The sequence below is a fragment of the Melanotaenia boesemani genome, chromosome 4 (assembly GCF_017639745.1).
Source record: "Melanotaenia boesemani isolate fMelBoe1 chromosome 4, fMelBoe1.pri, whole genome shotgun sequence".
Taxonomy (NCBI): Eukaryota; Metazoa; Chordata; class Actinopteri; order Atheriniformes; family Melanotaeniidae; genus Melanotaenia; species Melanotaenia boesemani.
In genome coordinates, this window is record NC_055685.1 from 31,706,658 (window position 1) to 31,759,770 (window position 53,113).

The 53,113-nt window shown below is 39.5% G+C and overlaps 2 protein-coding genes across 6 annotated transcripts; one reads left to right on the forward strand and one right to left on the reverse strand.

Moving 5' to 3' along the window:
* Positions 1-7,018: 7,018 nt before the first annotated feature.
* On the forward strand, positions 7,019-38,507 carry myh11a (myosin, heavy chain 11a, smooth muscle). 4 transcript variants are annotated; one of them, XM_041981923.1, is made up of 43 exons: positions 7,034-7,171; positions 10,242-10,609; positions 10,744-10,900; positions 15,123-15,150; positions 18,565-18,664; positions 18,771-18,797; positions 21,875-21,967; positions 22,100-22,163; positions 22,301-22,399; positions 22,596-22,739; positions 22,869-22,964; positions 23,080-23,198; positions 23,284-23,436; positions 23,563-23,736; positions 23,870-24,043; positions 25,505-25,619; positions 25,744-25,937; positions 26,036-26,157; positions 26,244-26,313; positions 26,408-26,568; positions 26,788-26,896; positions 27,030-27,161; positions 27,335-27,541; positions 27,656-27,793; positions 27,871-27,994; positions 28,099-28,270; positions 28,367-28,579; positions 28,740-28,884; positions 30,296-30,502; positions 30,577-30,681; positions 30,799-30,951; positions 31,083-31,331; positions 31,579-31,791; positions 31,881-32,093; positions 32,203-32,364; positions 33,227-33,355; positions 33,442-33,530; positions 33,623-33,746; positions 33,829-34,037; positions 34,175-34,283; positions 34,374-34,546; positions 36,663-36,695; positions 37,180-37,314. In XM_041981923.1, the coding sequence occupies exons 2-42, from the start codon at positions 10,268-10,270 to the stop codon at positions 36,685-36,687; spliced, it is 5,832 nt and encodes a 1,943-aa protein (XP_041837857.1). In that variant the 5' UTR covers positions 7,034-7,171; positions 10,242-10,267; the 3' UTR covers positions 36,688-36,695; positions 37,180-37,314. The 4 variants fall into 4 exon arrangements, with proteins under 4 accessions (XP_041837855.1, XP_041837857.1, XP_041837854.1 ...); XM_041981921.1 differs by lacking the exon at positions 36,663-36,695 and having other exon boundaries at positions 7,019-7,171; positions 10,245-10,609; positions 37,180-38,507; XM_041981920.1 differs by lacking the exon at positions 36,663-36,695 and having other exon boundaries at positions 37,180-38,507.
* A 35-nt stretch (positions 38,508-38,542) lies between these two features.
* LOC121637701 (nuclear distribution protein nudE homolog 1-A-like) lies at positions 38,543-46,172 on the reverse strand. Of its 2 annotated transcripts, none has more exons than XM_041981926.1 (10): positions 45,998-46,172; positions 45,533-45,623; positions 45,264-45,417; positions 43,851-43,999; positions 43,280-43,416; positions 42,592-42,768; positions 42,422-42,507; positions 42,185-42,336; positions 41,977-42,083; positions 38,543-39,815 (listed from the first exon to the last, which is right to left on the reverse strand). In XM_041981926.1, the coding sequence occupies exons 2-9, from the start codon at positions 45,616-45,618 to the stop codon at positions 41,990-41,992; spliced, it is 1,035 nt and encodes a 344-aa protein (XP_041837860.1). In that variant the 5' UTR covers positions 45,619-45,623; positions 45,998-46,172; the 3' UTR covers positions 38,543-39,815; positions 41,977-41,989. The 2 variants fall into 2 exon arrangements, with proteins under 2 accessions (XP_041837860.1, XP_041837859.1); XM_041981925.1 differs by lacking the exon at positions 38,543-39,815 and adding an exon at positions 40,814-41,841.
* Between the last annotated feature and the right edge of the window lie 6,941 nt (positions 46,173-53,113).

Genomic DNA, 53,113 nt, shown 5'->3' on the forward strand with positions numbered 1-53,113 from the left:
GAACCCCATGCCAGCAGTTAACAGGTGAGTAGCAGGTCACACACTGGACAGGTCGCCAGTCCATCAAAGGGCAACACAGAGAGACAAACCACCATTCAGGCTAACACTCCTTGGGAGAATTTCGAGTTACCAGTTAAGCCGAAACTGGATATTTTTGGACTGTGGGAGGATGCTGGAGTACCTGGAGAGAACATGCAAACTCCAGTTAAATTAAATTGATAGATTATTCATTTTAAACAAACAGAAAATTCCTATTTTTTATATGGTAAATATTAGGAATGGGACATTGTTGTCAGAGGTATCTGAAACTACAATTAAATTAATAATGCAATTAAATCAGTTTTGTAGCTAATCTTGGACATATCCAAGACTAATCATCACCAATGCCTCATCCCTCTATTTGCTATATGGATTTGTTTTTTTTTTTTGTTTGTTTGTTTTTGTCAAAGAAATAATTAAGCTTCAAATAAATAAACTGGCGTTGAAAGGGCTAAACCCTGAAAATGAATAGTTGATAACTGATAGTTTTGAACAAGTTGTTTAGTTGATTATGCAACTGATTTTGGTGCAGGTACATTTTTGCCATGAAGGGTCAAATTTGAGAAGAGCACAAGGGTTAGTAGTTAAAACATGAAAACATATAAAATATATAAATATATCAATGTTGATTTTAGGAAATTTTTCAAAGATTTGATCAGTATCAGCTTATATTGTCACTTTGTTGTTGTACTTTTAAAAGTTAAAGCATCCATAGAGTGTGGTGTAAGCAAGTATATCATCTTCAAGCCTTTGCTTTCTGCTTTTTTTTTTCTGCACTTGAACAATGACTTAAATAACATTAACATTTAACTGACATTTAACTATTTGTAACCAAGCCCAGCTGAACTTCTATACTTTTATATTATAAATAGTAAAAAAAATCTATTCACAAATACTGCTGATTCTTATTTGTTTTAAGAAAACACACATAAAACTATTACATATTGCATTGTATCATTATTTAACATAGAGGGCAACATTCAGAGACAGTCTAGGAAAAATTAAGTCCATTCTTTCAGCATCTGCAGGAGTGAAGAGGGCACTTGATTAATTCATCATCAGCAAGTGTGAGCTCGTCTGTAAAAGGTGAAGCTTATTCTTGAAACCAATGTGGTCTGTGACCAAGTCCAAATCCAGACTTTCAGACTGAAATTATGTGATCTGACCTTCAAAGTTTTGCATAAATAAATTCTGCAAATCTCAATGAACTGAAGCAAAGTTGTAAAATGTGTAAAATTCCTCAGCCTGAGAGCCTGATAACATCATGCAGAACATTATGATTATACTATAAGTTATTGCTGCTGGTTTTAAATGACCGAACCGGTTCAGGATCAAATGCATAAAATCTTATGTAGCCACTGTATGAAACCCTGAGCACAAGCTGAACTTTTTCTTCAATAATTCTACATTTTCTTCTCACCTGCTTTGTTACCAAGACAGAAAAACTGACTTTTAGATCCCACACAACACACAGAACTCAGTGTTCGGAGCTGTTTATCCATCATGAGGCTTTTTTTCATCCTGATTACTGATGCAGACGTCTAACCACTGTGCCACATTGCATGGCTATAGAAGTTTAGGAGAAATCATTTGACTGTATTTTGCTGAATTAATAAAAGTCATTTATAATAATTCGCTTTCAGTGCAATTTGTTCATGAACATATGACGTAGATATGTTATAGGCCCAAGGGCAAGAGAGAGATCATTTAATCAAAATGACAACATTTTAATCCTCAATGTGTGAGAAACCTGGCTGTTCTTTTCAACTCTGAGCTGGATTTTACTCCAAACAGAAATGTAACAAAAACTGGATTTTATCATCTGAAAAACATTGCGAAAGTCCGCCCATTTCTCTCTCTTTTCAGCATGAAGATGCTGATGTGTGCTTTTATTTCTAGTAGAATAGATTACTGTAATGCCCTGCTCTCTGGTCTTCCCAAAAAGTCTATTTCAAACTTAAAATTACTTAAGAACTCGGCACGAGTTCTGAAGAAGACAAGAGGGCGGGAACACATTACACCAGTTTTGGATTTGCTGCATTGGCTCCTTGTGTGTTTCAGGATTGATTTTAAAGTTCTTTTAGTGGTTTATAAATGTCTTAACGGTCTTTGGCCTTCGTATTTATCTGACCTGCTTTTAAATCCTTAGCAAACTGAGATCCTCCCAGCCTTTTAGTTGTTCCTAAACTAAGGACCAAAACATACGGCGAGGCCAGTTTTAATTATTATGGCCGTCGTCTGTGGAGCAGCCTGTCAGAGAACCTCAGAGCTGCAGAGACTGTTCATGTTTTTAAAAAGACCCACCTTTTTTTAGCTTAGCTTAAAACTGATTTTTATTTGATCTTAATTTATTTTATATAATTTTATTTTATGGTATTTTGTTTAATTTTATCCAACTTTCTTAAGTTTTTAGCACATTATTTTATGAAGTTCTCTATGTGTATTTGTAATATTGCTGCTAGCTGTTTCTTAAGATTGTTTAATCTTTGTTTTAATTCCAGCATTTTCCTCATGGGGATCCTACACGTTGGGAGTTTTGCTTGCTCGGTCTGGGGGTTGTTGCCGCGATGATCACTGGGGTCCTGCACTGCAGCCTTACGGCTGTGGTGTGCACCCCAGCCTGCCCTGATCTTAGTGGCTGCTATGGCAGCGGCCTCTTTGGACGTGGATGGACAGACTCCTGGTGTGGACAGATTCACACCAAGATATGGTTTCCTTACAGCAGCATCAAGCCAGATGTTTATCACTTTTAGTATTTTTATACCTACCTTCAGTTAAGAGACAGACATTAGGGAGTTATGTTTGTGCAGAATAAGGGAGGAACTGCTTTGTGTATATATGCATGTGTGTGGGGTGTGAACTGGGTGTGAAAGAGACTATAATGAATGTGTTTTTTAAGTTGTCATGTTATCTATTTTGATGTGTGAAGGCTTGTTTTATTTTAATATGCATGAATTGTTTTTTATCATGTAAAACACTTTGCATTGTCTTCAGCATGAAAAGAGCTTTATAAAGATGGATGGATGGATGGATGGATGGATGGATGGATGGATGGATGGATGGATGGATGGATGGATGGATAGATAGATAGATAGATAGATAGATAGATAGATAGATAGATAGATAGATAGATAGATAGATAGATAGATAGATAGATAGATAGATAGATAGATAGATAGATAGATAGATAGATAGATAGATAGACAGACAGACTCAACTTTGTCATGTGATGTGAGTAGAACCACTTTTAGCTTTGCAGCTTCTGGAGGACCAGAACACCTGTGGCCCCTGTTTCCATCCGAGGGGTGAATGTGAAGATGGTGGACGACAATAAATGTCTTGGTGAACACAATGACAATATATTCAACTGGCTCAACAACACCAGACCATCTATGGAAAAGGCCTAAGCCACCTCTATTTTCTGAGGCAGCTGAGGTCTTTCAGCATTTGCTGGACGATGTTTGGGATGTTTTATGAGTCTGTGGTGACCAGTACTTTCATCCGTCCTGTTGCATGCTGGGAAAACAGACTGAAGGTTCCTGTTGCCAAAAGGCTCAATAAAGTGATCTGCAAGACCAGCAACGTTGTGGGAAAGGAACTGGTCTCTGTCAGGGTGGTGTCAGAGAGGAAAATGTAGTCCAAATTAAGACCAATACGGGACACCTGACTCTGGAGCGAGGATAGGGACATAAGGTTTGTAACTTGTATCTCCATATTTGAAACTGTAAAAAGTATAAATCAAATCCACAAAAACAGATTAATGCTGCAAGTCTGAAAATAAAAGTTTTACAAGTACAAAACATTTGTCTCACATTTTACACACCTGCTCAAAAACAATCAGATTTCTGCAACCACAAAGAGAGGAGTGCTATGATTCTTTGTGTCCACAGCCAAACCTTACCTTGTGTGGAAAAGAACCACTACGACCACCTGACCAAGGCTAGCACGACTGTCATTGCTCTCTAAATGTAAGCTGGTTTATTGATATGCAAATGTTTCTTTCTGGAAATGGAAAACTATGTCTTGACTACCAACTAATTCCACTAATTCTTAAATCTTATATCCATCCAAAAAAAACTAACTAACCGTCAGGGAGCTATGATGCTTGTGCTTCCCTTGGTCAGCCTTCTCTGTGATTAATTAAGGAATAGAGAAATCTAATTGGATCTTGAGTGGGTGTGTAAAATGTAAGACAAATGTTTTGTATTAGTAAAACTAACTTTTTTTCTGACCTGTAAAATCTGTATAGTATTGGCTGTAATGGTCTTTCAACTGCAGCACAGAGGATTAATGTTTGCTCTTGGGCTCAAATTAGAAAGCGATTGCATTCCATTTGAGTCAAATATATCCATGAACATGTTTTCTCTCCGATAGACAGCCATCTATGGACATGAAGGAGGAGAAAAAAACTCAGAGAATACCATTAAACATGTATGTAGAGATTCCTGCAGTAAGATTTTATGTATGTGCTGAGGAACAGTCATCAAGACTGGTTTAGTTTGATTCGTGAACAGCTAAAATGTGAGTCCCACAGTTTCAATTTGTTTTTCTTATTAAAACCCTACTTTGAAAAAAGATTTTAAAAGATATTATTAAAAAAAAAAGATTATCCTGTCTGATTCTGTTCTGTTCACTGACTTCTTAGGATCTTACCACTGAGTTTTCATCCATGTTCATTCCCTCTGCCTCCTTGTCACAATGTGCACTTCTTTATAGCTTAATTAATTACTCTGAGGAGCTGGTCAGACATGTTTTTTTTCCATCTCATAACTGGAGGAGCTTGAAAGTTTGGCCAAAGTTAAGGACAGATTAAATTCATCAGGACACTGTGCCCCTTAAATACTTTTTTTTTCTTTGCTATTCATCTTGCATGGATCACCTTACATATTTTAATAGACATTTTCACTGACTGCTGTCATGGTGTGATGATTAGTAAAGTTTATGAGTTTATCATCTGTCTGTTTTTTTTTTTTTTTTCCACACATACACTTAGTAAAAACAAGGCTTACATTGTGCAGTCTTCCTCTGAAATCTTCCTTGTTACCTTCTAATATCAAAGAATAATAAACCATTCATCTGTAGTGGCTCAGTCCAGGTAAATAATAAGCGTTATCCCCATAGAGGCAGCTTTGTTTGAACAATTCATTTGCTGTTGGACCATATTTAGTCACTGGGACGTGGCCTTGTTGCTTTGCTGGACTTTGAAAGTAATGCAGAAAGCTGCTGAGATTCCACACAGACCCCACTATCCTTATATGGCACACACATCAGCCTCCCTGTTCAGTGTATCTGCTGCTTTCTTTTCCTCCTCCTCCACGTTTCAGACATCATCCCTCCCTCTGTCCTGTCTCTCCTGAGTAACCTTCCTCATGGATGCAACTCCACCTTCATGACGTTTGCCAGAGGGAGCCTGAAGGTTCTCCATGTTGGTCTTCGATCCAGGTTTCACACACTGACATACCAGCAAAGCACTCTGGCACAGAACAGGCCACAGCTGTCAACCAGTGGTTTGATTTATTGGAGCAAATAGAACGGTGTCCTTATATAGGAAGTTCCACTGAAAAGAAACTGGAAACAGGAGGGATGCAGCAGGACAGGGATGGAGAGGGTACAGCTGTTTTGGATCATGGAATGTGACATGCATAGTGATAGGAAACACACGCGGGATGCATGTGCACACACACAAAATAACAAGTCACATTTATTATGTGAATTATGAGGATGTTGGAGGGAAATTCTCCAAAGAGATTACAGGAAAAGGGGAGTCCTGTGCTGTAGACAGCTGGTTTGCCTTATGAGGAGAGGGAACACATTGCATAATCTAGAAACACTAGTGGGTGTAGGACTGGAGGACACATCCACTAGGTTTTACTAGCTGTGTCTTTATTGTATAATTAGGCCTTTTAAATTTTACTCTATATTGTATTTTACCAGATACATTTTGTACAATCATTAGTTAAGCAGATCACAAGTTTGTTTTTAATGAGATTTAGAGAACAGAAAGGTTTTGAGTCCTTTTAAGGTCTTTTTCGGTTTGTTCTTATTTGTTATGTTGACCACTGAATGTGTTTCATTCTATGGATATATTTTGTTTCTGCAGCCTGCCACATACATTTAAAGATTCCTTTGCTCAAGTGTTTTTGGTTTAGAGGAATGCTCATTCCTATCCAAATACAGGACTCTGAATCAACTGCAGACCTTTTACAATAGTTGATGATTTACTAACAAAACGAGACCCCACACTGGTCTGTGTAACAGCTTTTAAATCAGCTAGCCAATTTTACTTGATCCCTGGGAAAAAAGCTGTAATTCTTAAACCTGTAATTTTGTCCAACCTGGATGCAAAAATAGTCTAATTAAAGTAGTGTCTTTACTTAAAATCTATGTTCATTGTTGTAACTTAAACATGATTTTTTCAAATAAATGAGTCAGTGTCCAGGTGTTTCCAGACCTAGTGGTGTGTGATAAATGATTTTTAAAACAGATACATGATTAAATTGGCAATGTTTTAATATAGTCAGTCATTACTAATATCACTGTGCAGAAGTTTGTAAACCACCTCTAATTTCTTTAGATATTTTGCTTCCAAGTTGTCAAACTTTTATGTAATCTTTTAAAGGGGAGTTGAGCAATAACCCCTCAGATTTTTAAAGATTTTTTGGGGTCTATCTTTTTTTTTTTTACTTACTTACTTTAAGACTAGCTGCTGAACAGCATCTAAGAGATGTGCAGGTGCCAGTGTTTACAGAGCAGTAGGCACACAGATAACGCTTTTTTCCACTTCCATTTTTTTCCAGTTGTCTTTTTATCCACCTGTCACTTCATCAGCACCTTTTAACCTTTCAGCTTTCAGCTACCGTGACTCTGAAAACCCGCTGGTGACCCCAGTGCGCATGTCCGCTGCCTCCTGCCCTGCTAATGGATGCTGTCTGCAGCTGAACGGCGCTGGAGGAGGGCCAGCGCGTGCAGCTCCACCCTCGCCCTACAGTGCGGAGTTTAAATGGTAAAGCGTTGAAATTGACTGGGGTCATTTGGACTGTTTGCTTTTGGAGTACGTCGTCACCGCCGCCTTCTCCAAACTTCAGCTTTCCAAATCCCGAATCTCCCTAGGTCTCAAGTCTCTTCACGTTGCGTGAGTATAATGTTTATTGAAGAATGGCAGATAACTGTTCACGCGCACCTGTTGCATCTCATCCTTCTACCACTTTAACCGTAAAATACGTTTATTTTTCCTCGGTGTGTTCAGCTGATAAAGTGGGACTTTTATAATCATTTGACGGGATAATTAGCTTTCACTTTTGCATAAAGTTTTCCAGATAGCACCCTGACAAATAAAAAAATAATTTATGTGATTTAAACTAAACGAAAACGACACATTATTATTAATTCTTATGTGTGCAAACGTATTAGATTATTAAATGAAGGGGATTAGTGGGGAAATGTACGCTATAATTCAGCAGATTATGGTTTCCTCTGTAAGATATTCCTTTCATACAGCTTTGAAGTAGAAGTAAAAGGGAAGTTAAGTCTTAGCTAGCCTAACCATGGTGTTTCCTGTTTTCCAAATATGGTTGTGTTTAGTTGCTTGTCTGTTTGAGATGCTGACTGCTGAAAAAAGTTACTAGTGGCTTCTTTTTTTTAACCAGCAACACTTATCAGTGCTTTCTCTTCTAATAATTGCACAATTAATGGATTGCTTATTAGTAGGTAAACTCTATACTTTTCTATAACTGTACGGTTTTGTTACTTTTTGTATCAGCCTGATGGTTCTAGGATAATCCTACAGTCAAGGGATGCTTGAGTATGTTCCCCATACAGATCAAGTATTTATTCAAGAAAACTTAATTTAATTTATTCAGATGCTGTTACACTAGTCATTATACAAAAGCGTGGAAATATTGTGAGTCAGAGTTTATTTGAACATTGATAACAGCAAGAATGTTTGTAAAACATTTGAGACAGGAAATGAGTACTGGGCCTTCAGGTCAAACTCTCTCAACTACAAATAGAAAGGCCACAAAGTCTCTGGGGAAACATTTCCACTGGTTTATTATTTTTGACAAGAAATAGTTTTTTCTGTTTATGGGACCCATCATAACTTCTGATCAACAGAATATCAGCGTGACACGTCCATTAACAGAAGCATGAGCTCACTTTGCCTCAGTGGTTTATGCTTATGAGTTAAACAGAGTTATGAGTCGCTGTGCTACAAGTGATGCTCTGATGTGGTGTAGAATATTTTATTTTTACTGATTTATGGTATGGCTATTAACATTAATTATAATGGACAGTGGGGAGTTTTGTCTCATAGTGAGTAAAAGTGCATCATGGAGTCTTGTGATGACTTCATTTGTCATCGTTAAAGGTTTCAGGCAGTCCTACTTCAGAAAGTTGCCTTTAAGATGCAATGAATGAGCAGAAATTGTGTTCACACAACAAGCTGTGCAAGAGGAGACTTTACAAAGGTTTTAAGCTGAATTCTGAGAAAAGTTAAAGAGGACGAGGAGGACCACCTTGATTGGCTGCTCATCATCCTCAGCTAATCCCCACTGGACTTCTCTACTGACTTTGTAGGTTTTGATAAATGGAAAGTTGTCTTTTTTTGGTAGTTTTCTGCTTTGTTTGGTTATCTCTGGGGTACATTTATAAGCTTTCTCACTACAGTCAGTGACCTTTTTTATTGCTTATTTCCTCTTTAAAGTGTGTTTCAGTCTCAGTCTACAAAGAGATGGGAGAGGTTAAAAGTAACATTGTACAGACAGGATTTATTGTCTGTAATTCAGGATGTTTTTTTAGGCTGGTGTTTAAAAGCCAGTCTAATGTGACTCATCACAATATTGTTTTACTGGATTTAGTGGAGCAAATGTATTTAATGTTTATCAGAGAACATGTCAATGTAGAGCAAATGTAGAGCAAAGTAAATTGTAAGCCACTGTAAATGGATAGTCCTATGGATGGCTACATAGTCATCCTATAAGAGATCAATCCAATTGTAGATTAAACTAATCCAGCAGAACTACTTTGTATTGATTTGCAGGGATGCTCCCATTTACAGGAACAAGCTGACCCACATCATATCATCACAATGCTCCCCACAGATGAGCTGAACTACTAGATATCCTCACAGTGGGGGTCAAGGATTTAGGTTTTTCCTTTTGTGTCACTTAACATATTTCCTACTAGTGTTTTTATTTACACATTAAAGTCAGGTGCATGTACATTTCCTGTACCTTTTACCATTTACACTTCACATTACCTCCTGCTGCAGATAGCTCTCCCAGACCCAGTCACTTAATCGTAATGTAACTACTAGACGTTGCATTTAAAAATGAATGCTGCCAGGGGCCCACGTGAAGCATGATAGTTAAAAACCCCGGGCCCCCTAGGCTTCTCTCCCTCGCTGTTATCATTTTGCAGTAAACGATGAAGTCCACAAGAGACATACTATTCCCTATATGGGCTTTGTTTGGGAGTTCACTAGCCTTGCTGTTTAGGTCCGCAGAAAAAGAGCCCAGCTCCAGAGAAAGGAGCCATATATGGTCATCACAGCATGAGACTGAAGGCTCCTACCAGGAGACAGAGGGAGACAGAGAGAGAGAGAGGGAGGGAGAGAGAGAGAGAGAGGGAGAGAGAGAGAGAGAGAGAGAGAGAGAGAGAGAGAGAGAGAGGGAGAGAGAGAGAGAGAGAGAGGGGTTAAAAGATGTGGGAAAAAATAGATGTCAATTAGATGTCAATAAAGCAATGACTCCCTCATTGAGTATGAGTTGAAGCCACTGAGTATTAATTGTTTCACGTAACTGTATCCAAGTAATTAAGATCAAAATCCCAGCCTCAATCTTCATATCTGCATTTGGAAGGGGAATTGTTCGTGCATTTCCCTTGTGGTGTGTGTGTGTGTGTGTGAGAAAGTGTGGGGTTGAGAGGGGGTGGAGGTCTGTGAGAATGGAACTCCCCAATGGAGGAAGCATGTTAACTCTTTAAGCTACACCCACAAGATGTAACTGTAAAAACAAGTCTCCGACTTTGAGAGTCATAAGCTGCTGCATTGTCCACAGATTTTTGCCCGTCTTTACCCAGCAGGACACTTGTAGCATTGGTTTTGAGTGTCAACCACAATCTACAAGGGATGGCAGACTGCAGTGCTGCTCTCTGTACTCTTACCATCCATCTTTCCTAATATCCTGTCCATTTGTTCTCTCCAGCAGTTGGCACTCCACCTTAGGCCAAGATGTCCAAGAAGACCCCAGCTGAGGATGAGAAGTTCCTCTTTGTTGACAGAGACGTCCTGAACAGCCCAATGGCTCAGGCCGACTGGGCGGCCAAAAAGCTGGTATGGGTCCCATCTGAGAAGCACGGCTTTGAGGCGGCTAGTATCAAGGAGGAGCATGGCGAAGAGGTGCTGGTGGAACTGGCTGATAATGGAAAGAAGGCAACAGTCAACAAAGATGACATCCAGAAGATGAATCCACCCAAGTTCAGCAAGGTGGAAGACATGGCCGAACTCACCTGCCTGAACGAGGCCTCTGTCTTGCACAATCTCCGTGAGAGATACTTCTCTGGGCTTATTTATGTAAGTATGCAACATGAAAGTCCTGATTCTAATGAAGCTATTAAAAGCTAGATGCTCAGTCCTAAAATCATCCGACAGAAACAAGAACACACACTTACGCTAACTATTCCTCCTCATATTTGTTGTGTTTGCAGACGTACTCCGGCCTGTTTTGTGTGGTGGTAAACCCTTATAAAATGCTGCCCATCTACTCAGAGAAAATCATCGATATGTACAAAGGGAAGAAACGTCATGAAGTCCCCCCTCATATCTACTCCATAACTGATAATGCCTACAGAAACATGATGCAAGGTAGAAATTCTTCTCACTGTGATTCATTTTCTCCCTGCAATGCACTTATTATCTGAAATATCTAGAGGTATTAATAACTGTATTGTGGAATAGCTTGCAGAGTTTATTGGCTGAAAGCAGTCATATCAAGTGTATAAAGGATAAGCTGTTTCAAATTGAGGTTTTTGATGATGACATTAAGATGTCGGTTAGTTGTGTTATCGTCTGTTTTTGTTGTGCTGGTATATAATGCAGCCTTTAAGATCTTTGGGCCTATAAGGTGGTTCATAAAACCCACAAACTGGCCTGTGCCTTGAGGTTGATACTGTCAACACGCACACAGATAAGACATTAGTACATTCAATCCGTAAGAGCTCCATCTTTCTTCTGCAAACTCATTACAGTGTAAGTTTTGCTTTATGCTGGGTAAAACTTGAAAGTGTCAGGTAGAGAGTGTGAGTGTGTGTTTTATGGCCCGTTTGAGAGTCAGTGTCTCGTAGAGGTGACGATTATGGCCTTGGCAGAGTTGTGCTTACAGTAAATGACTCTGGCCTTAAACTGTAGTGATGTGATTTTGGAGTTTCCCATTTCCCATATAATCTGTTTCTTGCGTTTCCAAGAGGTCGTGCCCACTGGATTTAATGTTGACATGAGGATGTACTCTCAGAGGAGTTGACATCTGGATTGAGAGATGGGCGGAGGGCAGTAAAGCATTTCCTGTTTCAGGAAAACCCTTCCTCATTCAAAATACTAGCTTTTTTGTTTTGTTTTGTTATTTTTGGTCAGTGTAAATGAAAGATTTCTTTTTTTTTCCTTGGGGCAAAAAAGAGAGTTTATATGTCTTATTAAACAAGTTTGAGACGGTTTCCTCAAGAAACAGGATGTTTGGACAGGACTTACTGTAAATTATATAGTCATTGTTTGGAGAACATCAAGAAAAAATCAGATAATTTTGTCTAACGGCACAGATTTTGCATATGTAGAGGCAGCTGACATGTATTTATCAGAAACTAAATATACGTTCAAATGAATGATTATTTGTGCTAATAAAAAAATTAGGTTGACAGGATCTCAGATTTATTACCCATTATTCATGATATACCCAAATATAATAATAATAATATAATATAATATATATAATTATATAATGATAATATAATTTATTATATGCAATTTATGTGGCACGTGCAATTGGAGATATAGCAATTGGTCTAAATATAGAAGCTGTCAGGCTGTCATATCTTTTTATTTTTTGCCAGATCATTCAAAACATGTATTGGCTATTTTAGTCCAAGTCAAAGCCCACTTTCACAGAAAAGTGTAATATGTTAGTCCACATGTCCAAAAGCTAAGGGTATCCATGGTTGTAAATTGTGGCATGGTATCATATCCCTGGCTGCTGTTTTCTGTCAGGTATCACTCATGTGGCATGATGGGAAATGCAAACCATGAGTGAGCTGTTGGATCCTTGTAACTATGCAGTCATGTAAGGTAGACCTAATTATGATAAACCCTAACCATTCACATGTGTGAATGTGCTACAAAAATAAAAAAAATATTTTGAGTAGAACAGAGGAACAGTGTGAGGAGTATGGAAAACAGTGTTCAGGATTAATCTCAAACTAGCAATCTTTGCATGAGAACCCCTGGATTAGTGCCCTCTGCCATTCCTACCTTCTTCCTTACAAAACCTCTGTGGCCAAAAGAAAACAAACAAGGGTTTGGATAATGGATTAAGAATTGAAACTTGTGCGGCCTCTGTTAAGGGATCAGAAAGAGAAAAATTAGGTAATTGCATAGTTTTTGTGATGTGGTTTAAGGTCACTATTTTATGTCCTGCCACATGATCGGGTTGCCAAGGCACAAAAGCTATTTCTTTTACAACACAGCCTGTAAAACAATTAGATACGTTTGTTTGTTTGTATTTTCTATATGATTGACAAATGGAACAATAACATTTCAAATGTGTAAAATTGCTAAAATATCATTTTTACCTTTACTAAACCTAAACACATAGTTTTACTATCTAAACCCAACCAAAAGAAACGTGGTCATCATGTAATGCAGATGCAAATCATAACAGAAAAACTGAAAAAATAAATTAAAAAATGTAACTTTTACAACCTTTATTGTGACTCTTAATGTCATTTGATGCAGACTAATGTAGCTATTATATATTTTTATTTGAGACTGGGCTGAATGTGCAGCTATAACATATTTGTGATTTAAAGGTGAATTGTTCAAGCACATTTATCTTAACTGCCCCTAGAAATGACTAATTAAAGAAAACATTGAATCATAAAAAGTGCAACAGAGGCAATACTCAAAACAACTCTAGTAACACTTGATTATGTTGAGTTGAGCACTGAAAATGTGAATGTACGAAGTGTTTGAAAATTCAGCTGGATACTTTCTCTTGCACCAAGAATGACATGTTTATGTTCACACTGGTGCTTTTTAAGCTCCAACACACCCATACAGGGAACTATATGTTTTCCACAACAGCTACGATGTGTAAATATGGTGTCACAAAACAGGTAAACAAGAAAGAGAGGATTTATCTTTGTTTGTGCAGGCATTTGGATTACACATCTTTAGCTTGTCCCTACAGAAGAACCTTCACACAGAACAGTAAATCACACAGCTTTACATCCATTAGAAGAAGAATATGTTTTCATTTGATGCATCTACCTCAGGGTTATGATATGACACAAGTTACTGCATGTTAAGGTGTTTTGAATAACTCATTTACCTTTATCCTTTAAAATGTGGACATATTTCTTTATAAAGAGTAAGAATATCTGCACACAGAAAAATCCATCTCATACTGGCTTGAGGACCTGAGATTATTATGCTGTAAAGCTTTTTATTCTTTAAGAAAAGAGCTGTAAGGTTTTAGGTTAGTATAAATGTCTCAGAATATTAAAAACAAAGACTGGACACCTATCAGCTCACTACGCTGGCAGGGAGTTGATAATGTTAAAGTATTGCTTGGATTTCCCATGAAGTTGTAACTAATGATGCAGGATGTTCCACAGTGCTCCAATGTGAGCAGTTCGCATGGTAAAGTGGAAGTGGTGCATAACTTCAATGCATCCAGATCGCTCCCCTAAGCTTTGAAGCATCCTGCCTTAAGCTTGGCAGAGATCCCAGTCCTCCAAAATTGCACTTCAGTCTTTTATGTCCGACCGATAAAAATGTGAAATTCCTGTAAGAAGTTTGTCTCTTTGTAGCAGAATGCCAACATGCTTTTCCTTAACTTTCGCTTCCAGTGCGTTTACAGGTGCAGACATCAGATAGAAAAATTCTTTATTTGTTTATTCATTTATGAATGTCTGTCCTCTTTAAGTTTCCTTCACTCGTGGAAGTTGGTGTTGTTTTTGGCTGTTTTACAAAAATGAACCGCTCTGGCCTTCTAACTTTCTCTCTGCCCTAATTGGGACTGAGATGTAAGGAATGGAGTGGACCAGCAGCCAAGCTCGAGTCCACACCAAGAAACAGCATCTGTGCAAGTTTACAGTTTAGGGGAGGCTGCATATTATGCCTGTGTGTGTGTGTGTGTGTGTGTGTAGATCTCAGGCATGAGGACTTTGAGTTAATGAATGAACCAATTCCTGCATGAGGATGAGGAATTGTTGGAGAATACTCTACTGCATCACATGACATTTGATTTTTCCAAATAACTGACAGAAAAAAAGTTATGTCTCCCTCAGCAATGTGGCACAAACTCCCCCAGGGATGATTTGAAGTAAAGGATATGGTTACAGTTTGGCCCTACATGGACTTGGTGTTTTCTCCCAAGGGTACTTTTGGAGACGCTGTAATGGCTTGAATCTCAGCATATTTAGAGTTGATTTTCATGGTTAAAAATCAAAGTATTTGTGGAAGTTACATGTTTTCTTAGGCATGGAGGAGCTTTCACAAATGACCAGCTGGTGTTTTAAATCCCTTACTGGTCTGATCTTTATTACTGGAGGAAGACTTGCAATTTCACATTAGTGTACCAAACTCATTTGCTATTTTTGCAACTTAAACACATGAAGAAAACAATAATAATTAAAAAAAGAAAGATTTCTACACTTGAAATGTGTAATTCCAGAGTTACACTTTGGTTATTGCAGTTTCTTTCAATTTACAGCCTAATTTTTATGGAGTAATGGAGCTGTAAAGTATCTTTCTGATCATGAGTATTTGTAGAGTAAGTTTTTGCACAAAAATAAATGCTGTCACTTTTTTTCTGCAGATCGTGAAGACCAGTCCATCCTCTGCACGTAAGTGAACTTTCTCTTGTACTTCACATAAAAGCATGACGGAGAGTGATGTCTGTATGTGTGAATATAACGCAAGTGTTACCACAGTCAAAACAAATGTCTTTTACAGCATAATCAGAGAATCCTTTAAATTTGCAGATTACGTTGCACTTTTAGTTGTTTTGTGTTCAAACTGGGTGTGCATTGACTTTGCAGCTGTCCCAGAGGGTTGTGGCCTCGCTCCTCTATGAGTCTTGGTCAGGAAGTTTGCCCTGGACCCTGATGGCAGAGTCAGATTAGCTCTCCAAATGTTTGGTCTCCATTTTCTGTGTTTATTTGTCCTAAACTAATTATTGAGAACTTTGACTGGGTGTTTATGGACCAACAAACAAAATTTTCAAGCAATGAAAGGATGATCTTTAAATTGGTTTGAACTTTACTTTATAGAAGTCATTGTTAGATTATTAAATAGTTTTTTGGTACCATTTCCACTAAGTATAACTGTGCACTAAGTCAATCAAGTACACTTTTGATGGATTAATCTACTTTCTCTCTACCAAATAACATCAACAAGATTATGTCCTTCATTATATTTGTTAGAAACCTTGCCTTTTTGTTGTACAGTATTTTTAGAAAAAGCAGGTGACAGAAATGTCTTTTGCCTTTTTTCTCTCTGAATTTACTGAAACCAGGATGCAGCTAATTGTTCCACATCAAAACATTTCCTTGACTGTTAAACGTCCTTATCGGTGGGAAACTTGATGAAAAGGTTTTCATGTATTTGTCCCAGTAGATGAGTAGTTAACATTTACTTCCTGAAACTATTCAGCTACTTAATGCTAATGGGGGGGAGGGAGGGCATAAATTTGCAAGGCTGATGCCTGGGGGATCTTTGAGCTTCAGCAGGCCTCCAAAGCAATAAATGTGATTTTATTTTTTCTTTGTTTGTTTGTTTGTTTTTGTTTTAAGCAAAAAATGTACAACTCCTTTTGTCCAGTGGGAGATAAGCTCTGACAAAAAAAAAAAAAACTGTCATTAAACAGTTAAATAGTATAACATTAATAATTAAACAGAATGATAATTACTTAGACTAAATAAAGAAGCTTATTTTCAGTAATAAATACACAATGAGATTTTTAAAAAATGTGCATCATGGAGAGGAAATTATTCTTATGTCTGTTTAACGTTTTATACTCCTATACTGTGAGCCAACGGACAAATTTAGCCTTTTGGGACACTTTGACAACAGATGGGGCCAAACTTTACAAAAAAAAGGCCATTTTGGAGACTTTTCCAGACCAGTCTCTACTAAAATGTCTCTAATTTTGTACTGTTTCACCAAATCAGAGATGGCCTTTGCATAGATAATTATTATACACATATTGGATCGAGGTTTAAAGCTACAGCAGAATCCCTCTAAATTGATATTCAGATTAATCCTGAAAGTGTCCTGAAACATTTTTATTTGTGTTATATGCCATCTACTTTTATTCTTCATTAGTAACACATATACTTACACATCTTAACAAATCTCCCTTTAATATGACTCCCAAAGTATTCGAATGGAGCTTGCGATAGACGATTAACTCATTTCATTATGTGTATGCAATTTTCAAGCAGAGTCCCAAAAACATAGGCACAGGCAACAACGATTAATAAAAACATCCTAATGTAAGCTGTGAAGAAAGATATGATGATAGAAATAACTCCTTAACATGTATTAGCACATTAATTATCTAATTAAACCAAGGTTAGTGTCAAATTCTAGTGTTAAAAAAATCATAAAAAATGTAATAAATGAATCTGCCATGCTACAATTTAAAATCTAAGACATTAACACAAAATTTAGATGTATCGTGAGTTTTATTTTAAAATTAATGACTGTTATTTGTGGGGTTCAAACATATTTTCTGGTCTCTCTGTGTCTCCTGGCAAATTCCTCCACATAGTAGCAGGAATTTGTCATGGAAAATACTCATGAATCTACTAAATCCACTCCTGAAATGCTGACGTGTCATCTCAGCAAGGTCACGAGTTTCCTCTGGCTGATATTCAGTGCATGTAAAGCTAAATTTAAAAAGTGGACTAGAGGAATAAGCATATCGGCTGTAAAATGGTTTGAGGTTGTGAGTAAAAGCAGTTGGTTTCTCTTGTGGAGTACAGATCACTTAGATAACGTGTTGATTGATCTACATAAGGTCCCGTAATTAAATAGTCATGACAGCTAAACTCTGATAGTGGCAGGGTTGTCAGTAGTAGTTTAGGACAGGACAGGACAGCTGGGGAAGATGAAGATGAAGGCGAAGTCTGACAGCATGGTCAGAGTTTGGCAAAAAGAAGAGGGCAGCGGGAGTGACCAGTACACCCAGGAATGAAGACAGACACAAGGAAGGGAATACCTTTAATTGTGTCTTATACAGCCATTGTTATAATTTGTAAAACAGTGTTGCCTTCTCACGTCAAATCCCAACTGATAACTGAATTAAGGGCGAGCAGGATGTGCAGGACAAGACACTGGAGAATCATCTGGATGAAAAAGTCCAGCTGTTAGCTCAGAGTAAACCGCAGTACGAGCCTGGATGTCATATGTCCTTACCAGGGCTGAACATTACAGAGTAATTAGATTCCTCTTTGCGCTGCCAAGTCATAACACAAGGAGAACCCCATTCCTTTTATGGACCATTGACTGCAGAGCATGTATCCATGCTGATGTCTCTGGGATTAATCAACCTTCATGTATTCAAGATTATTATTTTTAAAGTACGATTGTGTTCTTGCTCCTTTTTTACATTTTTAAAGTAATATAGATTTTAAAGAGGGACACATATTTTAGACTTGAGTAGTCCGACCCTCTCCCAGTCACTCTGTCAGTGCCATAAAAGGTTTTGTCCAGCTGCATGTAAACACGCTGGTTCTATTCCCAAGTGTCGGACCACCACCTCTCTGTTGTTTACAGGCACCCATTATTTAAAGCAAGAAGCTAACAGCTAATACTTTGTTTTTAAGCACACTGATCTATGCTACAGCCATCAGTCATCTTTAAAAAATAGGATTTTTTTTATATCTATTATATTTCAGTATATTTTTTAGCCATGTTCAGTAACTCCTAAATGAAGCCTCACTTTTTTCAAACTCTCAGGAAGAAAGCATATATCAGTGCATACCCTTTAATATCCTTTAAATCTAAAATAGGTAAGCGTTTAATCTGAAACATGTAAACCCTGCATTATGAAAGGTTACATGCTGAGCAGTAAAATTATACCTCCCATCAGGCATTGTTGGAGTTATCTCGGCTGCACATGATTTCCATTCAATTAAACCGGGTTGCTGAACTGTGAACAGAAAGCTTGTCAGCGCTGATCAGCTTCAGGCTCTCTCATACACTCTCTCTACCTATCTTTTAATCCATTTTATTACTCACTCTTTTCTCCTTAGTGGAGAGTCCGGAGCCGGAAAGACGGAGAACACGAAGAAGGTCATCCAGTACCTAGCTGTTGTGGCCTCCTCTCACAAAGGCAAGAAGGACAGCAGTGCTGTAGGTATCTGTGTGAAGAGATTCTGTCAGCCAGGTCCCTCAATCTTTAACGTGTGAAGGGAAACTTCCAAGTTTAATACTCTATATCGCCGTTTCCTCCAAATAGCAACAATCAGGATCACAGTTTGCCTACGTGAGTAAAGGGGAATGCCTGGAGTGTGTTTTTGTGTGTGGTGCTTGTGTGTTTCTCCCATAGGTTAGAAAAGTGCATGAAGATAGTGTCACTGAGTTGTTCCAACTAAATTCTTTTTTCTTACACTGACAGTCAAGATGTAAAATTGTAGCGTTCTTCTGTTAAGTGTCATCTATTTTGTATTCTTTATCAACTAGAGCAAGAAAAATTAAGTTTTGGTAAACGGTACTGTACAAAAACTTTGAGCCACCCTACATTATATCCAATTTTGCTTTTCAAGGACCCAGGATTTCTTGTAATCTAAAGAAGTCTTGAGCAATAGTTCCCATGCTTTTTTAAGATCTTTCAGACTTTTTCTTTTGACATTAATTCTTTTAAATTATTCAATTATAATATATATATATATTTAATTCAAGGGAAAACAGTTTTGCAAATAATTACTTTTAATTAGTATCTTTGGACATTTTGTTACTAATGGCCTGTTAAAAAGACGTAATTCTTCAATTGCATCTTGGAAATGAGATGCAAACAAAACAACCACATCTTGGACTGGTACAATGCAAAAATAAATGGTGCAGAGACAAACAAACACAAAGAACTGATTAGGGAGGCAATAGAAATCAGAAAACGAGCCAATGACACAATCAACCAGGATGAGGGAGCTTTCATGCTCTCACACACCTGGGAATCTCTCCCTCAGGGACCATTGGGCGGCGGAAGGCGTGGCCAACCTGGTGGAAACGTCACATCCGCCAGGTTGGCCACGCCAAGGTATAACAGCTGATCAACAGGTCACAGCGGTCAGGTGACGCTTCTGAGATAGAGCATAAACACCAGTCCAACATGTCAAAGTTAAACAAACATCTACTACCAAAACTTTGTCTGAAAGAAGAAAGAGAGAAGGAACAAAGTGATTCCCAAAAAATCAGAAATAGGAAAAAATTCACTACATGTGAAGTGAGAGATGCATCTGGGCCTTCAGTTGATCATCTACTGCTGGCTGAGGCCTCATCAGAAATGTTTTTCATGAAGCTATTCTTATGGAAGGGAAACGAGAGAAAAGGCTGAGGGATGCCAAATGGTCTGATGGAGGGATGAATCCTCCCCAGAGCCTGCACCTCAACATTATTGAAGCTGTATGGGATCATCGGGACAGAGAACAGAAGAAAGACAGCCAAAATCTAAAAATGAGCTTTGGAAAATTGTTTAAAAAGCCTGAAAAACTAATCCTGGGGAAAAGAAAAAAAGTTTGAGAGGATTCAGGCTCTGTGTTGAATGGTAAAGGTGGTCAAACCAAATGTTTGACTTCTGAACATGTTGTTATAAAACTGTTCCTGCCTTATATTGCTTTTCTATTTGCGTTTGGACATATGTTAAATAATCACTGGACCCATTTCAGTTTTACTGGTAGCATAAAAGGACATGAGGGTGGCTCAAGACTTTGCACAGAGTTATACCGTTTTCCATGTATCCAAAAACATGAAACACTAACTTTTTACTCTGTTGACTGGGTCCTTCAGACTGCATGATCATCATTACAGCATTGACACACAATTACCTGTCGAGCCTTAAAGTGTCCAGTGATGGACGTCCAGTGATGGACTGAAGTGGTTCCTCATGTTACGTTTTTGTGTCATCAGTCTTCTTTGGACACCCTTTCACTGCCACCGGAGATGAAACTGAAACCTTCCAGACAGTGAAAGGGTCTCTCACAGATCAACATGCACAGTGTGAGCATGCCCATCTCATGTTATTGTCTGTCCATCGCCGGCCTCCCCCATTCCTCCCATCCCTGCCACTCTTCCTCATCTTCCTTAAAGCCAGATGTACAGACGTGTGCACTGGTTATCTTGTCATGTAGCGTTTTTTGGACCCTGTGTTTGCACTGTGTGGAGTTTCTGGAAGTATCAATAATATAACAGTTTTTTTTTACTTTTAAACACTCCAACTGGGCTTAGTCATCCAGTTCTATGCATGTTGATGGTGCTGGTTTTGGTTGTTGAGTTGTTGCAGTGAGGTCTTTGGCCACTGATGCCGCACATCCACAGTGTATTATGAAGGGAAAACTGCCTAAGTTGTCAAGGCTCCCACAAAACTAACCTGAACAGAAATAGCTTTAGAGGAAATCTTTCTCTTTTTTTTTCTACCTTATCGGGCTCTGTCTTTTACTCCTCCTGCTTATCTGTCTTCTGCTTCGTTGTATTCAAACAATGTCTCAAACAATATTACTCCTTTTGAACTGCAAATTTCTCTTTTATTCCATCTTGCTGTGCTGTGTCTCCTTTTTTTTCCCTCTTTTGTGTCCCTCTAAACAGGATCCTCCTCTCCGCTTTGCCAAATGTGCGTTGCACCTCATCAGTGGGTCTGTATCTCAATTTCTCACCTTTAAGCAGGAAAAAAGGGCTTTTATTTTAACTATATATATATTCTAAAAATAAACCTTCATCTTGTTTGACACCTCACTCTAATTCATTGAAAAGTTCAGCTCCTATCCGCTTTACATCTTTAGCTGATTCACTGAGTTGAGTTGCTGAGGAGGGGGTTTTTTAAGTTAGAAAGTTTATGTAGAGTTCTGCAGCACCTGACCTGGATGCAGACTGAGAGGAACCACTTTGATCATGAGGATTAACTTTCTTCAAAGTGATGGAGTGTCTGCCTCGTTTACGGACCATCGCCTGGATCTACTTGCAGGTCCGCTCGATCTGCAGTCACACTGGAAGAGAATCTCCAGAAAGCTGTTTATGAATCAGAATCAGTTTTAATTCACCAACACACTGAGCAAAAAGATTTTTTTTTGGGGGGGGGGGGGGTTATCTCATTCTATTTTTTTTTTTTTTTTTTAAGGCCCACACTCAAAATCAGACTCTTCTTTTAAAAGATGAGAAGTCTTTGAATTATATTGTTTTCCCAGCTTGCTTAAGGATGCTTATTTATTCATCTTCTACTTTTTTCTTTTCTCACATCAGTGGTAAACAAACCCTTACACCACCATGAACCACCTTTTCTCTACCTCACACTTCTTAGTGCACCCCGCCTCAGTGCTCAGCAACATTTCTGTGTTTCACTGTCGTCACTAGGGGGAGCTAGAGAAGCAGCTCCTGCAGGCCAATCCCATCCTGGAGGCCTTCGGAAATGCAAAGACCATCAAAAATGACAACTCTTCTCGATTTGTGAGTTTGAAGAATATTTCATCACCTTTTTTGCTGTGACTCTGCAATTTCTTTCTCTTTTAAAGTCAGCTGTTTTGTTCTGGAAATCACACGATTTCCTCCCGTAACTTCTACTGTCTTCATCACGCTCAGGGAAAATTCATCCGGATCAACTTTGATGTGACCGGGTACATTGTTGGAGCCAACATTGAGACTTGTATCCTTAGTCATTCATTCATTTATCCAATATACTCATTCTGAGAAACACACACACACATACACACACACACACACACCTGCACTGGACTAATTGGGTGTAGAAATAAATGATATTCTTTAACTAGTTGCTCTCAGACCTGCTGGAGAAGTCTCGCTGTATCAGACAGGCAAAGACAGAAAGAGCTTTCCACATTTTCTACTACATGATAGCTGGTGCCAAGGACAAACTGCGCGGTAAGAAAACTAAATGCTAAATATCTATTTCCTCACAAACTCAGAAAGATGCTGTTGTTATTCTACAACTAATGCAAAATCAAAATAATTAAATTAGTCCTCAGAAAACAAACCTGTGATGTTAAGTAATGTTATTTTCAATTAATACTCTGCAGAATAATATACAACTCTTTATCTTTGCTTATTTGATAATCAGAGGAGCTTCTTCTGGAACCCTTCAGTAATTACCGCTTCCTGAGTGCTGGCCACGTTCAGATCCCTGGCCAGCAAGACGACGAGATGTACGAGGAGACCATGGAGGCCATGAACATCATGGGCCTAACTGAAGAGGAGAGAATTGGTACCACTTTAAATGAAATGTCATATGATTCTTGCTGGCTTTGAGAGGTTGAGTTTCCTGTCATACAACACATCTTTTAACTCGGCTAAAATGGTCAGTATTGGCTGTTGTCTGTTTTTTCTCTTGTAGATATATTAAAAGTTTGCTCTACAGTGATGCAGCTTGGAAACATTGAGTTTAAGAAAGAGAGGAACCAGGAACAAGCAACCATGCCAGACAACACTGGTTAGACACCTTTACCCCCAACTAGTACAAAATCTATGTAGACCATTTAAAACACAGTTCATTGATTGCCTTTTTTAAAATTAAGTATAAAACACATGTCATCTTGCCTCTCCAGCGGCCCAGAAGGTGTGTCACCTGCAGGGCATCAATGTGACGGACTTTACCCGAGCCATCCTCACCCCACGTATCAAAGTGGGCAGGGAGGTGGTGCAGAAGGCACAAACCAAAGAACAGGTAACAGACATGTCTCATACCTGTCATCCAGCTGATTTTGTACCTACTGAATACCTTAGTCTCTCATTCTCTGTGTATTTGTCAGGCCGACTTTGCTACTGAAGCCTTGGCTAAGGCTATTTTTGAGCGGTTGTTCCGTTGGATCTTGGGCCGGGTCAACAAAGCTCTGGACAAAACCAAGCGTCAGGGAGCATCTTTCCTGGGAATCCTTGACATTGCTGGCTTTGAGATCTTTGAGGTATAGAGATGTTTATCTTGGAAGATTCAGGAAACAAGCAGCCCATATTTGCACTGTAGCGAATTTTGTCAAATAAACTGAGGCAAGTGATTCATGTCTTCAGCTGTGCAATTGGTTTTGTTGCAGGACAACTCTTTTGAGCAGCTGTGCATCAACTACACCAATGAGAAGCTGCAGCAGCTCTTCAACCACACCATGTTCATCCTGGAGCAGGAGGAGTACCAGAGGGAGGGCATCGAGTGGAATTTCATCGACTTTGGCCTTGACTTGCAGCCCTGCATCGAGCTCATTGAGAGACCTGTAAGTCATACATAGACCGTATAAATCCCAATACCAACTGAACCTAATGCAGTAACAAGTTCTCTGGCTAATCACAGATCTTTTAAATTTAGTATGTTTGTTGTTGTTAAATTCAGTTGTGTAATCTCTCCAGAACAACCCTCCCGGCATCCTGGCTCTGCTGGATGAGGAGTGTTGGTTCCCCAAAGCCACAGATGTCTCTTTTGTGGAGAAACTCCTGAACACACAAGGGAACCATGTGAAATTTGCCAAACCGAAGCAGCTTAAAAGCAAAACAGAGTTCTCTATTCTTCATTATGCTGGGAAGGTGAGTATGAATTTTGCTGATGATGATATGACCCAGCTCTGCCGGGAATGAGCCAGCAGCTTCGCGAAGGCCGTGAGGTCTGCAAATAGGCCCAGAACTAAGGCATGCAAAAAGGAGAAAGAAAAGGCAGCGAGAACTTAGACATTCATATAATTTTATTTTTTAGGTCCTTAATAAAATAGGTAAAAAATAAAATACAAACAAAAGACTTTTTCAGTAACCTACCAAATTAAAATACACTAGATTTCAGTGAGGTACTTGTATCTAAACAAGAAAACAGCTTAACATGTGCTTACAAAGCATAGGAGGAAGGAAATGTTTACAAAGTGAAACACCCAAAAATAAATAAATAAATAAAAATGAGGAACTAAAAACTTAACGTTAAAATTTGAAAGGCCGTAGCTCTTGGTTACAAATGAAGGGATCCATAGAGAAGCTGAAGTCCAACCTTCAATATCCTCAAATAAAAATAGAATAACCCAAATAAATAAATGAAAATGGTGTATGTATGTATCTATAAAGCTTCAAGTGAGTGAAAACAGATTCCCTTTTATGTGATTCTCTACATTTAGCATGAACTAAAACTTTGAATGTCATAATAACCAAAAACCAGACGACTAAATATATTACAAACTTGTCATTGTGAGAAAAGAAATAAAGGGGACAGAAAATTCCTTTAACATAGTTTTCAAGGAGCGTTATTTTAAAAGGCAGTTATTCAGGAATAAGCTATTAGAGTTAAGTACATGTTGTCATACAAGCTTTTGAAACAGAACTAGAGATTCTGAAAGACAACAAAGTTAACAACATTAGAGGAAAGTAGCATGTGTGAGGCTTCACTTACTTCATTTCTCTCTAGACAAGTCTTTACCAGGGAAATTTAGGTGTAAAAGACAGAGCAAAAGTAAAAAAAACATAGGGCAAACACAGTATTGACAGTATTTGATAAATATTCACATACTTTGGACTGGACAGTACAAACATAAATAAAATAATTAAAAAAACATAATTAAGATATATTGCACATGAAAGAGAGCAGATGTAGGAGCAATAAGACTGATTGAACAAACTGAATCAGTGTGTGGTGTTATTATAGAGAGCTGTTATACAGTTTGATGGCTGTGGTCAGGGTGTTAAAGTCTTGTACTGAAGGTCACCACAGCAGGATATATCAGGTAGGTGGAGCTGGCCAATATCCTTCGATCTGCCACCTATCTATCTATCTATCTGCCACACTGGGGAAACCCAGGATAGACACGGCTCTCCTAACCAATTTAAGTCTTTTGCTGTCCTTGATATACAAAACAAAAAAAAAAGGGACTTATCATCCCTCATTTACATATTGAAAAAAACATAACACAGTACCAAAGACAGATGAGAAACATGGTTAAAAGTGTTTCTCCTTTTCCATCTGATAATATGTTTCAGTAAAGCCTGCATATTATCGATGTTTGTTTTTAGGTAGACTATAACGCCACAGCCTGGCTGACGAAGAACATGGATCCCCTGAATGACAACGTCACAGCGCTGCTCAGTAATTCCTCCAGCCCGTTTGTGCAGGACCTCTGGAAGGATGGTGAGAAGTGTGAACACCAACGCACACACACAAAACCTGACTGATCTGAAACCGATTTACAGCAGACTGTAGAGCAAACACAAGCGGTTTGTTCACATTGTTGTGTGTGTGTCGTGTGTTTCAGCGGACAGAGTTGTGGGTCTCGACACGCTAGCCAAGATGACAGACAGCTCTATGCCAAGCGCCTCAAAAACCAAGAAGGGCATGTTCCGCACTGTAGGACAGCTTTACAAGGAGTCTCTGGGAAAACTCATGACCACACTGCACAACACGCAGCCCAACTTTGTTAGATGCATCATCCCAAACCACGAGAAGAGGGTACAGATGTTCAGAAAAGCATAAACTTTGAAATACAGCAATGGAAATAGAAGAAATTACACTATTTCCATTTAGCTAATCAAATGTGATCTTCTCAGGCAGGGAAGCTGGATGCTCATCTGGTCCTGGAGCAGCTGAGGTGTAACGGTGTGTTGGAGGGAATCCGAATCTGTCGACAAGGTTTCCCGAACAGAATCGTCTTCCAGGAGTTCCGCCAACGGTGAATGATGAACAACATGCACCAGGTTTTAAATCTGCTTCCTGACATTGCTGTATCAAGTGTGACATCTCCTTATCTTTTCACAGCTATGAGATCTTGGCTGCAAGTGCTATTCCTAAAGGCTTTATGGATGGCAAGCAAGCCTGCTGCCTCATGGTGAGGGCAAAAGTTCAACATATCTATCCATAATTATTAAATTTAACATACATTGAAGTAATTATTTTGTCTTTCACACTGATCCTCTGTGTAGATCAAGCATCTGGACTTGGACCCCAACCTGTACAGGATTGGACAAAGTAAAATCTTCTTCCGTACAGGAGTACTTGCCCAACTTGAGGAGGAGAGAGATTTGAAGATCACTGTGATCATCATCGCATTCCAGGCTCAGGCGAGAGGCTTCCTGGCCAGAAAGTATGAAAATAAATTTCTCCAAAGTCATACTTTACTCTTTAGAAAACAACTGCCTGTGATGAGCCGTGCTCTCCACATCAAGTGTTTTGGACAGTAATTTGGCTTCATCTATTCAACATTAGAGGGAGGATTACACGATGGCACTCTGTTTTCCTTCTGTCTTTATCACCATAAATTAGAAGAGTGTATTTAATGGTTTTTACTGATGTGTTTTTAAAGGGCATTTGCCAAGAGGCAACAGCAGCTGACAGCCATGAAAGTGATCCAGAGGAACTGTGCCGCCTACCTCAAACTCAGAAACTGGCAGTGGTGGAGGCTCTTCACAAAGGTCAGTGGGCCACCTTCATTTATATTTGTCTATATTTGTATTTTTATGTAGAATAAGTTAAAGGAGAAATTCAGAAAGTTAAAAACTGCTTTTATATGGTGCTCAAGATGGTGTTACTTCCTCCTCTGAACAGGTCAAGCCTCTGCTGCAAGTGACCCGACAGGAGGAGGAGATGAGTCTGAAGGACGAGGAGCTGCAGAAAGCCAAAGAAGTGGCCACAAAGTTTGAGTCAGAGCTGAAAGAAATCACCCTAAAACACACTCAAGTAAAGAATGAAACACATTCCTTAAATGAGTTTGTCTTCCTAAAACTGGGTCCAGCTTCCAGTTTAATTTCTCATAATTAAATGAAACAGTGACAGAAAGCCAGAGAGAGGAAGATACTGTGAGTGGTGTACTAATGCTGAAACTAAACAGCCTCCATCTTTGTGTCCTACAGATTGTTGAGGAGAGGAACGCGCTTCAGGAGCAGCTTCAGGCAGAGACAGAGCTGTTTGCAGAGGCTGAGGAGATGAGGGTCCGTCTGGCAGCTAAGAAACAAGAGCTGGAAGAAATCCTGCATGAGATGGAGGCAAGGCTGGATGAAGAGGAGGAACGCGCTCAGGCATTGCTGCTGGATAAAAAGAAGATGCAACAGCAGATGCAGGTCTACATATCAGTCTTGATATCTGTTATTGCAGTTTTTTTTTCTGTGTTCAGCTACCTTTAATGTGACAAATGAAGATGCTGCTGTAGAGACTGAGAGTTATTTCATGTGCAGGAACTGGAGGAACATTTAGAAGAGGAGGAGGATGCCCGTCAAAAGCTGCAGCTGGAAAAGGTTACGTGTGAAGGAAAGATTAAAAAGTTGGAGGAGGACGTTCTGGTAATGGAAGACCAGAACAACAAGCTTCTTAAGGTAGGTTTTTGGATATCTCCATTTATTTGAGACCTAAGTCAGTCTTTACTAAGACAGTTTATATATGATGTTTGTAGGAGCGCAAGCTGATGGAGGAAAGAATTGCTGACTTCAGTGCAACCTTAGCAGAAGAAGAAGAAAAATCTAAGAACCTCACCAAGCTCAAAAATAAACATGAATCCATGATTTCTGAATTGGAAGGTAATCATCTTTTTATGCATTACCATAACCATTTCTGCTAATACAATGCAAGCTGTGTTATGTAGATTTTTTAATGCTCTCTCTGTCTCACTCTCCTGTTTTAGTCCGCTTAAAAAAAGAAGAAAAGACCCGCCAGGAGCTGGATAAGGCAAAGCGCAAGTTGGAGGCTGAGTCCAATGATCTACAAGAGCAGATAGCCGACCTGCAGGCCCAGATCGCTGACCTCAAAGCGCAGCTTGCCAAGAAGGAGGAGGAACTGCAGAACGCTTTGGCCAGGTGATGCCAGATTCTGAGTCATTCTTTTACAAGCACCAAATTTTCATCGTAACTGTTTCTTTTCTGTCAAGATAACTAGTATCTTTGCTCTCTCAGGTTAGAAGATGAGACGGCCCAGAAAAACAACGCGCTGAAGAAGATCAGAGAGCTGGAGGGACACATCTCCGACCTACAAGAGGACCTTGACTCTGAGCGAGCGGCCAGAAATAAAGCAGAGAAGATCAAACGGGACCTGGGAGAGGAGCTAGAGGCCCTCAAGTCTGAGCTAGAGGACACCCTGGACACCACTGCCACACAACAGGAGCTAAGGTACATCACCATAAGCTGAAGTATGCAAATATGTATTCAAAGGATTTATATAAATTTAATTCATATTAAATATTTGGCTGATAGTGCCTCTGATAACGATCAAAAGTATATTATGCTAAATATGTAAAATTCTGATCAAGTTTAATCTGTCTTTCTGTAGAGCCAAACGTGAGCAAGAAGTGACGCTGCTGAAAAGAGCCATGGAGGATGAGAACCGCACACACGAGGCTCAGGTTCAGGAGATGAGACAGAAACACACTCAGGCCGTGGAGGAGCTCACCGAGCAGCTGGAGCAGTCTAAACGGGTGGGCCTGCATTAATACACACATAATGCACTGGTCAATAAGCCAGAGTTAGGCTCTTAACACTAACCTGCAAAAGCATTAAAAAGCATCTAACTCAAGCAATAAACTAGTATTGTCTGTACACATATAGTGAAATAGAAAAGAACCAGTTATATCATTAGGCTCTTTGTTTATAGCAGCCTGTCACAGACAGTATTTATTAATATTTCATTATATACATCAACAAAAACAACAAAAATAAGTTTTACAAATATAAAATAGTATTTTTGCAAGATGATTCCCAAATAACTGCAGCCTGAAAACTTGGTATATCTCAGCTTGGTGTGCAGCAGGTAGAGGACAATAGAAGTGTCAGGCCTTTTAAAAAAAAAAAAAAAAAAGGCTTAAAATTAACTGTATCTAAAAGCAATTTCCCAGGTCCAGAAAAGTCCAAGAAAAACCTTAGAACGGCCCAGAGAAATGCATCTAACCCTTCAGTTGATTCATCTACTGTTCACTGAAGCTCATCAGATATGGTCTTCACAGAATGGCAGCCATTCTAAGGAAAATGGGAAGAAAAGGCTGAGGAATGCGAAAGGACACAAGATTTGGATTTAAAATGGAGTGGGTAATCCTCCCCAGAGCCTGGACCTCAACATTACTGAAGCAGTGTGGGATCACCTGGACTGAGATCAGAACAAAAGGCAGAAAAAGTCCTTCAAGAAGTCTGGAGAAATATTCTTGAGCACAACTTAAAGAAATGACAGAAAGTTTGTCTGGAGAAATAAAACAAAGTTAGTCAAACAAATTTTTTTAATTTTCAGGCTTGCTAATATTATGCAAGAAAAATACTGCTCAAAATAATAAAGGGAACACTTAAACAACACATGTTCCAGTTAAAGGCAGGCAGGCCAGTCCATAGCATCGATGTCTTCATCATGCAGAAACTGCTGACACACACCAGACACATGAAGCCGAGCGTTGTCATGCACCAGAAGAAACCCAGGTCCCTCTGCAGCAGCATACGGTCCGACAATGAGTGAAGGTTTCATCCGGGTACCTATTGGCAGTCAGAGTCTCATGTTACCTGTTGTGGTGGGAGCACTGGCAAAATGCTGACGTGACCACAAATCACCCAGAAAGGATGAAGACAGGGAAATGGTCTGTGCTGGACCATTCCTTTATAGGGTTGGTCTTGCTAATTGTCTCTCATTTCCACCTGTTGTCTGTTCCATTTCTTTTTTTTTTATTTTTTTGCCAGATATATTGCATTTTATCCATGTTTGCATGGGTCAGATTACTGTTGCACCTATATTGTTCTGCTGACAACAAATAAAGAAATTGTTGGCTCAAGACACTTGCACACCACTGTAAGTTTATTTTCACTTATCTACAGTATATACTGACATCTTCCCTTGTTTCCTCTGCTTAGGTGAAGACAAACCTGGAGAAGGCTAAACAAGCCCTTGAAAAGGAAACATCTGAACTAACTATAGAGGTCCGGTCACTGACTCAGGCCAAACAGGAAGGGGAGCACAAGAGGAAGAAGCTGGAGGGTCAGGTGACAGATCTTCAATCACGCTTCAGCGACAGCGAGAAGCAGAAGGCTGAGCTGGGCGAGCGCTGCTCCAAGATGACTGTAAGTGTCTTTCATTTTCAGTACTCCATGTGAGTACCACACATGAATTCTAAGAAAATGTTAATCTCTGGTAGGTTGAACTGGAGAGTGTGACAAACCTACTGAATGAAGCAGAGGGCAAGAACATCAAACTGAGCAAAGATGTTACCAGCCTTACTTCCCAAATCCAAGACACACAGGTAAATTATGTGCTTAAACATTCAGCAAACGAGTCACTGCTTTCTTGTAACAATGAAAAATATCTATAATTCTAAGTGATTTGAACCATTAAGCACTGAGCTGCTGTGTTGCTGCAGGAGTTACTGGCTGAGGAGACACGCCAGAAACTGCAGTTCTCCACGAAGCTGCGGCAGGCAGAAGATGACAAGAACAGTTTGCAGGAGCAGCTTGAAGAGGAGATGGAGGCCAAGAGGAATGTGGAGAGACATGTGTCCACGCTCAACATCCAGGTCAGAAATCACACTAGTGATATTTTAGGTGTAAAAAAAAAAAAAAAAAGAACATCAAAATCAAAAGGAGAGAAGCAGAAGCTTCAAATAAACTGAAATGTATCTTTAACACAGTTTTGGTTTGTGCTCAGTTATCAGACGCAAAAAAGAAGCTGGAGGAGATGTCAGGAAACATTGAGCTTTTTGAAGAGGGAAAAAAACGTCTGCAGAGAGATTTGGAGGCAGCTAACACTCAGTTTGAAGAAAAGGCCTCAGCTTACGACAAGTTGGAGAAAACCAAAAACCGTCTGCAGCAGGAGCTGGAGGACACACTGATGGACCTGGACAACCAGAGACAGATTGTGTCAAACCTGGAGAAGAAGCAGAAGAAGTTTGACCAGGTCAGAGAAATCAGGAAAAACTGGCTAAGTACAAATTAGAATTAAATGTGAGTACTTTGTGCTTTTCTAGCATTAAAGGATAACAAAACCTTAAGCTGTTAAAACTTTCAGGATTTTGGTCCCTGTTTAGATTTTAAAGATGATAATTGAATCTGATGTTGTAAAATGTTAATGCATGAAAAGGACCTCTTAAACAGTGAAACAGTCCCATTAATCCATCATAATAACTATCCATTCTGACCTCCAGATGCTGGCGGAGGAGAAGAGCATCTCTAGTAAATATGCGGATGAGAGAGATCGGGCAGAAGCTGAGGCCAGAGAGAAAGAGACCAAGGCTCTGTCTCTAGCAAGAGCTCTGGAAGAAGCCCAAGATGCCAGAGAAGAACTGGAGAGAGCCAACAAAGCCCTGAGGTTGGAGATGGAGGACCTTATCAGCTCCAAGGATGATGTGGGAAAAAATGTTAGTGCTGAAAAATCACAAAGAGAATTTATTTAACTCAAGAGCATTTCTGTTCATTTTAAAAATATACATATTTATACTGATGGCAGGTGCACGAACTGGAGAAGTCCAAACGAGGCCTGGAGGCACAAGTGGAAGAGATGAAAACCCAACTGGAGGAGCTGGAGGACGAGCTGCAGGCGGCTGAGGATGCCAAGCTGCGTCTGGAGGTTAACATGCAGGCCCTTAAAGCCCAGTTCGAAAGAGACCTCCAAGGACGGGATGAGATGGGCGAGGAGAAGAAGAGGCAGCTGGTCAAGCAGGTAAAGAGGCATTAAAAACTTTTATCCTTCCGCCAGGAGTATGTAATCTTATCCAGCCTGAAACGGCTTCAAAACAGCTGGAACGATAAACGATGTGTTCTGATGGCAGGTCCGTGAGTTGGAGACAGAGCTGGAGGATGAACGCAAACAGAGAGCTCTGGCAGCGGCAGCCAAGAAGAAGCTGGAGACAGACATGAAGGATCTGGAGGGACAGATTGAGACGGCCAATAAGGGAAGAGACGAAGCCATCAAGCAGCTCCGCAAACTCCAGGTGGGTGAGAAAGGATGGAGCAGTAGATTCAGCAGGCCTGAAGGTTCTGTCTTTTTACAATAATTCAAAACAATTTAATACATTTGTTGTAGTTAATAGTTTGGTTTTTTATAGATCAGATAGAGAAAACGATTACTGAATCACCTTATCATTTGCATTTCTAACAAAGATACCAGCTCAAGTCCAAATGTAAATGAGTCTTTAGTAAAAAGAGAGTTCATAAGCCTTTAATGAGCTGCTTTAGATGACTGATGAAGCATGGCCCCATTTAAAGAACTCCTTCAATAAAGTGATTCAAGTCAGACTGTAGCTCAGGATGTCAGCTTAGCTGTGTCTACATTTGGAGCAAGAACAAATAACATAGGAAGGTTGTAAAAGGTAAAAATACAGGTTAAAAAAAGGACAGAAAACTTAAAGCAGTATGCCTTGAAAATGAGAAATCCACAATTAAATAAACTGAAACAAGCCACCAAAATCAGTGAAAGGAAAATGAACTATAAAGAGAAGAAAACGAGATTAGAGTGGGTTGAAGAAAAATTTTCAGTGATGATCAGTCTACGTTGGGGATGATACCAAAACTTTTATGTGGGCAGAAAGTTTAAGCTGTTAAATTATGCAGTTTTGTGCAATATCTGTGACTTATTTTACTTTTTCTTTAAATATAACACCTTTTATGAGCTTCCTGCAAGAGTTTACTTTAGGATTGCAGCCTTATAATTAAACAGAACTTGCTCTGTAGAGCTCTTATACACATCACTTGGCTACAGGTCAAAGCTCTTGTTTAAGTAGTTGTTGAGTTTGATGTCTCATCTCTCTCCCTGTTTCTCTCTTTGTATATTTTTGTTTCCCTTGCTCCGTCCAGGCCCAGATGAAGGACTACCAGAGGGAGTTGGAGGATGCCCGAGCTGCACGGGAGGAGGTGCTGATCACTGCAAAGGAGAGCGAGAAGAAGGCAAAGAGCCTGGAGGCTGAGCTCATCCAGTTACAGGAGGTAACGCTGCAGATTCCTAACAAGGTAATAACTTCACTGTGACGTGAGGCTTCAAATAATTGGATGCACCTTTAATCCACTTTTAGGAACTGGCTGCAGCTGAAAGAGCACGAAAGCAGGCAGAAGCTGAGAGAGATGAATTGAACGATGAGTTGGCAAGCAATTCTTCTGGAAAGTGGGTGAAAAGTTCATGCTGCTGCTTTATCTGTGAAGTGAACAAAGAAAACAATTGATGGTGACATTTCCTGCTGTGGTCCGCGTGTTCAGGTCGGCTCTGACGGATGAGAAGCGTCGCCTTGAAGCGAAGATCGCCCAGCTAGAAGAGGAGCTGGAGGAGGAGCAGAGCAACATGGAAATCCTTAATGACAGGCTGAGGAAGAGCACGCAGCAGGTGACCTGGCTGGAGAAGCTACTACCATGACTTGATAAAATAATTAGCGTTGACCTTTACTCTGGATGTGCTCCATCCTCAGGTTGATCAGCTGAATATTGAGCTGCAAGCGGAGCGCAGCACCTCACAGAAGAACGAGAGTGCTCGACAGCAAATGGAGCGCCAGAACAAGGAGTTGAAGGCCAAGCTCCAAGAGATGGAGAACCAGGTCAAGTCCAAGTTCAAGTCTTCCATCTCTGCCTTGGAGACTAAAGTGGCACAGCTGGAGGAGCAGCTGGAGCAGGAGAACAGGTCTGGGACAAAGAAGATCACAAAGCATCTGTCTGATAGCCAAAACTTATATAAACTATTAAATGGTTTCATATACAGATAAGCTAAACCTGGAATTTACATGTGTGCTCAATAAACTTTTGCCCATTTTGTCACAGGGACAAGCAGGCAAGTGCCAAGAGTATGCGCCAGAAGGACAAGAAGCTCAAAGACTTGATGATGCAGGTGGAAGACGAGAGAAAGCAGGCAGAGCAGTACAAAGACCAGGTAAAAACACAAGACGTCGTACAAAACATAGAAAAAGATGCACAGTTTTGCGTATTAACTCAGAAAATTCTCTCTGTTAATACAAAATAGGCAGACAAAGCAAATTCTCGCATGAAGCAGCTGAAGCGGCAGCTAGAAGAGTCAGAGGAGGAGTCTCAGCGCGCAACAGCTGCCCGCAGGAAGCTGCAGCGGGAGCTGGATGAGGCCACCGAGGCCAATGACGCCATGAGCCGCGAAGTCAACTCTCTCAAGAGCAAACTCAGGTAGGGTGAGGTACCGAAGAGCCGGTCCGTTTTCATGTTTCTGTTCCTGGTGTTTTTGTCTTCTTCATTTTCTTATTTCTGTGGTGCTAAAGTAGAACACAGATTCAGCTGGAAAAACATATCAATTACATTAAGATTACAACTGTCCTCAGACCACCTACAGCAGTGTGCACAAGTCTTGAGCCATTCCTTATTTATTTATTTTTTAATATATATTGGCAGCAAAGTGAGAAACAGGTGCAGTGATTCACTAAAACATGCTCAAACATTAACAGAAATCTGGTATAAAATGCAAAAATCAGAGTTTGTGTAACTCTAATAGGCATAAAAGTACATTTACATGTGACACCCTTATTCTTCAACAGAGTTTGAACTCTCATAAGCTAAATTTATACCCACACGGCATCTGCATTCGGTAGGGCCGGTGCAGCTGACACCTGTAAAATATGCTCTTGCACTCGAACGTATGGTTACGCCATCGTGTTGCAGTTTCTCTTCTGTGGAAAATTCAGCAAGAAACTCCAGAAATCCAGAAACACGTAATCACAAACCGCATTACTTCTGCATAACCACCCAGTATAAATCCAGCTTTCCTGTAATTTCTTCAGGAATAATTCTCCAGGTTCCTTGAAGGACTTTCCAAAGCAACAAGGACTTTCCAAACAACACTGCTTTAATAATTTAGAGGTCTGGGCTCTGGGGAGGATTTATCCTTCTATCAGACTTGTCGCCACTGGTTTTCAATCCAGTTTTTGTATTATTTGTCATACCTCAGCCTTTTCTACTCGTTTCCCTTCCTTAAAGCAACACTGCATACATTTCTGACCTTAAAACTGAGCTTCTGCCTCATTTTGATATCACAGTGACACAAAATATTTCTGAAGAAGTCTGCTTCAAAATTTTCCAGCCTGAAGCACCATGTAACAGCACAACATATTCAACATACTAGCTGTACTGAATGTGCACTTATGCTAAAAAAAAAAACACAGGAGTACATTGTCAAAGGAAGTGAGGAGAAAAAAAACAGGGACAGAGCAAAAGATAAGACAAGAGTCAGCATCAGACTGACTTTTACTGGCTCTATAAGCTCAGAAGAGGCAGGATGCAAGATGGTTGCTGAATTAGTCTTCATTAGGGGGCGCCAACGTGGAAAAATCCACCAAAGTTCAGTATGCAGCCATAAGAATCGCCTCAGTGGAGACAATTTCTGATGAGGCCTCAGTGAACAGAAGGATGTGATGCATCTCTCATGACCTACGTCAGTTTTTTCCTGTTACTTTTCATCCCCTGTATTTTTTCTTGCAGTCTTGACACATCCTCATTTGTCCTCCATTAGTTCAGATTCTGTGAAATCTGATATTTTCCAGATATCAAATCAAATTAAACCAGACTTTATTTATAAAGCACTGAAGGAAGGCAACAAAAAGGGCTTTACATGATGAAAAAAACAATTCATGCACATGAAAAATGAAACAAGCCTTTACACACATCAAAATAATTACATATTTAATAAAAAAACAGTCGCATGCACCCACACACACAAACACACCCCCCCATTCTGCACAAACATGACCCCCTTATTTCCGTCTTTAAACTGAATGTAGGTATAAAATACTAGAAGCAATAAACATCTGTTTCTATCGCTCTTCCTCTATATGCAACTAAAGACAGAACAAATCATTTGACTTTGCAACACTCTTCTTTCAAAATGCCTAAAAGATACCACTTAAACTAGTTGAATTATCTGCTACTTGTGGACATAAAACTGGTTCAGCCCTTGATTTGGGTGTTTATGCTTGAATGATTCATAGGTCACTCTTAAGTGCCTGAACAAGTAAAAGCCATATTCCTCAAAAAGTCATCAAGGCCTTTTTTTTTTTTTATATAAAAGATTACATCAAAGTTTGGCTCCTAGGAAACAAAACAAAGAAATGAGGGGTGGTTCAAGACTCTTAAAAGTGCTAAAGGGCACTCTGTCAGCGAAGTCATCTTATAAGGATTGTAAACAAACCTTAAAGCACTACAACACGTATTAAACATTTATAATCATTGAGGAGGAAGATCTCAACACAATTTCTGAGAAAAACCAAAACAGTAATGTCCATCTCTATTACAGAGGCAACCCTGAACCTAAGGAGTAACACAGCAGGTACCTCTGCACCTAAAAATGCCCCATCATCATTTCTCATTCATTTACAATGACTTTTCATCCTCCATGCACTTTTAACACTCATTTCTTTCATTGAGGCTAACTGTGAGAAATGCGGCTTATCAGCTTCCAGTAACTTAAAATAAATTATTAAATATTAAATCTCTCTATTTAGTTCTTATTCCCTTGATTTGATGGCCGTGTTTCTCTCAGTGCTTGGTTTAAATGTCATAAACCAAACTCATTTTCCTGTGCAAGGACTTAAATGAGTTACAAAGATAACCAGCGAGCTTGAGCTGTAACCGAAGCACAGCCTGTTACATTCTGTATTCCATCGATCCTTCCTGCATTGTGCAACACCTGACTGGTTTTCAAACGCACCTCAACAAGCACAGACCCCAGCACGTCCTCTAAATGTGACAATGTGTTTCTTTTTTTTTTGTTTGTACCCGTGTCTTGTGTGTGCACTTCTGTGGCTCTGCAGGCGTGGAAATGAACCCTCCTTTGGCAGCACGCAGCGACGCATGGGCGGAAGCCGAAGGGTGGTTGAGGATGCCTCAGAGGAGGAACTCGACTCCCAAACCGACTTCAATGGAACAAAGTCTTCGGAGTGAGGGGATGTTAAGGATATCCGAATTACTGTTCAGGGCAACGTCCACCACTTAAAACAAAAAGTTACTTCAAAAGCCTGCTTTGCTTTCTTCCACATCACTTCAAAATATGTTATTTTCTCTCATTCCCAGTAGTGATCTTATCTTGGAGCACATGTTCTTTACACAAAACAATCAGGACTTAATCCACAAAGTTGTTCTGGTGGCTCTGCTCATGTGTGACTTGCTGTTTGTTTAGTTTTTAACTTACACTGTTTGTTACTGCACTGAATGACTTTCTTTCTTATGCAAGTTTTGTACACAATAATAATAATAAAACTTGGTGCCTCTAATTACCACCTGCCTTAAGTGTAAAGCAGAGAAAAGTGAATCTAAAAATGTGTAACTACTATGAGCGACTGTCGTCCTGTTGCCTGTGACTGCTGTTACCCTCTCAGAGCAGCACTGAACTGGGTTCAGATTGAACATGTAGTCATTTCTAAATCCAATCAGTGTTGTTTCCCAAAAAATATTTAGCCCCTACAACATATTTTCTTTTAGTCACTGTTTTACATTTTTTGCAGAGTTAACTGTGCCATTATATACTTGGCACAAAATTTTTTTTTTTTTTTTTTAAATCTACCCCCTTTAATGAAATCAGCTGGTGTTGTATTATAAACAGTTGGAAAGCCCAATTAGTCACCTTTACGACAAGGTAGAACTTGAAAGGATGGTGCAATGAGCTGTGAAATGAGCAACACAGCTAATAAAGATAAGAATATTGCAGGGGATTTGGCACATTTTTTGGGCAGATTCCGCTCACATTAGCTGCATTATTCATTAAACAGAAGTGCAATTTTTAACAAGTTCTACCTCATTGTAAAGGTAACTAATCAGGCTTTCCAGCAATGTATAATATAAGATGAACTGGTATTATTAAAGGGGGGAAATAATCCACCAAACATAAATTTCTGGATTTTTTTGTACTAAGTTTCAATTTAGATATCTTTTAGTCTTGTAATGGCTAAGACTGAGGTCAGAGAAGTATTTAGGGTCACGTCATAAATAAAATCATGATCCAATTGTCAATTTTGGTCACTTAACAGCAATTGTATTATTTTATATCTCCCCTTTGCTCAGATATAAAAAAAAAATCTCATTTGATAATGTTATATATCATCAACTAATGTTTACATGACACCTTTTGTATCTATTAATTGTTGAACACCTGCACAAGAAATAAAGACATTAAAAAAATGGACTTTTTCCTTTTAATTTCTTTCTTGTTCAGTAACTGAATTGATTCACAATTTTGTGACTTCTTCAGAACAATAGGAAAACAACTGCAAACCAGCAGGATAACGGACAGGTATAATACCTCAGGCACGTACAGAAGCAGTTGAGGAGGCGCTGAACACAAACACCCAGAACACAGAGGTCAAGTATTACAATTAGTTAGCTCCTCTTTGCCCAAAAGAGACTAAACAGCAAATACAACTTCAGTTCTCATGTCAAGATTTAGTCCCTATACTCTGGCTACAGTGTGAAAACGTAACAGTACCATCTGCTGAATGAGCTGATGGATGGCAGTTATGGCAATTTCGGGTTAACCAGAAAATATTTCCAGGAAACACCCGGCTATTGCACCAGATTCACTATAACTCCATAAAAAAAAAAATAAAAAAACAAAGCAGGAGCAATGTATTCAATACAGGCTCTACATATCTGCAGATATTAACTGTGCTTATCTTTTAACATGTTTAAATCTATTATTGCTTCATGTCTTCTCCCAAACGTTCATGTAACCCTTGATGGCAGAGTGGATTTCCCAAACCTATAAGAGAATTACTTGTATACATTCAATAGTGCCCATCTAAATTTATTAGCTAAAAAAAATTAGAAAACTTATTTTAAAAAAAAAAGGTTCCTCAAAGACTAGATCATAAATCTACAGCATGACAGATCTCATCTCTGAGGCAGAAATCTTAAAACTACTTGTCACATTGATCATTTCTGCATACAAGAAAAAAAAACGAATCTGAGACAAGTCTGGCAGGAAACAGATACTCAGAAGGAAATATACTTTCCCTTATTAAGAAAAAATAAACAAAAAAAAAAGCAGACAACCAACATCAGTATGTTAGTAAAGGGATTTTTTTTTCAAGTTAGGTTGAGAGGTATTGATGAGCAGTCAGTCTTACCTGCAGTACACACTAACCAGAACGCTTCAAGTGAATTATTACTAACATATAAAACAAGTAAACACTGGAAGGGACGGGGGGGAACATAGATTTTTCACTTTTGCATCAGACAGTTGTATATTTTGTCACTGATTTCTCAAAGTGTCCCTGTTGCTTTGGATAATTGTCATTGTGTCTCAAAACTGATCAGCTGTGACTCACAATTCTGCCAATCTAATCGTAAAATGCCTCCCATCCATTTTCTATACTTGCTTATTCCAGTGCAGGGTCACTATCCCACCAGCTACCAGGTACAAGGCTGGGTACACCGTCGACAGGCCGCCAGTCCACTGCAGTAAAATACCAACTATGATCAGTAAAAATGAATAAAAGGCCTGGGAAAAAAGAAGAAACGCAATCTTTAATTTGTTTGATAAGTCTGATAAATCCCGAAGGGCTCAGGCCTGGTACACACATAACGATTATTTCAATCTTATGAGATTTTTTTTTCTGGTCAAGACATCACACGTGAAGATAAAAAAAAATCTGTTTTGATTGTACTGTGTGTGGTGTGCTTCGAAAATGTAATCACAGGACAACACACACATAACGATGCTGTCCCGCAACTCATCTACAATCTAGTCATCTGAACCAGATAAATGTCAAAACGTAGAAGAACCATAGCAACAACCGGCAAAAAACAAAGAAGAAACATAGTAACAATCGGAAAACACAACACACAGCGTGGCAGAGGATATATAGGACGAGAGAATCATGGTGGTCTTGGGACTACTGTTCACATAAAAAGCCAAAACTGAAAAAAATAACAGACTGGAGACAGCGTGAACATGGACTTTGTTTACTTCCTTGTTCTCCAGCCAGCTCGCTCTCTGATTGGCTACATTCCATACCACGTTACCATCCATGCAGTCACAATGCACGAGTCGTTGGCGTTCCTCAGAAATGGGCTCGGAAATATTGAACATGTTCAATGTTCCCAGTTGTCGACTACGACCAGTTTTGGAGCGGACTATCTGGACAAATTGGCTCGTAACACACCACAGACCAAATGATAATTGGACAGGGAAAATCACACGATGATCAGGCGTGTGCCATCTGAGGTCGAGAAGAGGCAAAATCTAGACAAAAACAGCCCAAAAATCGTTATGTGTGTACCAGGCCTTAGCTTGATTATTCATTCATTCTCTGTACCGCTTTGTCCATTAGGGGTCATGGGTAAGCCGGAGTCTATCCCAGCATTTTAGCAGGGGAGAGGCAGGGTACACCGTGGACAGCTCACCAGTCCATTGCAGGGCCAACACACAAAGGGACAAACCATTCACACACATACACACACGCCCTAGGGAGAATTTAGAGTGACCAATTAACCTAACATGCATGTATCTGGACGGTATATCTGTGAGGCTGCGGTGCTAACCATCACACCACCATGCAGCCCTTAGATTGATTAGCGGTAGGAAAATTTTGAGGTTTGTGTGGTTTCAGATGGTGACAACTCCTCAACTGTGGTCTCATTTTGAATAGTAGTCAGAATTTGTCCATGATCTACCAAACAGACTGCTGGAAGTTAGACACTGGGCATGTTTACATAACACTACAGGGGGAAAAATTGCATTATTTACACTAAAACTAGACATTTAAAATGCACGTAAACATATTTCTGACCAAAATAGAAGGTCTCAAAACCAAACTAATCTGCTTAGATAATGCATTTGGGAAGAAACCATTCCAACAAACTGAATGCTCATTAATACTAAATTCAGAGGGGGGGGGGAGTCACTGCAAAGCAAGGCTCAAAAATGATGAGGTAATATCACTAATGAAGGCAGTGAGGCTAAAATACTAAAACTTATTTCTTCTCAGCTCATTAATTCACTCAGTCTGGAATCTCACACAAAAAATTAATCTGACAACTGATCATTGCAAGCCAATGTTCAAAGAAAACACATGTTAAACCTCAACATTATTCTTAAATGAGCATATTTTTTATATGGAGAAAGAAAACAGCTTCTGACTTTTTCTTTTATCACAGCTTTGGTTTGAACTCATAAATCACAATCCAGTTTCTTGGTCCCTATGACTGAGTCACTTTCCAGTGCCTGTAATTAACTGGTCCTTATCAATTAATGAGTGCAGCAGCTACACTAAATTAGTTTTGTGGGTTCTGCTGTGCTTGATTCATCACAGAAAGCAGTAAGCATAGAAGGTCTGAGACACTGCACAGTGGAATTTATGGTGTGAATGATGGGATCTTCAAGCCGTGGTGCTGCTTCCTGTGATATGATAACGTATTAGCTTGAGGCAGCAGGAGTCCATACGTTGATGGATGGTGCCGATCTACTTGCCGTGAAGACCCTGGTGCAAGATAAGACGTTTTCTTGTTAAACTAGCTCCACAGGTTAAGAGGCAACAAGAGAAAGCAGCTTAGCTCAAAGTCCTGTTACAGTAGCTTGAGAAAGAGGGAGGAGGGTTGGAACGGTGGTGTCTCACCATTTTTCTCCTCTTATAGCAGGATCTTGACCCCTCCCTGAGGAGAGTGGGGACCCTGTGAGAGCCCTCTTGGAGGAGCTGGTCCAAACTCTAACCTCTTCACCAAACTGAAAGCCAAAAAAAGGCAGATAGACACATGAGCAACCCGGACATGAACATATCCTCGAATAAGCAAAACCAAATGGTGTTCTGGTGTCTTCTCCCTCACCTGTCATACTGAGGAGGGCTAAAACTGCTGGCTTGGACCTCAGGACCAGCTTCTGAACTTGGAGGACTACCAGACCCAGGTAGGAGCGCTGGTCTACTCACAGTGGTGTCGTATACAAAGTCTCGACAAGATGCTAACTTCGACTCCAAATTCTGACAGGGATCACACAAAAAGTCTGCTCAAACATGCAAATCCAAGGTCGTGTTTTGTTTTGAATGTAATCATAGAAACTCTTACCCCAACTTTTCTCAGCAGCTCCCCCACAATATTTAGTGCAGATATTCTAGCAGATGTAGTGAGAGGAGTCCCTGTTAGACCATCACCTAAAACAAAACAGACAGCAGCAGCTAAGTGCATAGTATGAAAATTTAATTTCTAATACCAGCTTAGTTATTAATGTCAACTACCTCGCCGGATACTGGAGTTTGGAGGCGTCATGTAGGAGCTGATCGGTTTGGAGGGTGTGACGGGGATAGATGTGTTCACCGAAGAGGAGCACGGCAGATCTGGACGATCTGCATCCTTGCCCAGGCTGCTAGATGGTCGTCTCTCCTTCTGTCGTACAGCCAGCTCCTGGCGAAGGTCTGTCATAAACAAAACCAGATATGAGTCAGCTTTTATAAAATACTGTCACACATTACATTTTATTTAGTATCAAAATTCAAATGGAGAGGCTTAAAACCAACATAAATTACTGATATCTCAACTGTTTGATAAAACAATTCATACTTGAAGTCATGAAAATTTCACACCTAACGAGCAGTGATGTTAGTGTACTCTAACAACAAGTCACCCAACAACAACATGGCTGCGTTTAAATCATCCAGAAGGCTGAGCAGTTGAAAACATATTGCTGAATTAAAACTACACATCAGCTCACTTATAAACAGAGAATACAAATAACAGAAATAGAATCACTACATAAATGATTAAAAGCGAGGAACGAAGGTTGAGATTTTATTCATCCCTGAAGGGAAACTATAAACAAACACTGGACTTGTTTAATTAATCTAGTATCAAAATCCACTGAGTGAGGTAAAGGAGAAATCATGAGGTCCTGTGAACTTGAGAAGTCACAGCCAGAGTCTTGTATACCTCGTGCTTCGTCCTTGAGTCTCTGAACAGATTCGAGCAGGTTCTCTTTCTCATCCAGCTCACTTTCCAGGAAGGCGTTTCTCTCAATGACCTGGTTCATCCGTTGCTCAAAGTCCTCCAGAGACATGATGGTAGCCCTGACCCAAGCAGAACACACGTCCATGCATGTTAGCCTCACTGGAAACATACTTATTGGTGAATATAACTATATCAGTGTGTCTATATGCATTAAAGTCAGAGCAAACCTTTTCACTGTGGGATATTCCAGCACGTTTATATAACAGTTCATACAAAAATTCAGTTTAAAACACTTAACGTATTATATTATAACAATGTTAAGAAATTATTTTTTGGTTTTTATCTCTGCACTGCGTGTTTCATGTAAATTCTCATCAGCTGCAAGGACGTAAAGGAAGTAAATAATGGCATTTAAGGCTTAAGCCTAAGAGAATGTAGTATAAATAATTATAATACAAACTAAGAAAACAAAACAAATTTAAAAAGCAAACAAAAAAAAAAAAAGAAAAAAGCAATCTGCAAAATAATTACATAAGACATGCTAATCACTGACCTCTTAGTCCTCTCTAGGTCATCATTTGACTGCTCCAACTCCCTGATATACTTCTGTAGATGATCTCTAACTGCTGTGGTCTCTGCCAGTTCTCCTTCCAGCGTTGAGATGTGCCTCAGAGCGTCAGAATGCTGGGCCTCAAATTTCTCCTGTCAACAGCACACAAATCAGCTCACAATGACACTGCAGATGCTACAAGGAAAGGCAAGTTTATTTGTATAGCACATTTCATGTACTAGACAATTCAATGTGCTTTTCATAAAACATTAAAAGCATTGCAGCGGGATGCAGGAAGCAATAACAAGTGCATTAAAAACAAACTTTAACTGAAACAAAACAAATTAAAGAAAAATAAAGAAAAAAAGCTAAAATAAAGTAGATAAAATGCAAAAAATAAAGTTCCAGTTTGGGTAATGTAAAAGTTGTTTTAATAGGCAGCAAATAGAAAAGTTTTTAACCCTGATTTAAAACTGCTGAGAAGTCCAGCAGACCTGCAGTTTTCTGGGAGTTTGTTTCACATTTAAGGAGCATAAAAGCTGAACGCTGCCTCTCCATGTTTAGTTCTGACTCTGGGAACAGAAAGTAGACATGACCCTGATGATCTGAGGGATCTGGTTGCTTCATAACGAACCAGAAGATCCTGCATGTAATTTGGTCCTAAACCATTCAGTGCTTTGTTTACTAACTGCAGGATTTTGAAGTCCATTATTATGACAGACAAGAAGCCAATGTAAAGATTTGAGGACTGGAGCTATTGATCAAGAATTTGATCGATGCAGTTGATCTGAGTTTGGATCGGACTATAGTCTCCTGGTGAGACGGTTCTGTAGATTTGTCTCTCATCAGCGTAACTGTAGTGCTATGTCTTACATAATTTGAGTGAGTGGCAGCTTGTAGATGTTGAACAGCAGTGGCCCGAGGACGGAGTCTTGGAGAACTCCACAGGTTGTTTTGGTTTGCTCAGATTTATAGTTACCTATAGACACAATATAACTATAGACCATGTCAAATGCAGCACTGAGATCTAGTAGCACCAGCCAGGACTGAAATGTTTCCGTCATCTGTGCTCAAGTGGATGTCATTAAATATCTTAACTAGTCTCAGTGCTGTGACGGTACAAGTTCATGGCAGGTTAATGCAGCTACCAGCACATTTTATAAGATGGCAAGTATTTTTTGTTTTGTTTTAGATTGAGACATTTAATGACTTACTGATAGACATACCTTTTCCTCAAACTTTTTATGTAAAATCCTGTTCTCACTATCTATTAATACTCCCCTCCCCATGGAGTAACAACAGCAGTCAGCTGCTTTATGGAAAGGCAAGATTCTTCCAGTAATTGTAGATGTAGTATGAATGTGGGTTAACTGCTTTAGCTTCATGTACCAACTATATATAATCAATGTGCTCTACCTTTATACTTTCCAGTTCTAGCCGCAGTCGATTGTTATCCAGCAGCAGGTCTTTGTTTCGACCCTCACACTGCTTCAGCTCTGCTTCCAGTTCTGCTTCATAATCTCGACTCATCTGCTGGAATTCCTGCAGCTCTTCCTGAGACTCCTCTGCCCTGGTGACAAAGGTATCTTTTAACACATCTATAATATTGTTGTGGCTATCAATTGTAATAGTTATTTTTATTTAAAAGGTAGCTGGTTGAGTACCAGTATGTCCTGAATAGTTACCTTTGCTGATGTCTCTGAGCCTGCTCTTTCCAGAACCCCAGCTCCTCCTCTAGAGATGCAAATGAATGTGCAACTGGCTCCACCATATTTGCTGCTCCGTATAAGAATAATGGTGAAGTACATCAAATTAGAGCTTTTCATTCTTCCGTCATCTACTTCGAGGACACGTCCTCAAAATTCAAAACCCACAACCGTTAGCCAACGCCGATCGGGTTAGCTAATAGAAGTCATCCCAAATGTGAAGTTTTATCATAGTTATCAATAGTCGATGAAATAACAAACTGACATGTGGGCTTTTTGTTTTGGTTTAACAACTATGAAAATTTAGATAATTCGTGAGAGTATAGTATTGAAGAGTACACTAGCAAGCGTTTAGCTAACTCAAAGCTAACCAAAATAGCTAGGCGGCTATATCGGAATTTCCTATCACAAACCTAAACGAATCTGGCGAATAAGAAGACTCACCTGAATACAAGTAAATGATTACAACATGCTACATGGAGAGGAATGTATTTCGACGTTATGCTGGATTTCCAGGGGTCTGCGTCTGGAACTTAAACAAACTAATCTCTTGCTAAGTTAGGACGACATTCGACTCACCAACCAAATACAAACGAACCTTCGCCTTTTGGATGCCATTGGACATTACTAATGACGTAAGGTAAATATTAACCAATCATATTTGCTAATGGCTTAAAACCAACTAGCTGTTGGAAGGCGGAGCCTCAGACACCGTCTCCGCCTTCTGTTGTGATCACAGTGTAAAAGATTAGTCGTGATGCCTGCTTTTTGGGAGTTTTTTTGTGATAACTGTTGTCACATCGGAAACAGAGAAACTCCCATACTTCTAAGTTATCATAAGTATTCTAATGGAAATTAATTAAATAATTTATTTAATGAAAAGGTTTTTTTTATTAATTCCTCGAGGGAAATCATAATGTTGAAGTAGTTTATTATTATTATTATTATTATCATCACTGTTCGGTTTTAAATCCCTTATTATATTAGGAACAGTCAGGTATTGTCATGCTTTTCATGACTTAACTAAAATTCTTTAAATCATTTTACAACTTTAAAGAATACTCAATCAATTTTATTGTAAAATACTAGGGAGTTGTTATCACCTGTCAGTTTGGATAACTTCAGCTTATCTTCCTTTTATAACTGATGCCGGTGTCATGCCGAGAACTGCATGTCTGCCGAGATTTGCATGCCCATCGCGTGAACGCGCACCACTAAGCAAGCGTAATCGTGTCGTTGTTTGAAACATTTCACATCTAGAATCGATGTAGCTTTGATTGTTGTTCTTTTATAAGATAATAATGTATTTGAGAGATGTACTTTAGTAATATTTAGAGCTACACCACTGGGTAAAACATTCTTTATTTGCTTCTTTAACTCATTTAAGAAGTGTAACGTTTTTCTGTCCACAGAGTTGGCAGCGGTTCACCTATGTAAATTTAGCCCGTAACTGGTTAAAAAACACGGCAAAATCTTCCACTCAAATGACCCAGACATTATGTTTTTTTTTTTTCTTCTTCTTCTTCTTTTGGTTTTTCTTTCATTGTCACATGTTTTGGTTGGTCAAAAATAACAACAAGGGAAATTAATAAAGGTGGAAGTACTGGTTACAGGTTTTATAGGGTTTATATGGCTCCCAATATTTAATGGCTAGTATTTCAATCAATCTGGTTTTATTTATACAACTCTAGTCAAAGTGCTGGACAGAGATAAAAACAGGAAAAAACAAAGTACACTTAACAATTATAAATATCACAACTTTCTCAACTGACACCCCTATCACGCATCAAAGGCTGATCTGACAAAATAGATTTTCAGTCTTTCTTAAACAGGGGCAGGGTTTACATATGTAGGTTACATGTAAGAAACACACACTGATCATGCATATTAGACTAGTTATAATGTGGGAAACACCATTTCAACCATACCTGTATGTCTTTAGGCTCCAGGGGGGGGGATGCATATTCTGGCAATGCAGATTCAGTGCTTGCCGAGAAATGCATCCCCTGGTTTATTAGGCTACTGTGTAAGTTACATGTAAGAAACACACACTGATCAGTCATATTAGACTAGTTATAATGTGGGAAACACCATTTCAACCATACCTGTATGTCTTTAGGCTCCAGGGGGGGATGCATATTCTGGCAATGCAGATTCAGTGCTTGCCGAGAAATGCATCCCCTGGTTTATTAGGCTACTGTGTAAGTTACATGTAAGAAACACATACTGATCAGTCATATTAGACTAGTTATAATGTGAGAAACACCATTTCAACCATACCTGTATGTCTTTAGGCTCCAGGGGGGGGGATGCATATTCTGGCAATGCAGATTCAGTGCTTGCCGAGAAATGCATCCCCTGGTTTATTAGGCTACTGTGTAAGTTACATGTAAGAAACACACACTGATCAGTCATATTAGACTAGTTATAATGTGAGAAACACCATTTCAACCATACCTGTATGTATTTAGGCTCCAGGGAGGGGGAATGCATATTCTGGCAATGCAGATTCAGTGCTTGCCGAGAAATGCATCCCCTGGTTTATTAGGCTACTGTGTAAGTTACATGTAAGAAAGACACACTGATCAGTCATCATAGACTAGTAATAACGTGGGAAACAACATTTCAACCATACCTGTATGTCTTTAGGCTCCAGGGGGGGATGCATATTCTGGCAATGCAGATTCAGTGCTTGCCGAGAAATGCATCCCCTGGTTTATTAGGCTACTGTGTAAGTTACATGTAAGAAACACACACTGATCAGTCATATTAGACTAGTTATAATGTGAGAAACACCATTTCAACCATACCTGTATGTCTTTAGGCTCCAGGGGGGGGGATGCATATTCTGGCAATGCAGATTCAGTGCTTGCCGAGAAATGCATCCCCTGGTTTATTAGGCTACCGTGTAAGTTACATGTAAGAAACACACACTGATCAGTCATATTAGACTAGTAATAACGTGGGAAACACCATTTCAACCATACCTGTATGTCTTTAGGCTCCAGGGGGGGGATGCATATTCTGGCAATGCAGATTCAGTGCTTGCCGAGAAATGCATCCCCTGGTTTATTAGGCTACTGTGTAAGTTACATGTAAGAAACACATACTGATCAGTCATATTAGACTAGTTATAATGTGGGAAACACCATTTCAACCATACCTGTATGTCTTTAGGCTCCAGGGGGGGGGATGCATATTCTGGCAATGCAGATTCAGTGCTTGCCGAGAAATGCATCCCCTGGTTTATTAGGCTACTGTGTAAGTTACATGTAAGAAACACATACTGATCAGTCATATTAGACTAGTTATAATGTGAGAAACACCATTTCAACCATACCTGTATGTCTTTAGGCTCCAGGGGGGGGGGATGCATATTCTGGCAATGCAGATTCAGTGCTTGCCGAGAAATGCATCCCCTGGTTTATTAGGCTACCGTGTAAGTTACATGTAAGAAACACATACTGATCAGTCATATTAGACTAGTTATAATGTGGGAAACACCATTTCAACCATACCTGTATGTCTTTAGGCTCCAGGGGGGGATGCATATTCTGGCAATGCAGATTCAGTGCTTGCCGAGAAATGCATCCCCTGGTTTATTAGGCTACTGTGTAAGTTACATGTAAGAAAGACACACTGATCAGTCATCATAGACTAGTAATAACGTGGGAAACAACATTTCAACCATACCTGTATGTCTTTAGGCTCCAGGGGGGGATGCATATTCTGGCAATGCAGATTCAGTGCTTGCCGAGAAATGCATCCCCTGGTTTATTAGGCTACTGTGTAAGTTACATGTAAGAAAGACACACTGATCAGTCATCATAGACTAGTAATAACGTGGGAAACAACATTTCAACCATACCTGTATGTCTTTAGGCTCCAGGGGGGGATGCATATTCTGGCAATGCAGATTCAGTGCTTGCCGAGAAATGCATCCCCTGGTTTATTAGGCTACTGTGTAACTTACATGTAAGAAACACACACTGATCAGTCATATTAGACTAGTTATAATGTGAGAAACACCATTTCAACCATACCTGTATGTCTTTAGGCTCCAGGGGGGGGGATGCATATTCTGGCAATGCAGATTCAGTGCTTGCCGAGAAATGCATCCCCTGGTTTATTAGGCTACCGTGTAAGTTACATGTAAGAAACACACACTGATCAGTCATATTAGACTAGTAATAAAGTGGGAAACACCATTTCAACCATACCTGTATGTCTTTAGGCTCCAGGGGGGGGGATGCATATTCTGGCAATGCAGATTCAGTGCTTGCCAAGAAATGCATCCCCTGGTTTATTAGGCTACTGTGTAAGTTACATGTAAGAAACACATACTGATCAGTCATATTAGACTAGTTATAATGTGGGAAACACCATTTCAACCATACCTGTATGTCTTTAGGCTCCAGGGGGGGGGATGCATATTCTGGCAATGCAGATTCAGTGCTTGCCGAGAAATGCATCCCCTGGTTTATTAGGCTACTGTGTAAGTTACATGTAAGAAACACACACTGATCAGTCATATTAGACTAGTAATAACGTGGGAAACAACATATAAACCATACCTGTATGTCTTTAGGCTCCAGGGGGGGGATGCATATTCTGGCAATGCAGATTCAGTGCTTGCCAAGAAATGCATCCCCTGGTTTATTAGGCTACTGTGTAAGTTACATGTAAGAAACACATACTGATCAGTCATATTAGACTAGTTATAATGTGGGAAACACCATTTCAACCATACCTGTATGTCTTTAGGCTCAGGCCAGCCGAGAGATGTAGTCTATCCAGCGTGTCCTGGGTCATTCCCGGGGCCTCCTTCCGGTGGGACGTGCCCGGAACACCTCACCAGGGAGGCGTCCAGGAGGCATCCTAACCAGATGCCCGAGCCACCTCATCTGGCTCCTCTCGATGTGGAGGAGAAGCGGCTCTACTCTGAGCCCCTCCCGGATCACCGAGCTTCTCACCCTATCTCTAAGGGAGAGCCCGGCCACCCTGTGGAGGAAACTCATTTCGGCCGCTTGTATTCGAGATCTCGTTCTTTCGGTCATTACCCACAGCTCATGACCATAGGTGAGGGTCTGCTGTTATTATTAGACATTTTTCTAACGGGTTAGTGTGTCATTAAAGGTTAAAGAATTTAGCTTTCTAATTGTGTAGTGGAAGTAATCCTCATAGTGAAAGTAAAGAATTATGGGAAGGGAATGTTGACATTCACAAATGTCTTTCAAATTTTCAGATTGCCTGTGACAGCTGTGATAGGTGGTACCACCATGGCTGTGTCAAAAATCAAGCACTGGAGGTGGAGTACATTTGTGCTTTCTGTCTGTAAAAAGCTTTCCACCCCCAAAAAAATGAACATTTATTTTGGAGGTTTTTCTTTTCTCAGAGAATTGCAACTGAGCCTTCCATGATTACCTTGCTTTCTTTAAAATTTTGACTGGATTTCTTTTACTTCTATTTTATTCGTTTATGTAAATTTAACATAAAACCTGTCACCTCCAGATTTGTTTTGGTTCTGTCTGCAATAAAAAACTTAAACATTTGGGAACTTAAACATGAAAGACTCTTTAGTATTATTTTCAATGAGACCTGTAATACCTGTCATAACAATTTCTTTTGATTATGTGAGCTGTGCTCATTTTAATTGTACATCTAACAACATTGATGTGGAATCGCAAATTTTAGGAAGATAAAGACTGTGTTGTAGCTAATGTCTGGTACGTTAATAAACCAGGGGATGCATTTCTCGGCAAGCACTGAATCTGCATTGCCAGAATATGCATCCCCCCCCTGGAGCCTAAAGACATACAGGTATGGTTGAAATGGTGTTTCCCACATTATAACTAGTCTAATATGACTGATCAGTATGTGTTTCTTACATGTAACTTACACAGTAGCCTAATAAACCAGGGGATGCATTTCTCGGCAAGCACTGAATCTGCATTGCCAGAATATGCATCCCCCCCCCCTGGAGCCTAAAGACATACAGGTATGGTTGAAATGGTGTTTCTCACATTATAACTAGTCTAATATGACTGATCAGTATGTGTTTCTTACATGTAACTTACACAGTAGCCTAATAAACCAGGGGATGCATTTCTCGGCAAGCACTGAATCTGCATTGCCAGAATATGCATCCCCCCCCCCTGGAGCCTAAAGACATACAGGTATGGTTGAAATGGTGTTTCTCACATTATAACTAGTCTAATATGACTGATCAGTGTGTGTTTCTTACATGTAACTTACACAGTAGCCTAATAAACCAGGGGATGCATTTCTCGGCAAGCACTGAATCTGCATTGCCAGAATATGCATCCCCCCCCCTGGAGCCTAAAGACATACAGGTATGGTTGAAATGGTGTTTCTCACATTATAACTAGTCTAATATGACTGATCAGTATGTGTTTCTTACATGTAACTTACACAGTAGCCTAATAAACCAGGGGATGCATTTCTCGGCAAGCACTGAATCTGCATTGCCAGAATATGCATCCCCCCCTGGAGCCTAAAGACATACAGGTATGGTTGAAATGGTGTTTCCCACATTATAACTAGTCTAATATGACTGATCAGTATGTGTTTCGTACATGTAACTTACACGGTAGCCTAATAAACCAGGGGATGCATTTCTCGGCAAGCACTGAATCTGCATTGCCAGAATATGCATCCCCCCCTGGAGCCTAAAGACATACAGGTATGGTTGAAATGGTGTTTCCCACATTATAACTAGTCTAATATGCATGATCAGTGTGTGTTTCTTACATGTAACCTACATATGTAAACCCTGCCCCTGTTTAAGAAAGACTGAAAATCTATTTTGTCAGATCAGCCTTTGATGCGTGATAGGGGTGTCAGTTGAGAAAGTTGTGATATTTATAATTGTTAAGTGTACTTTGTTTTTTCCTGTTTTTATCTCTGTCCAGCACTTTGACTAGAGTTGTATCAATAAAACCAGATTGATTGAAATACTAGCCATTAAATATTGGGAGCCATATAAACCCTATAAAACCTGTAACCAGTACTTCCACCTTTATTAATTTCCCTTGTTGTTATTTTTGACCAACCAAAACATGTGACAATGAAAGAAAAACCAAAAGAAGAAGAAGAAGAAAAAAAAAAAACATAATGTCTGGGTCATTTGAGTGGAAGATTTTGCCGTGTTTTTTAACCAGTTACGGGCTAAATTTACATAGGTGAACCGCTGCCAAAAACTCTGTGGACAGAAAAACGTTACACTTCTTAAATGAGTTAAAGAAGCAAATAAAAAATGTTTTACCCAGTGGTGTAGCTCTAAATATTACTAAAGTACATCTCTCAAATACATTATTATCTTATAAAAGAACAACAATCAAAGCTACATCGATTCTAGATGTGAAATGTTTCAAACAACGACACGATTACGCTTGCTTAGTGGTGCGCGTTCACGCGATGGGCATGCAAATCTCGGCAGACATGCAGTTCTCGGCATGACACCGGCATTACACCACACACATACTGGCTCAACAATGCATTTTAGAATCAGAATTAGAAATACTTTATTAATCCCAGGGG

Coding starts and splice junctions, on each gene's coding strand:
- myh11a (XM_041981921.1), top strand. CDS start 10,268: ATGTCCAAGAAGACCCCAGCTGAGGATGAGAAGTTCCTCTTTGTTGAC. Junction 27,542..27,655: donor AGATGCAACAGCAGATGCAG/GTCTACATATCA, acceptor TTTCATGTGCAG/GAACTGGAGGAACATTTAGA. Junction 28,580..28,739: donor GCCACACAACAGGAGCTAAG/GTACATCACCAT, acceptor GTCTTTCTGTAG/AGCCAAACGTGAGCAAGAAG.
- LOC121637701 (XM_041981926.1), bottom strand. CDS start 45,618: ATGGTGGAGCCAGTTGCACATTCATTTGCATCTCTAGAGGAGGAGCTG. Junction 42,337..42,421: donor AGCTGCTGAGAAAAGTTGGG/GTAAGAGTTTCT, acceptor GATCCCTGTCAG/AATTTGGAGTCGAAGTTAGC. Junction 42,084..42,184: donor AGCCCTCCTCAGTATGACAG/GTGAGGGAGAAG, acceptor TTTGGCTTTCAG/TTTGGTGAAGAGGTTAGAGT.